Raw genomic sequence first — 72089 nt, forward strand, 5'->3', positions numbered from 1 at the left:
GGCGGTCGATGGCCCCTCTATCTGCCAGGAACGCAGGGCCACAGAGAGAAACCCAGTACCGGTTATGTCAGACACCACGCCTGGGCCGGAGGGGCAAAGCAGGAGGGTTGGGGGTAAAAAAAATCAGCTTTTTAATGTGTGTTGTAAATACTTTAGAGAAACACACACATAGACTGAAGAGACACTAGACACACACTTACGGGAAGAAAGCCGGGCCCTAAATGAGGCCATCGACTCGGAGCATCTGAATGAAAAAGGGCAGCTCTCCAGGTGTTTATTTTGATGGCGGGGAAATAAGCCCGAAATTAAGAGATGAGAAAGAAAGAGAGAGGCAGAGAGGGGAAAGTATTTTAGGCTTGGACATTCCTAACCTTCAGCACGTTTAAGAAGGCAAGAGAGACCATTTGTAAGCCCGGCATTTTTGACAGACATGTTTTCTTTTTTAGGAAAGATTTAAAGCTGCGGGACTTTGCAGTTAGTTCACCATTCACTGCTTAATAATTACAGGGGCTTGTGAACATTGAAATAGACTTAAAGCCTAGGGGCTAACTGATGTTGCTTTGAATGTACCGGCTATGGATGCTTGTGTAAATGATGCAAGATCCCTCTGAGACAGCCTTATGTGGACAGGTTGTGTGTTAGCTATTGGAGTGCTGTTTACACTGGTTTTATTCAGTTCAGTCACCTCGAGGCATTTATATCGTAAGGTAAGCAACACCTGACAATGGCAGGAAGGAAAACTGAGAAGAAGACAATCATGTGAGTCATTTTTAAGCAACCTGCCTGCTATTTGTAGACAACGTGACTTCATTGTTTGTTGCTCTGTCTCTCGTTGTGCCAAATGGTGTGCAGCTGCAGAAATAAGATCCTCATTCCCTTTAATGTCTATAATGCTGATACTTTGTCAAATGCAAATATCACAGCTGAATGTTGGTATTTTGTTCTTGTATATTTACAGGTTTTCTTCTACGAGAGGTGCCGTGCTGTGGTTGATTTTAGTTTTGATTACGTATGACTATTGTAATTGAACAGTGTCTAATTAGAGATGTTTATCTGCAGCCTTTATACCTTTATGCTTCCTGTCTTTAATAACAATGAAGTGTCAGATAACAATAGTTAATTTTGTCCTTTACTCACTGGTGTTGATTTATTAAAAGCACAGATCTTTCAGCATTAGTGAAAAGGAAACAGAGTTGTGCCTCAAATCAAAAACGACTCCTTACTTGCTGAAATATATTTCCAGATTTTTGTATTAACTAGAAAATACATTTTTAAAAAAGTTATCACACCTGACAAGTGTTTGAAGCCAAGAGTCTCAAAATGCGTGCAACATTACTGGCGCTTAGAGAGAAAAAAGTTTTTAAAAAGTGCAACGAGCGTGTGTAAACTTCTGTTATTACATGTTTACAGCTAAATATCCAACATTATATTTTAAAAGTGAAACATTTTTGTTCGTAAATTTTGTGATGTAATATCTGTGGTGACTAGCAAAAGAGCCAAAAGTAGCACCATGCTAAACTTGACTTCTGCTGTTACTCTGGGGAACATCTACAGCTTTCTCACCTGCAGCCTCACTCTTCTGCTGCTGCCACTGTGGCTTGTACCATTTTGAGTATTTGAAGGCATCAGCCTTCAGTTTCTCCAGCTAATCTTTGACCTTAATATGCAAAAAAAGTTTTCAGTTCTTTCATTACCTTCCTTGTTTTTCCAACAAGCAACACGTAGTGACGCCAAAAGAAGCACTAATTGTCACTTGTTTGAAACAGTCTGGTGTATTCTTCTGGAGACCATGCAATAAAAGCTAAGTTTGACACTGTTTATTGAGCTTGTTAACTAGCGGCTAATAAGAGATTTAATAACATGTATTCATAAAAAAACAAAACAAAAAAACAATGCAGGATATAGGCAAAAACATAGCTTTGCATGTCTGGGGTCTCCATCTCATTTTAGCAGGTTCAGGTTGTGTTCAGAGGCCACCACTAGTCCTGAAACTTCACTGAACTAATACAAACAAAAACACAAATAAGTCTCACTTTTGCAGAAAATACTGCAACCACGAAGGAGTAAATCTTTAGGTCGCAACTTTGCAAACATAGTTTTTGTTTTTTCAGACATTAGACCAGCATGCTACACCTCACAGCAATTATATAAAGTGATGAAAAATGTGCAAAAAATGTGAAAAAGTTTGGTTCTCATTACACTGATATATAAAGAAATACAAAGCGAGAGAAATGACATTATTTCACAAATGTTGTTGTTGTTTTTTTCTTTTTATTGTACTGGTTGAGGGAGTACACCCACTTCTACATAAAAAACAGCAAGTTACCTTTCAAACAGTGCAGAAAACACAGGCACATACACACTGAGTCTCTTAATTGTCTTAACTGTGAACTTAAAAATGACTGATGGACATGCGTCAACAGTTATTATAAATAATCACGGCTCCTTTCCTTTTCTACGGCGTCTGCCATGGCCCAAACTGTGCAACTGTGTGTTTTTAGGCTGTTCTGTGAAAATAAGTGGAACTTGTGTACCTGAGCGTGAGAGGTTGTCGACCTCTCCTCAAGGAGCCCTGTTCAGCCGCATGCTCAAACACACACACACACACACACACACACACACACACACACACACACACACACACACACACACACACACACACACACATACATACACACAAACACACGAGCACACATGCACAGAGTCTGGAGCCAGCAGACATAGTAGCCCTCATTCATCCCCTGGCAGCAGTCGCCCCCCCTCCATCTCCTACCACTGGCCTTCAATCCTTCCCCCTGCTTTTTTCGTCCTTCCACCCACCTCCTCATCATCATCCCCCTCCTCAGACCACGTCCATTTTAGGTAGGAAAAACAGTCTGACGGATGAACAGACAGGATGGATACATCCATAACACAACTTGGCCCATTAGAGACACCAGCACGCGCCAAACCATATTACACTGTGTCCAATCTGTCGCCACAGACCGGCCTTGTTTTTCACTGTTTTTGATGGAAAGCACATGCTGCTGCACTACACACAAGAAGGCACGATGTGTTCAAAATGGCAATTTATAGCTTTATCTGTGTCTACCAAGAGATGCTGAAGAGGTACTGATTGAAATGTGGTACTGGGTGTCTGACCTTTGATCTCGGAAGCTTAGGACACAACATACAACATATCCGTTTGCTATGTTTACTGATATTATTGTTAAAAATGGCAGTCAAATGAAAGAGCAAGCACACAATACCTGCATGTGAAAAGGTTTTTTTATTGAACTTCGTTGCTGTGTCGGTTAGGTTGGAGACATGCAACATGGAACTAGAACACATATTAGCCAGCTGTGTTGCTCTGATTAATGAGGGAAGTGGTTCACAGCAGGTTCAGCTGGCGGGTGGCAGCCATATCACTCCTCTTATTGTTGTAGTAGAGATAATATTACTTCCTACCCACAATTAAGCTAATGATCTATACCGGCTAAGTCAACTGGTGGCCAGCACAGTTGTTGGTGCAGCAGGATTGATATCAGGAAAACCTGGGAGTAGCCATGGAGTCAGACATGGAGGAGGAGCCAGCAGCATAATGACCGATTGCTGCGACACTTTCTAGAACATTTATTTTAAGATTGTGGTGTTGTGGACATTTTGCAATTTACTTTGTGTGATTTTTGTTTTTTTTAATACCCCGAGTTTGGTTTATAAATTGAGTTCTAACTATTTCCCTGTGTCCTCCTTTTTTTTTTTTTTAGCTGCTCTTCACCTGATGGATATCTTACCTTCTTTTACACCTTTAGCTATTGACCTTTGATCCTACTTTAGCTCAGTCACTGCTTGTGTCTATGGCAGACTGGATTGGGTATCAAAAGGAATGTAAGTGCTTCCAAGAATTGGTCGAGGATTAGCTCTGTTTTTTGGAACAGGAAGAAGAATTGCTGTAGCGTAACCAACAGATGTAGAAATTTCTTCTGAGCTGTAGTGAACGGGCCGACCCTCTTTGACAGAGCAGTTAAATACGCATCTTGCTCATAGTCCATAAATTTATTGGGTCTATGTGATAAATAGCTAGCAGTTAGCTGATGCTAGCTAAACTAAACTCATTTTTTCTAGATGGCCTAAATGCAGATGTCGTTCTTCCTTGCACGTTTGACATTTACCGCGGAGCTTTGGGTTCATTACCACCACCATCTGGACTGGAGGAGGGTTGGCCTTGATTTGCATGTAGCTGGGAAAACAAAGATGGTATGCAGTCAGATCAGAACCAGTAATGGGGGAGTCTCTCATGTGTGGGTGTTAATTTGAGCTCCCTGATAAGGGTGGCTACACAGTAGGGAGGGTGCTGAGGGTGACTAATCTGCCCCAGCTGGGTGCTGGGTGCAGAAGCCTCTAAGGGAATGTGTGTGTCTGTGCATGTCGCTGTTAATTGGTGCTAGCCAGGGGGCTCTGTGAATGAAAGCACTGGACAGACAAATCAGTAACAGGTTAGTGAAAGTGACCAAGACCTTCAGGTTTTTCTGTAACAAGTCATTGAAGGGGAGTGGGAGTCAGGGAAGCTAAGGTATGCTAGTTACGTAGACGCCACACGGGTTCTGGCAGAGTTTTGCAGCTTTGTACTGTCACCAGGGCGCAGTGTCAAAAATGCATGAAACAACTGGTAATGTGGGGAATTTCGTTTATATTTGTTCTGGTGTTGATTCTTTTGCTTAATCTCTGCAACTGAAAAAAACAGAAGTCATAATATGTGAAACCGAGTATCAAAAACTGGAAGTTAACTTTCCTCTGCAGCGACAGCTTATGCATCACATGATGCTTTTTATCTTCAATTTTTTTGCACTTCTTCTCTGTGACAAACTCTGCTGTCGCTCAAAAAAGTACACCGTTTTGTTTTAGATATGTGCATTTGGCCCATCACTCCTTTAACGTGTCATGCAGTTGTTCCACTAGAGTCTGTGTTCAGTACTCGTTAAAAAATGGAAAAAATATTGTAACTATGTATCAAATCATATGCCAGTTATAAAATTTCAGCTCCCATGAACATCTCTGGGAAATTTTGGAGTGCACGTCCAAAAGATGTTTCACAGGTGAGGAAACATCTTTGTTAGTCTGGTGTTCAGTTCTTCCATTAGACTTGTAAGAGCTGTTCTGGTGGCACATGACAGCCCCAAAACTTACTTCAATACTTTTTGTTGGTTTTTCCTTTAATTTATCACTTGTTTATATTTTATTTGATAATGTGGAAACATATGAAAGCATTTTTGTTATTCTTCAGAAGGACTTTTCAAAACTCTAAAATTTCCCAAACATCTGCTTTGTTATCAGCAAAATTTGTGCAAAAAATGATCAAGGTACAACTTGTCACAACCCTACGGCAGAGAGCGAAAGTGCTGCCAATCAAGCATTGTCTGTACAGGCCCGGCAATCATGAGACAGCCAGAATTACCTGTACACCTGTTCCTGCCTCTAGACAGGTGCAAAGACCCAGAACACCTGTGGAGATTGACAGTTATATTTAAGTGAAAATGTTTGTTTTAGTTTTGATGCATTGTAGGCGTACGGCACCGTTTTACACCTTTTTGTATGACAGCTCCAATCTTCCGTTGTTGATTACTTTGTGGCTGAAGCAATGTGATCAAAGACACATCATCAGCAGCTGCTGAGAGAAGAAAGAATCTTCGGGGTTCCCGACCCTCACTTTCCCAGGTGGTCTAAGGATTTAAACTCGCTCCTCTAAGTTTTCTGTCACTTTTGTGTCTGCAGCACTACAGGCCACAGCCCCAGCTGTTATACGGTCCCTACTTACATGTATGTGTGTGTCCAGCTGTACACACACACAGCTAATGAACTAAGTTCCTGGTTGCAGTTGTCACTGTGGTGTGACTATCACAGTACCTTGGGTCAAAGGGCAGAGTGGCTTGATTTGAGTTAAATATGAAGCAGTGTGAGAGGGCAAATTTGGAGACTCTCTTAAAAACTAGAAATTAAATGGTTTCCACTTTAGTTTTTGATGTATTTTAGGATGTGGTTAAAAAAAATTAATGATTCCTGATTTGTGTGGGGAACCTAGGTGAATATTTAAATGTGACATTTTGATATTCAAAGAGATGCTTCCTGTAATGAATGTACCAGTCCGCTTCTCCTAAAACCCCGAATGTTTGTGGAGTCATCTATAACCCTAGAAACACATATCGTTAGCTTCATAGCATAAGTGCCTAAGTCATTGACTTAGTCAAATGACTTAGGCAATTATGCTATGAAGCTAACGATATGTTTTATAGCATTATAGGCATTGGTTTTATTGTAATTTTGCAGTTCTAATTATGAAAGGGATTGAGAAGACTTGAATTTCTAGTTAGATGGCTTAAATTCTTTGGTTCTTTGGTTACATAGTTAGGTCTAATTATTTGTTGGACACAAAATGCAGTTTTAGTTTTGCCGCTGCACAACACTGCAAAAGATTTTAAGTGAAATAATCAGTGTGTGGTTGAAGTGTGCTCTTTCACCTTTAATCCAAAGGTCTTTTACAAAATCAATTGTAAGAGCATGAAGTGTTCAGGAATTACAGCCATTCCCCACAGTCAGAAGCTCAAAATTCATTATCTGATTGACAAGCAGTTTCATGGACAGGTGAGGCTCGCTCCTGTCTTATTTCATTAAAATGAAGCAAATTAAATACCTGAAGTCGGTTCAAAATGTTAATTCTATAGCTTTTCATTTTAAATACAGCCCAAAGAGATGCGAATGCAAATGAGGGAGGCCATCGTTAGGCTGAAAAACCAAAATAATCTCATCAGAGAGATCTAGGAAGAATCTTAAAACAGAGGATTGCACTGACCAGCTAGGCACACCAAAAGGCCTGGAAGACCCCAGAAGACAATTACAGTACATGATCACCGAATTATACTGAATCTCTGCTCTCAATGCGGTGGGTATCCTTGTCAAAGTCTACAATCAAGAGATGTCGTCATAAATAAAATAATAACAGCCCTATAACATTTCAACAGTTCAATGTGTTATAATTATAACTTCAAAGTGTGACAATATTGTGATCACAAACACATATTTTTCAAAAGGCTTTTTTAGGTGATTTTTCTCTTCTTTCCAACGACTTCCCAGGCAATGTCTTGTTGGTTTCATAACTGTACTTCCTTGTTGCTACTTCAAACTGGAAAGTGCAAAAATCTCACTCCTGTCCATGAAAAGTTTCCATTTCATTCATTTTTCTTATTTTACTACACAGCAGCTTATAATTCTGATAAGTTTCTGTGACAGCACTGAGCAGCTCCTTCAGTGGGAGACTGCGGCACCCACGGTGTGGGACGGAGAGATTTCGCAGGTCTTTCCTCCCCACTGCTGTCAGACTCCATAATAAAGACTTTAACTGATCAAGCACACACATCCATACATATGCAATAATACTAAGTGCAATAATCCTTTCTGTCATCGTTGTATTTTTACTCAGTTGTATATAGTATTTGTATTTGTATTCTATTTTTATCTTATTGTATATTTATTTTATTTTATTCTACTGTATATAGTATTTTATTTTATTCTATTCTGTACAGTTGTGTACTGTATTTATTCTTATTGTATTCTAATTTTTGCCTCATAACTTTTGCACTGTCCACTTCCTGCTGTGACAAAACAAATTTCCCACGTGTGGGACTAATAAAGGTTATCTTATCTTATCTTATCTTATCTTAATGTCCGTAATTTAATTTTCAAACCCAAATGAAACATCTATCTTCATATATTCTACCATTAACTCAGACTGTGAACAATAGTCCCATAATGCAAAGCGTTGGTGAGTGCACATGCTCCACAGCCTGAATACTTGAGGATCAAAATTAGCTCTGCTGTTGATTTAATCAGATTTAGCCAGGTTCCAAATTTTGGTTTAAAATTGGATAAAATTGGAAGTGGCATGTTTGCATTTATTCTTTTATTTGCAGCATGCGTTAAGTGTGATAGACTCTTACTGTTTAGATTCTCTGCTATGTTATAAAGCCCAGATGCAAAAGTTACAAACTATGTTTCATTTTCACTGTAATTTGCATGTATGCATATTTTTAGCTGTTGGTGCAAAAGTGTATAAATTATTTTAAACTTGCTTCTAATGTGCTGCTTAGTCTGTTTTGCACATGCTGGATTTCAGCATCCATCCATTTCAGCATCCATCCATCCATTTCAGCATCCATCCATCCATCCATCCATCCATTTCAACATCCACCCATCCATCCATCCATCCATCCATCCATCCATCCATCCATCCATCGCTTATCCAATTCAGGGTCGCAGGAGGACGGAAAAGTAATTTCACTTTGTTCTGCTAAGAGTCTAAAGTGATTTCTGCATCTGCTTTATTGGATAGTAACTTTTAATATGTAAATGTATCCATTGTAAATTTTCGAAGCTCAAACGTGAAACTGTCATATTATAAATTAACAGCACCAAGAGTGAACTCAGCATTGAAATAAATTTGACTTGAGTCAACGTGTTTCTTTTTATCACTATGTGTAATAAATCCCAAGATTAACAGTTTTCTGCAAAATTAATTTGAGTTCTATTTTCTGTATTCGGTAGAATTTTTTCATGTTTTTATCTTATTATATTATTATTATTTGATAATTTCTTATCTTATCAGAGTGGGTGGCTCTCATAGGGATCATTTTTCGCAGAATAAGAGTCATATGCAGCGTTGTTGAAAACCACTGCTAATTCAAAGAAATCCTATTTGTGTTGAACTTCCTTTGTAGTATACCTGTCAGATTGCCACCCTGTTACCCAAGTGCATCTGCTCACAGACATTAACCAGAAATCAGATTTTCATATTTCTTGATTATATTTATGCAGAAATATAAAAAAAATCCTCAGAAAGATTCTGTATAACACATGAATGAACATACACGCCAACAAACTCATGGATGCACATAAAATGTCGTTCCTAGCAGGAAACCGGCAATTGGTACGGTACCTTCAATATGAACACCTGTGATAACTGATAAGATAACAGCAGGCTGAGTGTGTGCATGCACATATATAATTGCATTTGTGGCGGTTATATAGGTATGAAAACTCTCAAGCACATATGCACTGTAAACTGCAGGACTGTAGCTTTTACCTGTGTGTGTGTGTGTGTGTGTGTGTGTGTGTGTGTGTGTGTGTGTGTGTGTGTGTGTGTGTGTGTGTGTGTGTGTGTGTGTGTGTGTGTGTGTGTGTGTGTGTGTCATGCTTTGCTTTGTTTTTTTCTCTCTCTGAAAACTGAGCTGTTGGCCTCTGGGCCATCACATTCACAGTTGTCTCTCTGAATTATAGACAGATAAAAAGTCACTCAAAGCAAATTTGGTTTTCCGCTGGCAGAATATTAAACAATCAGCGGCTGAGTTGTAACCAAAGATTAATTCTTTGATTTGCTGTAAATATTTGTGGCAAATAATCAGTGTCATGAGGTTATTTGCTAAGTCATGGCTGTTTTCCTTACTCTTCTGCTGCTTCCTCACAAACAGATCAGTCAAAGCCAAGGTTAATCTATATTTGATTAGACAAAATGGTGTGTTTATTTATGTAAAGGTGTGTGTCTCGTTTAGGAATCATTAAAGGTTCTCACAAGAGATGGAATTAATCTAATCATAATAACTTTTATTTCCTTATCTGTTTTAAAAGAATTCAAACTTTTTATTGATCAGTTTTAATTCAGTTAAAACTGTGGGGAAGTGTGAGCATGTACTTTTCTTTTAGACTTTTAGAGTTAGCAAAGATAGTTATTAGGATTTAGTCACTATTTCACTGGCATTTATCATAAGCAGCAATTCACTGTTACTCTGAAGGAGCCTGTAGTGCTAACTTTAGAGTCCATGGGTGGATTCGGGGCTTGGGGTGGGGATTTTTGCATTGTAGGGTTTGACATATTGACAGGGCTGGTTTTAGTCTGCTGTATTTTTTTTTTTGTTACAAAACGGCATTATATGATGCCCTGGGAATGAGAACAGGTTGTAGCAGGCTGACCTCTCCTCTGCACAGAATGAACTCTCATGGCTCAGATTGCACACACTGACCCACTGCCCTTAAAAACAAAACTGCACACTCTTATAGCACACAACCTGCTCTAAGTCATGCCTGAAATAGAGAAAATCTGTTTTTCCTAATGTTAGCTTGAATCAATTACAAAAAAAATATATCCACATCTATATGTTACAGAGCAAAGAAGAGGCAAGAATCTTGCCTGGATGAAGAAAACTTTAGACCACAATTTCACCTTCCTGCCTTCAGGTCTACTGTTACACCTGACTCCCAGGCTGACCACTTATTCCTTCTACAACCCCACCCTACTGCAGCAGAGTCAAACCAGAGAGGGTGGTGCGCTACGTTATCAGCTTTAACTTGGATGTTGCTTGTGTAGAAAATCTTCTCATTATTGCTAAATGACAGAGTCATAAAATACTACAATATCAGGCACCAAAACTGAAGAAGAGACTTCTTGGATGATCTATACCATACCATACTAGCTTTATTTATAAAGCACTTTAACATAAAACCAGGGTTCACAAAGTGCTGTACATATACAAATAGCATAAGCAAAGTAAAATAAAATAAAATAAAATAAAACATGTTAAAACAAATTGAGTCAACCCCTTAAAGAGTACCTAACTGAAAACGATATTATTTGTCAGATAATTCTATTAAAACAGTCCAAACATGGTAAAAAGGTCCAGTTTAGTGACTGATTTAGCACCTATATGAATATGAAGAGTCGAAGGAGTGGGCATCTCTGGTATCAGTCGCCAGGCTGTCCATCCAATCAGAAGACATATTTTTCTTGATTTTATTTTCTGATGGCTAAACAAAAAAACGATTAATCACATTTTGTAATGTAATTTGTGGAAGCAATTTCAGGGCACCCACTTATTGGCGATTGTTCTTTAATGAAATATAATAATGTATACTTTATTGATCCCTGTGGGGAAATTACTTGTTTTTCCTCTGCATTTGACCCATTCACTCAGTGAAGCAGTGGGCAGCCACTAAGCAGGCGCCCGGGGAGCAGTGAGTAGGGACGGTACCTTGCTCAGGGGTACCTCAGGGTAGCCGTTCAGCAGATTTGAACCCCCGACCTTCCAATCATGGGGCGACCACTCTACCTACTGAGCTATCCCTGCCTCAAATATGAAGATGTGATGGAAATAATTAGTAGTTGAAACAGTGTCTCTTTTCATCTTCAGTTTATCTGTCCTTACTGAAATCATTATTTGAATTGGGTTAAACAAACATTTTAGGCAGTGAAAGTTGTGCTTTTTTTTTTTTGTTTTTCCTCTCCAACTCGACTTGCTGTCCAAAGCTGATATTGTCTTCTGCCTGATTTCTAAATGTTACACATCTACCTCAGAGGATTTTGGACAGAGCAAAGACTACTGCTTTGTCTGATATCAGTTAAAAAACACAAAGATGAAAACTGAGCAAATACACTAAAATCTTTCTCAAGGGAACCCAACTCGGCCAAAGTGGTTACAAGCTGAGAAGCAAAGTCGTGCTTGTTACCCGGTCAGAGCCAGGTTCAACACAACAGTTTGACACATTGCTCCATCAGCTTCTGTTATTTGGCAAAGGATGGGCACCCTGTCTTCATCGGCTTGAGAGCCAGAGACAACCTCCAACATGCTCTGTGTGTCTTTATATGTGTGTGTGCAGAATATGTGCCTTTGGCTCAGTGTGTGTGATTTACAGCAGCATACATTGGTGGCTGTCATGTCAATTCAAGTAGTTGTTGTCTTAAAGTCTAGCCAGTTGCACACACACTCTTGCACACTTTCACTGTGTGTTTGACCCGACACATGCTCTCCAGATGTTGGTAGACATTCCTGAAGGTCTCATCACACTTGTGGACAATTTATGTCTCCTCACACCATCCTGACACTGTCACAGTCCACTTGTCGGTTTGTTGAACCTGAAAGTAGCTATGAAGAAACAACTGCTCGGCTTTGGGAACGAAACACGCTGACCTGTAACTCTTCCTTTTCTCATCTGAAAGCATGAAAATTGTGGCTGAAAATTGGAGGGTGTATTAGCAACAAATATCTTTTTTTTTTCAACTCCCGCTAAAGAGAAGCTCCAAATCACGATGTTATGGAAACATTCTGATTCAGAAGTTGACTGAATCAGAATGTAGCACTATAAATGCTACATTTGTAACATTTATAGTGTACTGAATTACATGTAATGGGCGTACTAGGAGCTGTTACAGTGTGATTATTCACTCCACTCCAAAAATTGCTTGTGGATGTGGAGTTTCAGCAACACATCCTGAACAAGCCACCAGGCTGAGAGACAGACAACCATTCAAACTCACACCTAACCTAACCCCACTACATGCATGTGTCTGGATTGTGGGAGGAAGCCGGAGTACCCACGGAGAACCCACGCAGATATGGGGAGAACGTGCAAACTCCACATAGAAAGGCCCTGGCCAGATGGTGGATTCAAACCCAGAACCAACAGTACTAGAAAATGGCAAATGCTGTTTGCCAATGTAAACTATTCCAGTGTAAAAACTTTTAGTTCAAACAGATGAATTGAATTGAATGTATCCCCAATGTATAAATAAGGTATTAGATCTAAGTTCCTTTGGTTTTAAAGTGTCTGATAGCGCTGTTGACAAGTAAATACCATTCTAGCCTTCATGTTTGTGGCCAGCTCGAAACGACACATTAATAGAAATGTGGTTTTGTACATTTATTATGATCTAAACTGCATGACAATTGTTCTTTTGTAAGGTTTTTAAGCTGTTCTGAAGTAATTGGCATCATTGGCTGTGACCATTGGAAGTTTCAGTTATGTTAATGTACCATCAACTTTCCCGGATCCTAAATTTCTTGGCAGAGAACGCCATTGCAATGAGATGATCTGTTGTTTAAGCTGTTTGAGGAAACGATGGTTTTATTGTTTGAGGACGTTTATGCTGAAGACACTCCACCAGCATTAGCCTCAGGTGAAATGTATCACAGTGGTTTGAGCTAGTTTGCATGATAGATCTGTCATTTAGATAGGCTATATGTGGCTATCCCTCATGTCTGGGAAGCAAAGGTGATTTTGTGAATCAAGGTTTATCAGAGTGATACAAACAACTGCGTGGGACTTTCCCATCATTGTTGATCTCCGGGTTCAGCGCCCGGCTTCATAAATCCAGCCTGCTGGTTTCTTCTGACACATGAGAAAACAAAGTCCTGAGGAAATTGGTCTTCACATCCACAGCACATCCTGAAAATACAGAGCCGAACTAGGTGTCAGCATATTAACCTGTGGTATGATGCATAGCTTTCGACTTAATCGAAATACCACAGCAAACAATCCATGGATTTTATTTTCAAATCTGCTTTGTCTAATGTTACAGGGAGGACTGGACAAACCCGGCAGGTGCTATGTGCAATCATAACAGAGACAATATTACTATAAGATAAGATAAACTGAAACTTTAATGATCCCTCTGGGAAACTGGGTCAGGGTAAACAGTCACCGGACGCAAAAAAATTACATGAAAATTATAACAGGAAGAAGTATTCAAGCGGGAAATTTAAGGATTTAAAAAAATGATCTTTTGAAAAACAACACACAGTTTTAAAAGCTGAATGAATGGCACATGAAAAAACAGCGACCTTTTTGGGGACGTTTCAACATTTATTTACAGTTTGTTTTACACAGTTTGCTCCGAGCACACTATCAAAACAACAAGAAAACAGAGCCATCTCAGCCCAAACCCAGGGTTTAGAACCAGCAACCAGTCTACAAACCAAGCTCCCTTGACCTTTAACCTGCTGCTCTTTTTTGCATCCATGAGAGTCAGTGGTGCTGGTTTGATCAATACTACACACACACACACACACACACACACACACACACACACACACACACACACACACACACACACACACACACACACACACACACACACACACACACACACCCCATTAGGTTTAAATGTAATCATTCTCCTCCTCTGTGTTCGTCTCTCAGGCCAGCACTTTATCTCGGGCTCTTTGCAACACCCACGGCCGACGGTGCAAAGTCCAACTGCTTATCTTTGCCTCTGCTGGGCCAGTGGCGCTCTGTCTGTCCGTCTGTCTGGATGACATACTGACTGTGTTATGCACTGACAGTCTCTCTGTCTGCTTTTTTTTTTCTCTTTTACCTGCAGCTCAGTTTTTAATGTCTCTTCATCCTGATGATTTGGCCACTGATAAACGGCTTTTTTTCACGATTTTTGAGATTCTTTTCTTTACTTTACTCTTCAGTTTAAAGCGATGTTTTATATTGTAATATTTATATAACAGAGATGTACCATCATGATTATTGCTGTTCAAGGCAATAGTTGTTGTTTTTGTCGACCATCTCCTTCAAAACCTAAAAAAAGTTCATTCACCACACCCCACTATTTCGATTAATCATTAACAGTAAAAAAGGACCTGAGCTGGGTTTTAGTGAAATAAAGGTCGGCATGATAGCATCAGCAAACTCTTGTTTATTTTATTTTTTCCTTCAAAAAATTATGTTTATTAATGTTAGTTTCACTCTCGGCCTTGCCCGCTGTGGCCTTGTACAAAGCACATTTTCTTATGTTACTGTTTATCCAACACACTATTTTCTTACCCACTTATCCTATTCAGGGTTGTGGGCGGTTAGAGCCTGTTGCAGCTGTCATAGGGTAAGTTGCAGGGTATATCCTAGACACCAGTCTATTGCAGGGCTAGCAGTTAAAGACAGGCAGCCATCCACTCTCACATTTCTACCTACAGTTAATTTAAATTGTAGGCATGAATGTGTTTAATTTATTATGCATGTCTTTGGGCTGTGGGTGGAAGCTGGAGAACACGGAGAGAGCCCAGGCAGGCACAGAGGGAATGTGCAAACCTCACTCCAGGAGCCTCATGACCTTCTTGCTCTTAGGGTGCAGATTTATTATCATAGTAATTTTTTTCTACTGACGGATCTACAACCTAATCTAAATTTCTCTGATGACTTCATAGTTCTTATTTTGTTAGATCAACAGTTCAAACACTAAAATGTCAAGCTTCTGTCTCACAAAGCAGAAATGCAGTGCATCTGCAAGCCGCATTGGAGCCCACCTCTGTCACTGACACCTGCTCTGTACTGCTCTCCCCACTTATACATACTGCAAGATGAGGATATCTCAGAACACAGCTATACTACCAAATAGAAAATTTCGCAGATGCAAATAACAACTGGGGTTGGGTCCTTTTACTGAACTGTATTTATTGATGTTTGTAGAGCTGGACCTTTGTCTGTCTGTCTTATAAAACCTGTGACTCTTTGGCAGGACTATTTATAGTTTCCATTCACTGCAAGCAGTTGTCAGTCTGGTGGATGTGTGACTTTATTAGTCACACTTCCACCAGACTTGATATTTTAAATTTCAGCATTTGTATGTTATTGACTTTTATCTCTAAGACCTCCTCGATTAAATTATTGTTGTTATAGGAGTCTCATAATTACCAGTTTGAGTTTTTTGGGAGTAGCAGGTTTTTGATTTTGTTGTACAAGTAAGTGCAAATTTGTTGACTAACTGTCATACCCCTCTCACTGACTAACTAACACATGAACTTATATGTCATCAAATAATCGTTCACTTTTCAAGTAACCTGAGGACTGAACTGTAAGTGCTTTGTTCCTTCTCTCGCTATCTCTCTATCTCGCTCGCTCTCTTTTCCCTCCCTTTTCTCAGGCATAACAAGTGTAAACAGTTCATCCACAGAACAGGATCCAGGATGCACTGCCTCATTTGCATTAGACATCTTAGAAACAGACACCACCCTTTTTTCCTCCTTCCGTTCTTTCTTTCTTTCTTTCTTTCTTTCTTTCTTTCTTTCTTTCTGTCTCTTATGCAAATGAAAAAATATTCATTTTAGCACAGATACTCTTTGTGCAGGTGTGCATGCTGGCAGGCTCCTCGTTGGATTGTCTGTCTCCAGCAAGAGAGCCTGAGGACATCTGTCATCACATGCTCAACAGAGAAACTGCTGCACCCCAGGAGACAAATACTCATTATACTAAAAATGACAGTTGTGTCACGATAATGTCTTTAGGAACCATTTGTCACTGAAACATATCTTAACTGTCATCTTATAAATCTTCTGGAAGCACCACCAAACGAAGTGCTTTGCCCCAAATTAGGGATGTTTTTTTAAATAAGCAAAATCTTCTGCCTAACTCACAGGTGTCGAACTGCAGGCCTCGAGGGCCGGTGTCCTGCAGGTTTTAGATGTGTCCTTTATCCATCACAGCTGATTTAAATAGCTAAATTACCTCCTCAACATGTCTTGGGGTTCTCCAGAAGCCTGTTAATGTGTGCTGACCCAGGGTGAGATCTAAAACCTGCAGGACACCGGCCCTCGAGGCCTGCAGTTCAACATCCGTGGCTTAACTGAACAGATGTTATGAAGTGGGAAAATATGTTTGTTAATTTGATCATTCAGTACCACTTGCAGACCCAGTGCTTACAGAACAGCACAGTATTCAGAGGAATTAAATCAGTTAAAAATATAATTTAAAAGATCCAACATGTGCGACCTTCCATCCATTGTTAGTGCCAGTACACGACGTAGCATGCCTTTTATGCAGAGATGACATCTGCAAGATTCAAGCTTGCAGTCACACATTCACGATGTACTCCTCCCAATTCATGAACATATTTTGTTGCTTAACTCTGAGAATGTTTTGCACAGGTTCTTTTACCTCCAGACGTTACTACTGCAAAGACCTCCTCTAAGCAGTGCATTCATGTCCTATGTGATATGCTCTCGTACATCTCCAGACATGTTTAGGCCTCTTTCTTGGATGATGTGGTCTTCTTGTGTCCCCAACGAGCTTGTTTGCAAGAGCTTGTTACTTGTTACTGTTACTTTTGGTGTGGTAAATACTACAAGTATCAACTCACTGTGCACTGATGTAAGAGCAATGCATTCACAGGTAGATATACTCTATAGAAGGCTAGATATATAAATAAAAGTGAAATAAATAAGATGTGAGGTAATCGTAAAGGAAAGTTTGTGTTTGGTAATACAAAATTACTTCACGAGTACTTGTAATCTAACAATTACTATTTAATCCCAATAATTCTGTAGTGTAACCAGCCATTTGTAACCCAACACTGTATTCCACAAACAAGGTGCATCCATGTTGCAGTCATGGTCTGAATGACATGAATACATCGGTATATTCCAGCGTTTGTTTCCATGTTTTCCTCTTTTACTTTTGTAACTTTGGAAAAGTCTTATGAACTTAATTGATCACCATACTCACCATAGAAAAAAGCCACAAAAATCAGTGGCTATTCATACTTATTTCATACTATTCAACACAGATATTTCAATTACTTTTTACAAGTCTGATGTGCATAATTATGTTGACAAAGAGTTGGTTATATCTGATAAACTTTATCAATTTTATGAGATTAAATCTTTAAAAGAAAATGATACACAGAAGTGTGTGGGAAAATCCCAGAATCTGTAACCAAAATCTGGGGCTGTTATGGTCATTTGTAGAGGAGAATATTTTATTGTGACATCCAGACTGTTATCAGCAGTCAGTATCTGTTTTCAAAGAGTCCCATGTCTGGAAACTCGGTCAGCCCAGGGTTACAGATTACAGATGAAAGGTTACAAATGTAAGGGTCACATCTGAATTTTTTCTCTCTTTGGTGCTGAAATTGCTCGAGCTGCTGCACTGTTGCCCCTTCAAACCTTTAAGTCACAGTGTGTTATCTGTGGATAGACTCTAATCAGTTTTCCTTCACCAAAAGTCTGGAATGAATGTGACCACTATCAGCGAGGTCTCCTGATTACTATGAGTGACATTATAGAGTCAGGTTAGTCATACCTGGAACACCTTCCTGTGTGCTGGCCTGAGAGACGAACACAGAGGAGGAGAATGATTACATTTAAACCTAATGGTGTGTGTGTGTGTGTGTGTGTGTGTGTGTGTGTGTGTGTGTGTGTGTGTGTGTGTGTGTGTGTGTGTGTGTGTGTGTGTGTGTGTGTGTGTGTGTGTGTGTGTCTTTGTAGCTGTGGAGACCATATCAGGTGGGTGCTTGCCTATCTTATCAAGCTAAATGCTCCAAAGGGACTATTGTGTATGCAAGAACTGCCCAAGTTTCACACTTAGCATTTCTTTATTTCTTTAAGGCATATGTATGAGAGTGTCTTGCCTGTGTGTGTGTTGAGGACAACCATATGGAAAGGAAAGAAAGATTAGTTATATTTTTTTCCTCCTCTCTCTAATAGTTAATTTTTCTTTTTTTAAACATGTCTTGCCTACTTGATTCATTCGTAATTCTTCATAAGAATCAAGTAGGCACTGTCTCCAATAGTTAATAGAAATAGGCTGGTAAGTTGGTGGTAACCTCTTGGTCTGAAGGATTAAGCTGATGTGCGAGCACCTCAGTTCCTCTGACGGCCGCACGAGCGTTCCAGTTTTGCCGGCTGTTCCTTAGCACTAATTTGCAGACATGTTTGTCTGTGCATTTCACTCATGTACTCTATGAATACAGTTTGCTAACAAAACCTACATGAGTTAAATGACTTACAACACCATACTTTTGGCGAAAACATCTTGCTGCAAGAAACAGACAGAAAAATGAAAGTCAGAAACACTGATTCAGACTAAGGTTAAAAATGAGGCCAATATCTTCAGAGTGTGTGCTGCTGCTGATCATATGCACTGGCGTTATTTGTTACTGTGCTTAAGATAAAAGAGCAGTCAGGGACAAATCTGTGACAACAGCTACAGCATAGGGTTGGGTTGAGCAACTGTCAAACATGCAGACAGGTAGAGAGTAGGGCAGGTAGACAGGCGGCGTGCCAGCGTGCCAGCGTGCGGTGTGTGTGTGTGTGTGTGTGTGTGTGTCAATGCATTAACTCCTATTAAATAATTTGGTGACAAAATAGCATTGTATTTGTTCATGTTTCTAGACATGAATTGGTGGTTTTAGCATGAATTTACCTGCATTTCGATGCAGGCTCCAAGCAAGAACCGTTAGTGTTGAAAAGAATTTTCTCTGAAGTCAACATTTTCATATGTATGATTATACTATCTCATCCTCTCCATATTTTGCAAGAGATTCAGCCAGTGTCCATGCTTAGTCTATATATTTTGTTGCTCCCTTGCTTGAAAAATCTCCTTAAACATGCAGAAAGTTGTGTGTTTACTGTTTAGGTGGAGCTCTCTGGAATTGGTCCTTAAAGGCAAAAAAGATAAATGTCCTGCTCCTACTTTCCCCTGTTTTTGTTTCGTTGACTTGCTGACGGTTTTTCTAGTGCAGGGTCAGAGGCAGGTCAGTAGTTTTTGGAGTGGTCAGGGCCTCACTCTGTGTGTGTGCGATGCCGCCCAGGCAGAGGGTCTGCGCAGAGGTCGGCTTTGAGGATCTCAGTGTGATCCAGCCATGTTTAGTCTACCAGTCCTACATGTCCTACATGTCGCACACCGCAGTCATTTGGTCAGGAGCTGTTTCAACAAGGCAGTGCTATTCCTGCAGCACTACCCTACCAAAGAGCTGTGACTGATTGGCCAGGACAAGTAAGAGATGTGCTGCCAACAATAGTGCAGGATGTAGAAAAATATAATTTTATAATTGATTTGTTTGCTGTAACATTTGTTTCAGTGGCTAACTTTTAGAAATGTTTGTGCATTTGCAAAAATGATCTTTAAAAAGACTCAACTTTTATTCTGTCTCACTTATTGAAATAATAAAATCTGTAATAAAAGGCTATTCTTGAATGCTTTATCTGTGTGAAATCCTTAAAGAGCTGATGTGTTTTCTTCTAATCCAAAACAGCAAATCCACGCTAAGGATTTGCTGTTTTGTTTATGTTTGATCCAGGATGTGCTGACCAACAAACTCTTCCTTTATTAAAAATGATGGAAAGAAGAAAAGCAAAGACACCATTTGTCCCCTCTTTAATAAGAAAAAAGAAACATGAATCAGTGTGATCACACTTAAACCGAAAGAAAAGGAAACACAAACAATATATTATATCAGCACACTTTCAAAGTTGGAAAAGCAACATATTTTAAATAAAGGACATTTGGCATTGAAACTAAAACATGTTCCACAGAGGACATCGCGTGACCTGAAACTTCTGCATCCTCTGCTGCTTATCATCCTTCAAAAGATCATCCATACATTGATCTCTTCACATCAGCAGTCATTTGAAGAAAAGGCACTTTTCAGACATGGGGGCGGTCTTTTGACCCACTTTTACATGGTTACTACTTAGCTGATCCGTTGACAGTTTAAGGAGGACATTCCTACGTATTGTTGTAACACACACACACACACACACTATCAGCCCACCTGGCCATTGAGAGCTCTATAGTGCAAAGTACTGTATATAAATCCTCCAGTAGTGCATCTCTCCTCCCACCACTGTTAGTAACTGACAGAACTCCTCCATGCACCTCACCAGTTAACTGTTATTCGAAATGTTACAGTCTCTGGAAAGGCATGCAGTTAAAATGCTTCACGCAGTAATAAAAGGAACTATTTTCTGGTCATCTGAAACACATCACTTTTTTTTTTTTTTACCACAGTTGCTTTGCATCTTTCCTTCTCACTACAGATTTTTCTCTTTTTTTTGTTACTTTGTTTTACTCTAAACCTCAGCAGGAACACAATGTTTTTTTTCTTCATATTAACCAAAAAGACGACGCGTTTTTTTGAAAGCACAGAGTTCATGAGCTACATGTTTAAATTGACAGATGCCCGATCTGACAAAAACACGACAGATCAGGGCGTGAAAACAAAAAAATGACCAATGTTGTAACACACTCACAAGGAAATGAATTTAAATGTCTCCAGTTGCAGTAACACCTGCCTGAAGCAGTAACCTGAAACTTTCCTCTGGATAAAAAACGAAACCTCACATTGCGGTTGTAACTGGTCGACAGAGCACAATACAAGTTATATTAAAATTTCTCCCTTCATAAATAAATGCAAATATCCTTTCCCCTCCTCATTACCTCTATTTACATTTTATACAAGGCTATTTTTGCCACACACAATTCTCAGGATTGGACTTTAACTTACACACAGACAAATTAAATGACTTCACTATCATTTAAGACCTCCTATTGTCCAGCTTCACTTTTCTGTCCTCCGTGTAACCAGTTTGTCTCCTTGTTTGACAGAGATGGTAAAAAGAAAAGGTGTGTTCTTTTGTCCCTCTAAACATGGCAGCCATTTTATTTTGGATGTGAGTTTTGAAGTCCAGAGACGCAGAGAGAATGAAAGAGGAAGATGGCAAAAGCATTGGAGTCCATTTTAACAGATGCAGGGAGACACAGAAGTCTCCATCTTGGCTTTCCTCCATGAGCAGGTTTGTGTGTGTGTGTGGGAGTCGCTAAAAGTCCATATTAGGAGGCATTGAGTACTGAGCGGCTGTACAGAGTTTGGTAGTAAGCGCCCGAGTCCATTGTGGTCGGCCCCGGGCTGTCGTAGATCTGCTTCGCTGCTACAGGAGAGGTCCCAGTGTAGGTGTTGTAGGTCATCAGCTGGTCCTGGTAGGATTTGAGGTCCATCTTTTGCTCGTTGGACATGAGGTTGGTGATGGAGAATGGATGGTTGAAGTTGTAGTGGGGGTCTAAAGACTTGAGGGGGTCGCTCTGTATGTCCATGTGTTGCTGCATGACACTCGGCAGGAGGTGGGAGCTACTAGGTAGAGTCTGGGAGTGGAGGAGTGGGTTGGAGGAAGAGGTGCCAGTGAGGGGCATGGAGGATGGAGAGATGGAAGATGAGGGGGTGGAGGAGGGTGGCAGGGAGACAGGTGGGTTGTGGAGGTGTGAGGAGGACAATGGTGGACATTCCAATGAAACCATCGAGTTTCGGGAATGAGGCTGGTCATCTGAAGATCCCGGGTGGGAGTTATCCGAGTGGGTGGAGTCTGCTCCCTCTGATCCACCTCCAGGGCTGCGATCCTCCACCAAGAGATCGACACTGTGAACTACTTTTCCTGAGCCCATGTCCTGGTTCTTGGCTGCCTTTTTTGCTGACTTGTCCTCAATCTTGAAGCGTTTCTGGCGCCTCAGGTAGCAGCCGTTCTCAAACATGTTGCCGGACTGTGGGTGGAGAGTCCAATAAGAGCCTTTGCCCGGCTTGTCGGGTGAGCGAGCCACCTTCACAAAGCAGTCGTTGAAGGAGAGGGAATGGCGGATGGAGTTCTGCCAGCGCTGCTGGTTCTCACGGTAGTAGGGGAACAAGTTCATGATCCATTGGTAAATCTCATTCAGGGTTAACATCTTGCTGCCACTCTGCTGGATGGCCATGGTGATGAGGGAGATGTAGGAGTATGGTGGCTTGGCATGGGTCATTGGCCGTCGGAAGGGCTTTGGGTTAATCTCCTTTGCCCCTGCTCGGTTCAGAGTTGCAGGAGAGGTGTATCCCAGCTGACTCATGGATGGGCTAATGTCCTGGTAGTGGGACAAAGAACTCAGGGAGCCTGGAGCAGCAGGGCCCAGCTGAGTTAGTGAGCCTGAGGTGAGGGACGGGGCCACTGGGGAGAGGGACATGTGGCCGGGAACGGAGCCCATTGAGGCCAGTGGTGAACTGCTGATGCTGGTGGTGGGCGGGTGATATGACATGTTCATACCAGCAGGCGAGACAGTGGCTGGGTTCAAGTTGATGTAGTTATTGATGGTGCTCATAGAGCTCATGGAGCCCAGACCAGAGTTCATGGTTGTAGGAGATGAGTACATCTGGAGTAAACAGGAGGGACAAAATCTAGTTAGTTGCAATGTGAACACAGAAAAGAAATTAAATAAGACAAATAATTATATAAATTCTGTAACTATCTAATTTTGATTTCGATTTTTAACACTTCTGTTGGAAATAACTGATCTAAATTTCTCGGGCAAAACGTGAAATGTGAAAGGAAACACTCCCAGACTCCCAGTGTTAAAAGTCACTTCTTATCAATGCACAATGAAGCTCTCAGTGTGCTGAGAGGGGACATGGATTTCACACAGCGATGTTAACCTGAAAATGCGTAAAAAGCGCGTCATGGTGCCTCTCGGTCAGACGGCCTCCTCCACTGCTGCCATGGAAAAAACAAGTTCTTCAGTATTTAACCTAAAGTGGAGGAGTGATACTACTTCCAAGTCCTTTTTGTGTGGAATAAAGTTGAATAATTCAGAGCTAAATGTCAAGAATTGTGCTTCTCTGAATCCCGAGTCTTACTGATATTTAATTTTTATGGATGCGAAAATACTAAATCTGCGGGTGATAAAAAACAGTATCTTAGCCCGCTTAGTTTTGGTTAATTATTATCAAACGCTTTCTTCTCGGTAATTTAATCAGGCTGGGTTGAGGTGAGAATTGCTGCTGCTGGAATTAACTCCTAATTTAATTAGGGAGGAAAAAGTCTTGTTTCATTTACACTTGAATCGTTGCAACACTTAAGCGGAGTAGAGACACAAAGGATTAAGGCCTAACAGTGAGACTATGTCCTTTAAAAACATCATATAATTCTCACAGACTATTTATTACGAAATCCGTTAAATTATAACTGTCTCATTGTTGATTTAAAATCAAAGTATTTATTTTGCAGAAGAAGCGAGCCCCTTCCTGACTTGCTTTTTATTTCTTGATTTATTTATGATCTTTGTTTACCATAACTGCTAAAAATATTAGTTACTCACATATTACGATATTATTATTTTCTTAATTTTAGTTTTTTCGGGGTTTTTTTTTTTTGTTTGTTTTTTGTCCAGATTCCCGAGATTTGATTTTCCATTACTAATGCCATACGTGGATGTTTTTATTTTTAAGACAGTGTCATAATATTTCCATGTTAATTCGAGGTTTTCGCCTACTTTTATAAGATTATTTTCGAATGTATCAAAGCAACTACTTTTGATTCGGAGTCCCGCTCCATAAGCGAACATTTTGTCTTCCCTCACGGTCTGTCTCTCTTTCTCCCTTTTTTAAATCCCCCAAAACAAAGGCGGAAACTTTGGCAATATTTATAACAAGAGTAAAGAAAAAACTGGATTTATTTGTAGTTACTGTTGATATTTTCACGTTTTCGCTTGTCATTACCTCGCTGGCCTCGCTGGCTGTGTAGTAAGTATTCCACTCTTCCATCTTCACAGAACTCAACATCCCAAACAAAAGTCTTCAGAAGAGAATATTTTATCTGTGACCGAAGTTTTCAGAATAACAAAAATAAATATAAAGTCCTCCTAAAAGTTGGCACGTATCGGGAAGAAAATCCAAGCAGAAAGGGTTCTCCTTGTCGCACGGAGTCTAAAATGCGTAAAAATGAAAAAGTGATGCGATTCCGCTCCGAAGAACAGGTAGGTCAGCGTTTCTTAGTTGTCAGTAATCCATTGTTTTGCAGCTTTAAATTTGTTAATGCTCAACAGACTTCTGCTTCTTTCTCGTGGCTCGTTTTTTCTTTTGGTCACCGGGCCCTCGGGACGCAGCGCGCGACAGACGGAGATATAACTTGGAAATACAGTAGAGGAACCTGGGCGCCCTTCTCTTATAAGGCTCTGCTCGGCCCCGCCCAGCCCTCACTTTTGAATTGGGCAGGAAGGGCCCGGCAAAAAAGGCAGATGTAGCCCCCTGGCGTGCTGGATATCGGCCCCGCGGCTGTGCTGGCGAAAACCAGCCGAGCAAGCGTACTACTGTTCAAAAGCTGTGCCCATTTTTGGGATGTTTCTCAGTATTTCAGAAGAGTTACGTTTTGTTGGTCATGACGAAAAGTTAAATATCAAACACGTTTCGAAACTGGAGCAATAAAAAAATCTACATAAAAGCGCTTCATTAAAATCCAAAATTATTTTTTCAGTTCTTTTAACAATCAGCGTCTGGTTTCTGCAGTTTTGCTAGCAACGCGATTTTTCTAAAAGAATTCGAAAAATAGAATTCTGGCTTGAATAACAAAATATTTAATCGTGACAACTTTGACCTTCACATATTTTGATAATAGCACGAATCACCTGAGACTTATCAGAAGATTAGAGAACATCAAATTTCTCAATTTTCCACCATCAGCCTCTGTTTTCTTCTGAATCTTCGTCACGAAAACCAAGTAAAACATAAGGAGTAAAAAAGTAAACACAGCTGACTAAGAAGCTTATCCCCGTGCATAAACAGACAGATCTTTATCCAACTGTTGGGTAACGATGGCTCATGTGCGCATTTTACGCATATTGGGGTCGTTTGAATGTGAGAGACCTCCTCGCCATGGGAACTTTGTTGGAGAGCTTCTTTTTTCTCAGAGGAGGCCCGTCGCTACAAAGAAATAAATAATGTAGCCTAGTCCTGGCCTAATGCATGGGCCAGGACTCCTGTATTGTGGAATACACATCAGGCCTCGCTGCAGACGGAGGCCTGTGAATGTCAATGCTTATGCTTAATGGCAAGTCAATGGAGATGTAATTGATGCGCAGGCGGGAGGTCGACGGGATTAAAACTGGGCGATAAGATCCCGTGGAAATCACAGGAAGGAACTGGCCTGTTAGTGCTCAGATGCAACAATATTATGCAGAGTGTAAAGGATTCAGCGGCGTGAACATTTCTTGGAAACATGACGTTTACAGCCATTAAATTTCTCCGTGGCGTCCACATAAAGGCCCCGCTGCCCTCACGAAAACAGAGACGAGAGGGAGGGACTCGGGTCAGTTTATAGTTAATCAGACGCTTTCCATGATATGACCTGTCAAAGACTCACAGATTATCACCTGCTTGCAAAGTGCTGTCACATCCATTAAACGTGGAATGTCGCCTGAATGTCGTAACGATGTAACCAAGCCTGGATGATTTATTTTTCTCCGTGGATAAAATATTTGTAAATCAACTCTGAGGTCACATGAAAAAAAAAGCTTCCGGGTTAAAATGTACTTTAATTTGACGTACTGGTGAATTTAAATGAGAAGTGGACGAAACGACTCTTTATTATAATGGAGCCTTGATTTTATCCCATTTTTACTCACGTTTACAATTTCAACGTCTTCTGTTTTCTTCAGGGGCGGAAACGATCCAAACTGCTTTACCCTAAGGCCTCAAACCTCTCCCCTACAAGGTTTCAGTTATCCGAGTATGAGTCAATAAAACGGGACAGACTAAAGCGCATCTGCTAATCATTTGCCTACTGCCCCGCAAATGTCTCAAATGGAAATTCGAGTTCATAAATATTAATCAAGTTTGCATGTTTTTTTTTTCTGGAGAGGTTTGTGGTGTTTACAACTTCTCTGTCCTGTTAAACTTAAGAATAACAAATATTCTACAAAAACAGACAATCCTGCAAGCACAACCTGTTTAACTGATCATAGTTGATACTTATATATCGACACACCTGCTGCGTAAAAGGGTTCAGTATGTTTTTTTTCCAAGACTTTTTTTTTGCTGCGTCTAATAAACACCTTTAATCGAACTTTTCAAAGCCACCTCTCTCACTCTGCGGGCTGCTTTTCAATCCAATGGATCTTCCACCGGCCATTAACACCTCCATAACTGGTTTAACAATAGCTGTAACGAGCTGACACTAATGGAGAAAACAGCAGATCCGCGCAACTGGAGGACGATGGGGAGGGACATTTATAGGGCCACTGCCCGCCCTTTTCTTCATCACAATCAAAATAGTGAAAATTAATCAGGAGTGCGTAACTTTATTCAGGCTGACAAGTTTATTTACTACTACAGCTACTGACAAAGGGCAGGCACCTGAAGCTGTGGCATCTTTGGTGAAAACAGAAGGTTTTTAGGCAGTAACAGGTCAAAGTGCGACAGTTCTCGATTTTAAAGGATTACCGACTCCACAGGCTGTAGGCCTAATGGACCTGACAAAAGATCATGCTGCCACACAGCGTCTTCTCCGTAAGGCACGCTAAGACCAGGAGCGCCATCATGTGGCCCTTAAAACCGAGTCGCAGCTATGCTTTGTGCAGTTTCTTCTGTTAGGATTATAAAGGAGCACAGATATAATAAGAAATTTCACAGACTCGAACTGCTGTGACATTAAAACACAGAGGTGCTTTATTCTCACTCTTTGATTTTAAAGGTGAATTAGACGTGAAGTTTAGCTGTAACCAAGTCTATAGGCAAGTCTTGCAGGTTAAATGACACATTTTCAGCATTAGAGCTGATAAATACCAACAGATAAAAGGCAAAACACACCATATGATGGACATTAGACACTAGTGAAACCAGTTTTGGCAGTCCCAAACTAAGCTGGCTTGGGAATGCCCCAATGTCCACTCTGGAAAAGCTGTAAGCAGTGGTTGGAAAGCAGAAGATCTGGGCATCACTGCTCAGAGATCTACTCCAGCGTGCTGGGCCCAGATAATTAGAATAAGGATGCATGGTTGCACAAGCAATAAATATATGAAAATTCCTTGACTTGTAGCAATTTCAGACAGCTAGCACTTAAGTCTTTCGATTCTAACAGAAGGATGGTGAGCAGTTCCATTATATGAAGTTTTACCCAGAAATAATTCAATAAACAGGTAAAGATACTCAGTAAAACTTGTAAATAAACAACAAAGAGAAGGACATGTTTCCATCCCATTTATTCCTGGTTTTATGTTGTACAGGAAGCTGCAATAAAACTGACAGATCTACAAAAAAAAGTCACATAAATGAAAAACAACGTAGTGGGAGGATTCAAATAAAACACGAAGGGCCTGTCAACTTTACGAAGGCTTCAGATAAAAGCAAAAGCGGTCAGATGGTGATCGAAGGGAAGCAGATTCAGGTTAATCATTGACAAGACAATAAAAGAAGCCATTGCACTCCTAACTTCCCCTGAGGTTCCCAGACACAAAAACAGATGGTAAACATTTTTAAAAGGCACTTAACAAGGGATTGCATGACGTATCAGTGCATATTATACTATTACATTTCTTCAAAGATGTTTCTCTACAACAGGCCTGATCTGTGGGATCTTTTTGTAAAGCGGACCTATTATGCTTTTTTCCCTCCTGAATTTCTGTCAAATATATACTGAGGTGGATGCATATAAGAAACATGGCTAAAATTTCAAAACACGAGGTTAGTGTATGTACATGTAATCCTGGTCACTTTATAATTCAGGCTCTAAACACTCAGTTTCTGACACTTCTGTTTGCGATAGGCAGCCAATCAGAAGAAAGATGACTTAAAGGGAGAACGGCCATAAAATGGCTCATTTCAGACAGAAAGAATTGGAGGGCTGCATCAAGGCCCAGTCTGAGAAAAAATGTGAATTATTTTGAACTATGAATCATGCAAAGCAACTCTAGCAAAGTAAAACATAAAAATACTGAACTAGAAATTAGCATAATAGGTCCCCTTTAAAATATATAAGTGCTATGTAAGGATCTGCTGCAGACTATAGATTGTACATATCCTATAAGTACAGTAGAACACATTGGCCTGTTAACTGTAACGGCCTAATGAAGAGAACCAGCTGGTTGAAAAATAATGAAATATATGTCTTCCATAAAACATTTACAATTATAAACATCATTTTGGGCATAAAATTACCTTTGGTTTGTCTGTGCTTCTGTACTGTCAAGTACTCGCTGCACATAAAGAGAATCCACCAAAAAACAAACTCATTTTGATATATTATCATTACAATGTCTGGTTGTTCAATTTAGGAACATGAAATCCCTGCGCACTTTAATATATTTATGAAATTCATTTTGAAATATGGCAAATGGGAAATAATATACAATGTTCAATAGTATGACTGGAAACCAGACCACACAGATTTATTAAACATCTCTTGATCAGAAACAAAGATTTCTGCTTTTCAGTGGATTCTCACTTAAAAAAAAAAGTTTAAGAAATGATGCGCAATTTTTTTTAATACCATATGTCAAACTCTTGCATGTACTATGTCTAAGGATTGCACGTGTGTACTATTACAGTTCTTTACAGTATATAACATTTAACATTCTAGTATAAAATATAATCATAGGCCTGTCAATAGATTTTTTTTATATACATTCGGGGTAAAATGTAGGCTGGGCTGGATCTTGTATGAAAGCAACATTTAAATACAGTCAAACACTGAGTTTCTGCTGCTGGTTGACGCGCTGACAGGTTAACTGGTTGTGTCTACACAGCAAAATATTCTCCTTTCTCTGAGTTAAAGTCAGCTTCAATTTAAGCTGACAAAAAACCCCAAAACAAAAACAACAAATGCACAAGCGCACAGAAATGTCTCTACTGGCATTCTGTCCACATCTAACGCAGGTTTGTTTAGATGTTTTACTGGAGATTTAAAAGAAAAAAGAAAGAAAGAAAAATCTGTGCATCAGGACACAGACTCAGTCATGAAGCAATTAAAAAAAAAAAATCTGCTGAAGGTACATTACATCATCACTGTCAGTGTCATGTCAGTTATAAGCTGTAAATTTAACTTGTAGAAGCAGAAAATATTTCATTTGATGAAGCATTGGTAAATAATATGGCATTTTTTCCCAAGACAATTAACTCAACTTTTCAACAATAAAAAGAACAGCTGTGGCTGCTGTTTAGATATACTTTGACATACATGTAAATATATATATATATGTGTATATGTAGTATATATATTTGTGCTTTTTCCTGCACAAAGCTGAGTGTATGCTGACAACACTGGGAAGCGGCTATTGTCTAAGAGTTTGAGAACTCTAATCACTCATCTATCAGGTCTCCTAACAAATCATCACTGACACAAATTAAACTGATGTCAATTGCTTTGACTAAAGTATTTGTCTTTATCTCCAAGGTGCCAATCAGTACCACGTATTGTAGCTAAACCGTAACTAATTTATGCTCAAAGTGTCCTTTGGCATGTTTGCTGTGACACACTGGGTTATTGTATAAATGAGCCATCAATCGCTTGCAACGCATCATTTGTCAAGGAGCAGGGTTCACTAACCTTAACCAAGTAGTCTTTAGTGCCTAAACCTAACCAGTGAGTGGATCTGAGAGCATAAACCGAGGTAAAAAAAACCAAAAACAAAGAATAAAACACACAGCTATGAATGGGGTACAAATCAGGGTCTCTTGGCAGTCAAGCCAGTAAAATGTGCCATCATCACCTCTACATCCTCACTAGGCCTTTGCACTCCTGTTAAAAGTTGCTGTTACGCCTCAGCAGCCAATGTAGCGCAGCTATAGTGCCAAAGCACCAACACTAAAGGATATCTTGTGCTTAATGGGAAGATCCAGGAAGCACCTGACAAAGCTGCATTGTATGTGTTCAGATAGGAATGCTATAATCTATATCCATCTGCTAACGTGAAAGCGATGCTTGTTTCAAGTAACAGAACTAATTACCAACTCTTAAGCAGTAGCCGCTGTCCAGCTTGTGAGTCTTCCTGAATATGTGATTCCACCATCGCATGATTAGGGATATGTATACGCTGTATGTCTGGTTGTGGTGGTGATATTCCATTAGTATCTCTGCTGTTTTCTGGACTGAAAATTTAAAATGGCATTAAACTGTTTTACAGCATTGCTGCAAGTGAGCGCGCAATGCACAGAATGCATTGGGAAATTTAATTTCACAAGCTCACTATACAGTGGCAAAAATCAGCAGTTGCTCAGAGAAAAAACAAGTGATGTGTGCAGGCAGTCTTTGCTGCCATCATCAGATCTCTGATTAGGCCTAATAGTTTTGAATTCATTGCAATGTGACAAGCAGTTTAACTTGCTTAGTGGATGTTTTGAGATTTGTAGGTTGTTGCATTGCTTCTCTTCTGGGACTCTTAGCTGTTCGGGGGAGACGTCTGTTCTGATCTGGGATACGATTCTGGGACAGAAAACAAACACATGAAAATATAGTTAATATCAGCTGCAAGCATATCGATCATACCATGGTTGGGATTATGGATATTACTGTTAAATCACTTGTAGAATACAACAGGAGAGCATCTCTTGTTGTATTTTAACCCCATTTTGTGTCCCACTTTATATCAATAACAAAAACACCAAACATCAGTGCTTTTTATAAATTTTCTTCACAAAGGTCAGATGCCTGTAGACCTGCCTGTTGCTGTGCTGGGTCCATGCTGCCACTGAAACCACCATCACGTCTCTCTCTCTTTCTTGACAGTGACATCTCCACTCCCACTCCCTGCTCCGGCTGCTCCTGCTGCTGTTCCACTTCCAGGCCCTGATGAAGCTGCAGCTCCAGGACCAGTACTGGCTCCAGATGTAGGAGCTGATGCAGGAGCTGAAGCAGACCCTGCTCCGCTCGATCCTGAACTGGCAGCACCATTTCCCAAAATGGTGGTTATCTCCCCCTGCATGAAGGCCCATGGGGGACTGTTGGGAGAGGTATCCAATGGACAGCGCTCTCCGCTGGGGCAGTACACTTCCCCATCACCATGCCTACTCTGGATATACCCTCTTGTGCACGGGAAGCAGAACCTATATTTGGCGGAGGAAGAGTATTACAGTGGACATAATTATTTTGGACGCTAACAACTGCAGGATATATATTTATAACCAGTTTAACAAATACGTGCTTTTGTATGCAAGACATATTTAAATACCTAACCTGGCTAAAAGCTAAAAACAAACAATGTTATAGGATATTTATATAACAATAAATAAATGACAAACATACAAACCTGTGGCCTGGCACTGATGGACATTGAACAAAGTGGGTGTCTTCCAGTCTCTCATGACACAAGGTGCAGGACAGACTGTTTCCAGCCGAATGGCTGTTATTGGCAGATGCAGATGACAGCTCAGAGGCACCACTGTGGGGTAACGCGGCAGCGGCGGTAGCTGCCTCCGCTGAGGTGCTGGATCCTAGGGGCTCTCCTCCTGACCTTGCAGTTAGGGGGCGTGACTGCCTGGCTGGAGATGATGCAGGTTTAGGACTAGTCTGGCTTACACCTCCAGCCATGGAGAACGATGAAGAAGCCAAGCTTGTACTCTTGCTGGTACTGCTGCCAGCCACAACTGTGTGGGTCTGCGTCTTGGGCTGGTTCTGGGAGGAACTCAGCTCTCGCTCCAGCTCTGGCGCGATAAAAGGGGTGATCCCCATGCTTATTCCCAGCTGTCTGCGGCTCATCTCTGCCAGCACAGGGGCAGGGAAAATCATAGGGCTGCTCATAGGGGCTGTCCGGGCCGTCAGACCCGCAGGCATCCCTGCAAGTATCCCAGGGGGAATACCGGGAATACCTGCAATACTCTGAGTCACTAGATTAGGAGGGATGGCTGCGCTAATCATGGATCTCCGGCTGCCACTGGGGCTCTGACGGTTAACTTCTTGAGGCGGCTGCCCGTCACGATGCAGCCCGTTTGGCGGTACACGAATAGTTGAAGCGGTAATTTCTCCTCTTCCTCCCCTCTCGAAACGGTCCCCGTGCGGCCTGCCTCCGTCTGCCGCCACCTCTCCCCGGGCTGATGTGCCGTGTTTATTGGGAGAGGGACCAGGTGACCTCACGTTACCGTCCTGCATGCCGTGAGTTCGCTTCAACTGGCGGGCGCTTGCGATCAGGAATTCAATCTGGTTGGCTCCCTCGTAGTTCACGCATCCACGGCAGACCACCTCGCTGAAGTCCCACACCACGGTCCATGGCATCTTTGGCAGGTCGCACAGGTAGCACCACTGGCGCCTGGAGGAGGAAGGGGACGACATGGCTGGCCGAGCTAACCTGAGCGTGTTCAGCGAACCTCCTAACGTGCTAGCACAGGTTAGCTGCGTTAACCTACTTAGCGTGGACAGGTGCACGCCCTCTTTGCTACTGACTTCGTCCCCTAACGGACCTCACACAGCTTTAAAATAATATTACGCATTCTACATATATGAAATTAGCTCAAATACTTTGGTTGTTTGCAACTAATTTTGATATATTTGTTGTGTTTACCGACTTCGGCCTACTCTTCCCCGCTGTCAACGGCTTCCCAGACTGGCTCTGGAACGTTACGTAACCACGTGAGGTGAATTGTGGGTATTTGAGTTTGCTTACTCGCCGAAGTCAATAGAGGGCCTCGTCGTGGAACTACAGTGAGAACTGGCACGGAAGTGAAATACTTAAAGGTCACGGTTCAGTTTTTGTCAACACGTGTGCCTCCCACACAAGCCATGCGATTGGAGACAGAAACTTTTAATTTCAGAAATTTGATCGTATTTTAAAATAAAAAAATGCCGAAAGACATATCCTCATCGAGCGAAGATGAAGCGGACACCACTGGTGTGGAATCGGCGCCCAAACCGACAGAATCCGGTAAGTTAACACGCAGACGTTGCACGAAGTTGGTGTAATAATGGAGGTGATATGCTAGTAGTTACTTACGTTAGAGCAGATTCATTAAGGCTTAGAAGTAGCCAGAGGACGGCAAACGGTATAGCAGGCTAGCGGTAACGATTGTGTTTACATTAAATATGTGGTTTAGATAAAGCAACAGAAGAAAGTTAATATCCACACTAAAACGTGTTCCAGTTTCTGTGCTTCTGACTCGATGGTTTTGTTTTTTAATCCACAGATAAGACTACAAGGTACCAGTGTCCTCCTGACTTTGTCTCTTTCTGCCATGAGCCTTGCAGCAGCACTCTCGCACAAAACCTCAAGAAGAACAAGAATGAGTTATGGCTCATTAAAGCTCCTGCCAGCTTTGATCCCAAATGGTGGGTACAGTCTGCCTTTACCTTTATCCCACACAGCAAACATTTTTTTTCTAACATAATAACAATTTTTTAGCCTTTTTTCTTTTTTGCAATGGTTCATTCATTCATTTCATTCATTCATTTATTTGTTCATTTCCAGGCATTGATTTGTTTTTGTTTTTTTGTCCTTCCTCTCCACGCAATCATATAAACAGTTTAAACCACAAACAAGTTTTAGATGCAAATGCCACAGTAATAATACTTTCATAAAGAAGCCAAAAGCTGAAGATCTCTCTGATATCATCAGTAAACATTCACACAGACATCAGCCCTCGCATATCTCCGGTTACTGAAGCGAAATCTCCCAGATATCCTCTGAGGTTTTGGTTAAATTGAAACGATGGAGTCACTGCTCACCCCATCTCATTCTGGAATTCAGTTTAAGATTACAAATCTTATTTGTTTACAGCTCCCAGGTCTCTCTGAACCATTGGCAAACTTCTCTTATATGTCTGAATATCATGTCTTAAACAAAAAGTGTCAGAACCTTTAAAGATGCTCCTCTACGGTTGTAGAATCAGTTACCACTTGACATAAAAAAGAGCGATTAGTGTGTCTGCTTATTGTTGAACGCCTCTTAATTCTGTATCATATGTGTTCACTTTTTGTTTTGTTTGTTTTTTTACCGTAATAATTTGCCTGTGTGTGTGTAGTTGTAGATACTGTGTGCAGCACTTTGGTCAGTGAATGCTGAGATTAAATCTACTTAGGTAATTTCCAAAAGGAGTACACCTCTAGTCTCATTTTTGTTGCCGTGTTGCACAGTTTCCACAGTGGAACTTTGAGTTAACTGCATTTAACAGCAACAACCTCTCCGTGGCATTTGTTAAAAACTAGTCATGCAGTCGTCAGGTCATTGAAATGACTGTAAAATCTGTTAGTATCTTTTTAAAATCTACAAATGGTAACTGACCCATTATGACAAGTATCGCTAAGGTGAGTAAAGGTGTTGGTTGCTGGTAATGAATTCAACATCCCATTGTGAGAATTATGTTGCTTTTGTACTAAAATTACATTAAATATCAAGTAACAAAGTAACAGCATGAGGGTGTAAGCAGAAACAGTATGTTTAAACTTTTAAGTGATGCATACTTACCTTTTCTCATTCCATCCAGCTTCAGTGGCATCAAGGTGCCCCTCTCTGGTCTCCAGACCCTGAAGGTTCCTACTGCTGCTCAAGCTGGAGCCAAGACTGGGAGCAGGCAGCAGATCTATAGCATCCTGGCATCCAACCACAGTACCTCAGAACTCCGCCTGCTCACCAGTGACAAGAAGCCGTCAAATGGCATGGTTGTTGGTCCTGCTTTTTCAGGCTTGCTTAATGTGTGCGAGACCTACGGAGACAGCAGCAACAATCAGGCCCCTCAGGTCATCCCCGCTGCTCCAGCCCCCTCCATACCGCCTGGACTCAAACAGCGATTCCAGCCTTTTGGCAGCAAGACCCCCACTCTTACCTGCGTGGCAGAGAATGAGTTGGATGGAGTTGCCTTTGGGCCCTCTTCCACAACTCTCCGACCTCTGGTAGTCAAGCGATTCATAGAAGAAGCAGGTCAAGAAGAAGAAGATGAGGAAGAGGAAGGGAGGAAAAAGAAGAAAAAGAAGGAAAAACGGATAAAAAAAGAGCGACTAGAGGAAGTGGTGAATGTGAAAGAGGAACCTGTAGATGAATTTCGGGAAGAAGTAATGATGGAGCTCCCCTTCCAGGAGGGTGATTATTCTGTGGAGAAGAGGAAGAAGAAGAAGAAAAAGAAGGACAGAGAGCGAGAGGAGGTGGAGGAGGGACTGGAGCCCAGTGTCAAAGTCAAGGTGGAAGAGGTGCCTGTGAAATGTGAACCCATGGACACATTCTTTGGTGAAGAAGTGGAGGTCTCAGGAAAGAAGAAGAAGAAGAAAAAGAAACTCAGAAGTGATGGTGACTAGTCTGGTGTCATTTTGGAGTTTTTTAGTTTTGTTTGTTTCCTTTTGACCATGTGAGCACGTCAGAGACAGTTTACTGCTTAATTACTTCGCTATTGTTGTTGCCAAGACGTTGGCATGGTGTTGCTCAACAAAAGGGCACGTTGTGAATACAATGAGTAGTGAGGTGAATTATAAAGACGATTCACTCTAGCATCTTTAAGACAAATGTTCATTTCAGTTTGACCAGATGGAGACAGATTCACACACAATGTGTGCAGCTGGAGGCATCAGCGACTACAAAACTGATAAGAGTGCACATGATAATGGTGTCAGGAACCACAACAGATTTGAGCAATGCCACAGCATCTCATTAGATTTAGCATTTGTTTTAGTGTTTTTGTAAACAGTGTGAGTCCAGTACTGGAGACCTTTTTTGTTTCATGAAAACAAATGTCATGAAGTCCAAAAGCGATTAAAGGAAATTAAAAATGAGAAAAACTTGTTTTGTTTTGTTTTTGTCCTGCTGTTGGCAAACGCAAGTTACCAGCAACATTCTCCTCTTGTGCCTTTTCAGAGCAGTGACTTCATCTACAAGGAATGAAAGTTGAATTTGTGTGTGAACTCCACACTGTGGATTTGAAATTGTGCAACAGTTTGACTGTACCCAGTTTACAGAGGTGTAGTTTTGTAATGATGTTCGTGATGTCAGGCAAAAAAATCCAAACCATCTGTTCTGTGAAATATGATTTTTATGAATGATCTTCCAGTTTTTTCAGATGGCCCAAAGACTAACATGAAATAAAATGGTTTAGTTTAATAAGCCTTGTGTTCTTTTTTTTCTTCAAATTGGCAGATTTTTTATTCTCATGTAATAATATGGTTATAGAAAATGTGATTTCTCGACACATGAACTGCGGTTATTCAGGTAAATTTTCGTGCTCATAAGAAGTTGCGACAGGGAGAGGGCGCCACAGTCCAGCTAGTTGTCTGCGTGGAACGGCTGCCTGCAGCCTTTGAACAACCCCTGAGCTTCTAACCTACATGCTACTATTTCTTTTAACTAATTTAACACAGATCTGCTGTAGCCGTCTGAATGCACAAAGAGGCGATTCATAATTTTTGACATTTTCTGATGGCAGCGACTCTTCAGAGCTCTCTGACACTCAGGTGAAAAACCTCAGTCCATGCTCTGCATCCTCCCCTCCTCCTCCCTCTCCTCTGCCTGCTCTGCACCGGAGTATGGTCCTGTTTCTTAATGAGCTCAGGCACCTCTGGTGCTATCACACTCACCATCTGTAGTAACCCCCTGCACATGCTGCAAGCCTTATTGATCCAACCTCATGAGTGCATTAACATTTTTTAGCCTTTTCAAAAGGCCTGTCAAACTCGAAATGCTAAACACCATGCTAGAGGTGTAAAATGTAGCCTTAACACAACAAGGAACATTTTTTGCGTTCTTTCTACTGAGTGTATTTGACATGACTTGGCATCAAGTCATCTATTTTTATTTTTATTTTTTTGGTGTAGCAGGCAGTCATTAAAGCCGAGAGCCACAGATGTCAGATGCTGGCTAAAATGTTTTTCTGAGAGTCGCAGATAATGCCAGATTTCTGTGTATCCTCACAGGTATGTCGAATGTGTGTGCGAGCTCCTGCGCCTCAGACCTTTCAGGCTTGAGTGCCTGAGTGCATATGGCTGTGTTGCTGAGAGAGGGTGTGTGCAGCTGTCTGAGCTTAAGGTCAATGAAACGAAAAATAATTTTTACTGTGTTGGCTAAAATATACAAAATTCATTCGTGCTTTCTTGTATCTTGAGCACTTACCTTTTAAACTAAGAGAAAAAAACATTTGTTTCCATATATGATCTCCTATTGTTTATAGTATAAAATAAAAATGTGTAAAGACCAGACGCGATAAATTAAAAAAAGAAAAAGCACTGTCTTTCAGAAAATCCAAATATATACAAACCAATGGCAAGTGTTGATTGCTATCCCTGAGTCCAGCAGCCGGCTAAAATCCAAGCCAAGTCGATATTTCCCAAAATGCTTGTCTTTAAGAAATTTTGCCTCGGGATTGTAAGATGTCTGTTGTTATTTTTACACACTTGATTTGGAGCCCTGCTTCAAGTGACTATTAAAGGAACCTTGGCCTTAAGGTGTGCTCAGACTTGTGGTAAAGGCTATTTTAGACTTGTGATATTCGCATGATCTGTTGCAGTTTAACAGTTTTAACATTTCTGTGTTTGTTCAAGGCAGCCAGCATACTGCACCAAACGGGTGTTTTGTCTGACGTTTGTTAGCCGTTATTTAATTCCAGCTACGCATTTCAATTTGCCTCAATTCTTCTACTTACATCTAGTCAACTACGGGAACTGAGATCATTTGCTGTAGTTTTGAGACTAAATGTTTTCCTATCCTGTCTTGAGATACCATTTCAAATTCTCAATAGTTTTCGACTGATTTTGGCATATTTTTTCCCTATTACTCAAAATATTTTAAATAGGGGGCAGACCACTCTTTTATTACAGAGATGTGGTCTTGTAATCTGCTCAGAATCTGGTTTGGTAATATTTTGCTGAAAGAAACAAGAAGAAAACATTATCTGGGTGGGAACGCATGTTACACCAAAACCTGTTTATGGTGTTCAGCAGTAGTGATGGGTCGGTCGCGAACGAAATGGCTCTTAGAGCTAGAACATTTTATGTGGAGTGAATAAATAAAAGTATATTTACGGTGGCCCCTACAGACAAAGCACATACAAACTTCAAATCACGTACAAACTCTGAAGCACGTACAAACTCCAAAACACATAAAAACACGTAAAAACTCAGAAGCACATAAAAACTCAAAACACATACAAAAGACAACAGAAGTGCTCCAGGATGCTGGGCGCAGTGTTGAGCTTTTGTTACCTAGTGGCTACACAAGCCAGCAAGTACCAACGACCGGATTTGGTGTGTGGTAATAACAGGTAAATGAACTGTTTTTTAAAATTATTTGACTACATATGAATGCTTGTGTATAAATACACAAACAATACACATATGGTTTCATGCTTTCAATTGTGTAATTTAGGTGATCTAGGTAGCTCTGTTTTGGAAGTTCAGTTCATCCTAGAAATGTGTTTTGGAGTTTGTATTTGCTTTTTGGAGTTTGTACATGTTTTGTCTCTAGGGGCCACCGCATATATTTATATATAAACATATATAAATAAAACCACTTTTTTTTTTACATTAGTAATTCCTTTTGTGCATAATTTTATAATATTGTTAATAATAAATTAATTAAAGCAACAAAACAACCTGAAGAGCCGGTTCGGAGCCGAAAGAGCCGGCTCTTTTTAGTGAGCCGAACCGAAAGAGCCGGTTCTCTAAAAAGAGCCGGAAATCCCATCACTATTCAGCAGTGATGTAGCTGTGCATGTGTACGAATCCACACTCACCATGTGCTGATAAAAAGTTTGATGATCTCTTTCCTCTGTAGACTTTACAGGTTGTTGCCAAAGATTTGAAATTTTGATTCGTCAGAGAATGTGATTTCACTCTCTTGAATTTCAAAATAAAATACCTCAGCTATAGTTTGTCATTTGAGGCCAGGTTTGCACACACACACACACACACACACACACACACACACACACACACACACACACACACACACACACACACACACACACACACACACAAAAATAAAACAAATAAAAAAATCCTCCTATTCTGTATCTATGCTCAGTCTTTTCAGCCAACCTCCAACTTATTTAGTAGCAACAAGCCCACAAGTTATTATTCACATTCTTCCCAAACCTTCCACCTATTTAGCCCCGTAGTTAAATTGTAACTACCAGCTTGATTGCACAAGCATATATGTGGTCACTTAGTAGGTTTTGTTTATGCGTTATTTAAGTGTTCAGTTATACATATGTGAGGCAAAGAAAAATATCCTGGCTTCAGCTGCTTTTGAATTGAAACATAAAACAGTGGTTGGTGATGACATCGGGGAGCATTAACGCATTAGCAAGCTTTATATTTCTACCCCCCTGTATGCTTTCATGAATCATTAAGGAAACAGCTAAAGGCGTGATCTCTGACCCTTTCTGACGTGCATCTTTTTAATACTGCTGAGGAACAGGTTTTTATAAACAGTCATCTCCCAGGAACTATGTAATAGCTTTTATGGTGCATGTGAAGCACTACACAGGCTGATTCAAGGAAGCTGGTTTCAAGGTAGAATACCATTTATGTATCTTGTTATGCTTTTTATAATGTTTTTTTCTGAATCTTTCATCCTGGTTGCGTCATAAGAAATCTGTGTGTGTGTCTGTGCACGTACCAGTGTGGTCAAGACAAAGCGTTATAGTCTCACCTCATTTCCATTATATGTAGAGTTCACTATCTGTGATATTTTATGTGAAATACACAGGCAGATGAAGTCTAAGAGTTGAAATCTCCATGATATTCACTCTTACAGTCATTACTGGCCTTCCCCGAGTGTTATGCTGCACACAGGAACTGTCACTGGGCATCATTTATACCATCTACACTACATTTGTTTCCAAGGAAGGAAAAAATAATTGGGTTCCTTTCAGAGAAACGGGTTCGTAGATTCATATTGATACACCTGCTGGGATGCGAGTAATGGTTTCTGCTTCCTTGACAACCTCACTTCTCTGAAAGAATACAGTTATATTCTGTGTCCTGCACGTCTGAATGCTTTCGCCAGTTTTAAGCAGTGAAAAGCAGCACAACATATTTGCTAATTGCTCACACAAATGAAGGATTAGAAAGGAGATTTTGACTACGGGTGTAGTTCCTCTGGACCTGAGTCATCCTTTTAAAACGTGCCCTGAATTAGATGACGAGTGTAGCAGGAGAGGTGGTGGGAGACATTTCAGCCAGATTATGTAAGGTGAATCATTGTGGCCCTGCACCAGACCTGCCCCAGCAGTGTGTAAACCAACAGGGAAACTTCTCTTTGTAAACTGGAAGCAAACACACCAAGACATGTTGTTGTTTTTGTTTGTTTGTTTTTACCCAGCTTTCATGCAGATAGATGAAAAAAGTTGGGGGTTTTTTACACTTTAAATGTATTCATGTGCATACATTTTCAGTCACATAGAAGTTAGAGGTAGATGAACCTACTATGTGGATCAGCAATATCTTACTTTATCTTATCTTAAAGGCACACTGTATAAAATCTCACCACTAGGTGTCAGTAGATCACAGATTGCGGTCAACTGAATCCAGTTTTCTTCTCTCTACCAGTTCAAGTGCGCAATCCTATCTGTGGTGGCTGTTGCAGGACAAACAACTCTGGCCACAGTTCACCTGCAGTGTTTTAGGCTGCCAGTCCGCTGTTTACCACACTGTTTGTCCACGTCTGTTTGCTCTGGAGGAGCCTGCGAAACTTGGCGATGAGACTTCTGTCCAATAACAGTGATGCTGATGTTGAGTATATCCTGTTAGCCAGCAGTAGTGAAACTTTATTTAGTGAATAAACTCATCCAATGTGATGATATAATCAAGCTGTTAATCAGCATTATGTTAGCTTATAAGCAGCTGTTGCTGTTGTTTAGCCGGCTTGTTGTCAGCTGTGAGAGTTGCATTCTGCTGACAGTAAATAATTGTGACAAAATCTGGAATTAATAAGCTTGTTTATGCATACTTTGTTCTTTTCTGACTTTTTAAAAACACGATTTACAACCTGAAGAGGTGATAAAGCGATAGATCTTTCAGCCCAATTCTACTTTTTCTGCATAATCCATCATACAAAATGTAATCAAATGGAAAACTCTCTTTTTAAAACTTGTTTTATTAGTTTTAATCTTTTAACTTTATGCATCAAGCAAAGATTTAATTATATGCAACATTCTCTGACTGGAAGAAATTTGTTTAAGATTTAAACCTATTTTCTACACATTCCAGCACATAAAATAAAATATTTTTTTGTGTTTACACTCAGTCTTTCAAATAGATGCAAGTAAAACACAGCAGAAAATAAATAAAAACAAAGACTCAGCGGTCCTGTTGCTCTATTTTCACCTGTAAAGCAGGAGTGGGGTAGGCGGAGGTTTACCCTGGTGCAGGTGTGCCGTGGTCAGTTGAAGAATCCGCGAGTTTCTCTGTGAATTTCACATTACGTCATAGCGCACTCGGTGCTTGCTCGGAAGTTTAGGGGTTTTTTTTCGCTGTAAAAAGAAGTTTTCTTCCCACGCACAACAGACACTAATGTTTTTGTCACTTTTTATGGAATCAAACTCAAAGTAAGGTCAGTACTTCCACGCTTTAAACGCTGCACACTCATACTCTCTCCCGCACTCGATATATGATCCATTGTTGATCTGCACACAGCTGTTGCCACTAACGGTGCACTTGCTTATGTCACTGTCATGAGACATTCTCGCAAAAAAATCACGGTTTTAGTAACGCAGCATTCCTACGGGAAAGTAACTAATTACCGTTTTTGCAACAGTAATCCCTTACTTTACTCGTTACTTGAAAAAAGTAATCGGATTACAGTAACGCGTTACAAGTAACACGTTACTGCCCATCTCTGATATTTAATGTATCTAAGTGCTTCTTTATACTTGTGTCAAATAGTTATCATGTACAGCTACACATCTGAGACAAAGGCTACGTTCACACTGCAGGTCTTAATGCTCAATTCCGATTTTTTGATCAAATCCGATTTTTTTGTCTGCTCGTTCACACTACAAATAAAATGCGACAGCAAACGCGCTCTAGTGTGAACGCTCAAAGCGGCCCGCATGCGCAAAAGAAGCTGTCACACACAACGAGCTCTGTTTAGACCCAGAGCAACAGTATTGTTTGACTGATGGCCCTTAATATGCAGACTTCGGACTTCGTTTCCCAATTTTTGCTTTAAGTTATTTTGTTATTTACATAATAATGTAAATAACCTAATAATGATCCTTATTGCTGTTTAAGAGAGGAGCGGTGCTTCAAATGATAGCTGCAGATTTCTGTCAGAATCTGCAGATTACAGTACAAATAAAATGTTCACATTGTCTTCCCAACAGTTTCACTAACATCTACACTGGATGGCCAGGAAGCGTTCGCGATGTCTTCTCGGGCGCTTCTCTGGCGCTGATAATTGGCTTCAGTCTTGTGTCGGTGACGTAAAAGGCGGATTTAATGCGACTTGACCGTTCAAACAGCAGTCGCTTTCTAAAACATCGGATATGTATCGGATTCAGTACCACATACGAAAGTGACCCAGATCGGATTTGAAAATATCGGATTTGCGCCGTTCACACTGTCATAGCATGATCGGATATGGGTCGCATAGGGTCAAAAAAATCGGATTTGATGCACTTTCGCCTGCAGTGTGAACGTAGCCATAGATAAACATCCTGGGCTCTGTTGCTTCTGAGGTGAAACATAAAACTGTGGTTATGCATTCTGGGAATAATCTTGGGCAGCATTAACATATGAGCAAGGTTTATATTTCTATCCTCTTGTATGCCTTCATGACTCATTAAGGAAACTACTAAAGGCTTTATTTCTGACCCTTTATGGCCTGTAATCATTATACTGGATGCATCCTTCGGAGATAAAGAGTAGAACAACAACACAGAACTGCAGGTGAAGTGATGTTACTTCTCTCAGGGGAAGCTTTCGACTGAGTAGTTAACTGTTGATTAGAGGTCTGAAGCACATCTAAATGGTACGCACCCATCAAGGCTAAAATTGGTTTAAATCTGGTTCAAATGTAAATGTTTAGCATGTGTAAAATAAGTACACAAATGCAAACATTTATGCATGTTTGTTTGTTTTTTTCCAGCATTTTTTAGTTATGAAATTGTTGCAGTTGTGATTAGTAAGCCACACAACCTCCACTGCAAGTCATAAATTGGTATTAATGGATGGCTTGTTTTACTCCGGTAACTTGACAGTCTGAACCAGGCATGTCCAAACCATTCTATATGGAGGGTCACGTGCAGCCCACTCTGATCTTAAGTGGGCTGAATGAGTGAAACCCCACTTTCTTTCAGTGTAACAATGTCTTAATATAAGATAAAGAACTACAATTTCAACAGCACATCTTAGTTTTTCTACATGATAAATGTGTAGAATTACAGAAAACATCTGGTAGCTCGCTGCCCAGTCTATCCCACATTTATAAAACATAACATTTTTGTTGATTGATGAAACTTTTTTCTGTTTTTTAACCAAAATTTCTTTAGTAGAGAGTGAAAAACAGGAACTTTTCTGTCATTTGATTGTTTATCCACTGCTTAACTACTTTGGTGTAATGTCATTGTAATGTTAGGTTATAGCAGGAAAATCTATAAAACTCGTTAAAATACAGTTAAAAAATACAGTTTTCCAAAGCTGTCCACTTGGCCGGATTGGAGTCTTTGCCAGGACAATTCTAGCGCCTGCACCTTATGTTTGACACCCTGAATCATAACCATTGCTATAATCTGCTTTGACTGCCTACAGTGGTAAGTAGTGTCGCCTCACAGCAAGAAGGGCCTTCTAGTAGCAGTTCTGTCACCTTGGCAGCCATCTATCTAAATAAATGGCTATAACAGTATTTTATGGGGTCAGTGGGACATAAAAACCAGTCAAATCCAAAATTTTGCCCCCCTAAAATGCTTGTACTTCTACTATGCATGGCCAGAGATTCACTGTTTTGTAATTGCAACATTATTATAGGCTCTGAGGTATTAACAGCACCTCTGCAGCCAATAAAAACCAAACAACAGTAACAAAAAAAAGTACACTCACCTACATCCTTACTATGATAACAAGTAGAGAGACAGCACTGCCGCTGGCTACACATCAGCACAACAACATGGCTGGACACATGTTTCTGCTGTCGACTGGTTCTTTGGGCGCAGAGCTGGGACAGCTATCCTGCCATCTTAGTGTTTCAGACTTTTACATTATTTCATTTATTTATTTAAAATTTTAGATTCTTTGCTATGTCTCTTCTTTATTTATCTGTGGTTTGATGATCTGGCCATCTGAGGTGTTTGCAGAGGTGAAGAGCAGTTGGCCTTTCTCTTTTCTTCAAAATTCAGACGTAACGACAACTTTTCACCCTTTACTCTTTCACCATGTCTCAACTTTGCTGACATGGCTTTTCAACAAACTTTTTTACTAAGTGGGATATGATTAAACAATGGTTCTCATTATTTAATAACTGTGAGGACAGTTAGATGTGCAGCTTCAACAGTCTTTGCATTTTTTTATGTTTTATTTTATTATTTTTTGAGATGTTAGGGACGTAAAAAGAGAAACTAAAAGAGGGGCGGGGTTCTTGATGTTCTTGTTGCGATGTCCATGGTGGGATTCAGCCTGTATCTTAGCAACCCTGCCTCAATGTGTTCACCTGCTTGAATGCACCACTGTCCCTGCTCAGCTTAGCAGCTGAGGGGTCAAGAGGTCAGAGCTCAGGCAGTGAGGCAGGTTCGACTTGTGCTGGAGTAGGACAGACTGACATTTCACCACCAAAACAAACAAACAAAAAAACTTTTTAAAAAAAAACCCAAAAGAAAAACACATGTAGTACTATGTGTGAACATCTGGTTATATGGTGCCATTTAGCTATGTGCGTGATGAGCACATCTGTGACATCTGCATTATTGTTCCACATACCTGCTTGTTAACTTTGTATCCTATATCCACTAGAGGGCAGATGACGGCCTAATTATCCCTGAAAACTGAAAGTCTTGCTTGTGAAGACAACATAAACGAATACTAATCATGTAATACAAACGGTTACGGGCCATAGGGATTCCTTTTCTGTGAACTGGACCGATCAATGGCCTTACCAGCACAAGACTCTGAGCGCATGGGAATATACAGTATTGAGTATTGATGAGGAGGAATATAACTTTGGAAAGTTCTTCTAGAAAAAAATAAGCACTCATGTCTCTGCTTTGAAGACGACAAACTCTGACACCTTCTGATCCTGACAGTCAGGAAGAACATTTGAAAAAAACCTCACCTCACTTCTGTGTCAGTGGAAGTGGAAGGTTACAGGGGTTAAACGTGAGCTGATGCAGTGAGGCGTCTTCAGTTCCAGTGAGTCACTGTAACCTCCATCTACAGACAGTAATCTTACACCTGCCTGTGCCTCTACTGTATTGCATTATACCATCTAAAGGTAATAGAATGATGCAATATATCGCTGTGTGCAATACTAATTGTGTGTTCCTGCTGTCTGAGCTCAGTACAGGTCCTGAGGTGTGTGTGTGTGTGAGTGTGTAGCTGGGTGTTAGGCTGCGGTGCTGTCTGCGATGGAGGAGGAGGAGGATGAATAATAAATGCAGTCTGAAGTTTGGATCCAACGTGTTCAGACTACTGAGCAGAGTAGAGGCCCTTCTACTGCCCAGCCGTGGCGATGCCAATGATAAGATTGTTGGGGGGGTTGGGTTGAGGTTTTTTTTTTTTCTTTTGGGGGGGGGGGGGGTAATGAATTGGAGGACCAATTCTCGCCTGCTCTCCCCTCCCTCTGCAGTGATCTCTCTCTCCCTCTCGCTCCCGCTCCTCTCATGCTTTCTTTTTCAACCAGCGCGCCTCGCTTGAGCCAGCCTGCGGCAATGTGAGCGTTGCCATGGTAACGAGGACCTGCCAAGGACCATGGCGATGGAGAGAGAGAGAGGGAGAGCGAGAAAGGAGGGGTGCAGCTCGTCAATGTCTTAGAGTCCCCCATCCCTCCCCCACCCAAACATGCGCACACAAACACACACTCACGCACAAAGAGAGGCACACACACACTCTTCAGGCATGCTGCTGAAAGCACAAATATCACAAAGGAAATCTGTGGCAGGGAAACTGAAACACGGTTTTCAATTTTCATCTATCTATCTATCTATCTATCTATCTATCTATCTATCTATCTATCTATCTATCTATCTATCTATCTATCTATCTATCTATCTATCTATCTATCTATCTATCTATCATTCCTTTACATGACTTCACTGGTTTCATTTTCTTCCCATATTTTTTTAATTAAAAAATAAAGGATACAATCTACAGTAAGAGAATACTGAGTTGTTGTTTTTTTTAACTATCCACTTTTCTACTATTTCTGTTTTCTGCCGTTTGTGTGTGTGCTTACGTGCATGTGTGCGTGCAGCTCTGGCTCATTTCCAGCTCCAACCCTCTAATAAGCTCCTCTGCTGAAACTGAGAGGGTGACATGGATCAATAACTGGATATATGAAGCTCTTCTGCACAAACTGTCATGGAAATGGCAATCCTTTTCTTGTACCTCTATTTTCTCACAGACAATGGTGGGAGTTGTTGTGCCGGTTGATTGTGTAGTGTGTACTGCGCGTTTGTGTGACACTGCGGTGCAGCTTTGAAAAGGCTGCGGCAGCCGTCGACAGACGACAGTCCTCACCGCACCAACAACTTGATTGCATACTAATGTTTTGGTATGACGCATCTCTCTTTCTCTTCCTCCCTCCTAATCAACTTCTCTCCCTGTTTTCCACTTCCAGGCAGCTCTCCCCCTCCTCATCTCAATTATTTTCATACGTCTCCCTCTTTCTTTCTTCCCTTCCTTCTTTCTTCCAACCCTCCTGCTCTTCACATTGTGTGGCAGTGATATGGCACTGAGCTGCTGCTGGTACAACCCACCCACCACCTCTGCAATGAAATATAGGAATTCAACCAGATGGGACATAAAGATATAAAGGCGCTGAACACAGCAGCAGTATGCATTTTACAGGCAGAACCTTTACCAGGGCTGGAGCTAACAATTATTTTCATAATTCATCAGTAGTTTACATTTCAGTTGAGTCTTTCAGCCATAACACAGTAAAGAGTCCCTATGCTGTGCTCCCACAACCCAGGGTGTCTTCTCTAACAGTTTCAGGTTTCAGCAATCTAACACGTTAATGTTGCAGATATTTACAGTGACGCAGTGTAAAACAGAGAGAGAGGCTGCAAATCTTCACATCAGGTCAGTGTTTGGCAGTCAGGAAAATTGACTGAACAATTAAAAGTGATGCTGATGGTGAAAGCATCGCTCGCTCTGAGCCGTTTAATCTTCTGTAGTTAAAGAAAGAGCGAAGACAGCAAAGGGAAGGGTTGTTAAGCCTTGTGAGAACTAAGAAGCTTGTTCCTCAGTATGAGGACATTGGCGATCATATTTTGGTGCTCAGTGAATGTTGAACGTTTGCTTTTCTGAGGGAGAGATTAGCTGTTATGGATTTTAGGATTTGAAGCTCCATTGCCTTTTCTTTCTTTCTCTTTCGCTGCTGTGAAAACCTTTAAAAGAACAAACTGAGATAAAAAAAAAAGACAACATGATGTTTTTGCGCAAACAATCTCTGCCTCTTCTAATGGGGGTAGTTTTCTTCTGACTTAATCATCTCAGACCTCTGACAGCAAAGTCAAATGTTAGACCAGTGAACGCTCTGCAAGACAGCGTGATAGGCTGCACACAGAATCTGTTGCTAGGCTCACTGTGAACAAACCAGTCAAGTCTGACATATGTTTTCAAAGCAGCCCTCTTAGCAGCTTGCAGCAGTTGCCATGGAAACCCCAATGCCATTTCCCCCCATTGTTTGGACCGCTCGATATCCTGAAAGCTTTTTCAGAGTCCTGGTATATTAAAACCTGGAAGCCCAACAGTAAGGGTTGGTTTTGTTAGTATGCATGTGTGAATATTTGTAAAAAAAATTATGTGTGTAGTTTTGTGTAAATGCGGAAGTATTTGTGGTTGTGGCTGCCTGTAAGTGTGTGTGTGAGACTGTGAGCAGGGTCATCTTCAGTCAGAAGCACCGATAAAAGAAGACGTCCTCTGCTTGACCTTCACGGGACACGCAGACATGGACTGCTCTCTGTTAACAAAGCCGAGGTGTGCTCAGGTTGAGAATCACAGATATGAAATATTTTAAAAAGTTATTGTCAGAGGAGCGCTTTTATTCTCAAAATTTAATCATATTAAACTCTACCATGAAAATGTTTCCCTTATGATTCAGATTAGATTAGAGATGCATAAAACTCTGCTGATGCTTTATGCATTATAAGCTGCTCTGCCTTTACATTTGAGTGTGGTTAATGTCATCGTGGCGCTGAGCTTGAATAATTACTGAACTTTCTATTAATAAAACTATAATAAATACTCCCATTTGATGTTTCCATGTGAACAGCTTTTTAACGATAAAAAATGTTGCTTTGGGCAGTTTGTGCAAAGCAAATTCAATTATTTCTGTCGTGAATTGGTGACGCTCTTCTTCACAGACGTCGCTTTTCCAAACAGGCAGCTCCCAAAAGAAGATTTAATATAGAATCAAATATATTAAAAATAGAATTACCTTAAAGAAAAATTGCTGGAAAGTAATTTATATCAACAGTGCAAATCAATTACCGTGTCTAACTTCTTGAAGTAAACAATTATTGTCAGTATTGCGTCATGGGTAGCTCCTCATCAACCAGACAGAGACCAAAGGTTTTGTGACCTCATTCTTTCTGCTTTTTCCCAAAGACCAGGACTACAGGTGAGGTTTAGATACAGATCGACCGCTAAATGAATGGATTTGCCTTCAGGCTTTGGTCAGGAATCCAATACAGCAGCCTCACTATCGCTGACGCTGCAATAATATGACTGCAGATCTTTCTTGCTCTGACTAATTAACAAGACAAAACACATTAACTCTTTTTTAAGAGAAATTCTCTCCAGTCCCCTACCATTTTCCTACTGCTTATCTTGCAAACTTATCTTGCAAACAATCATCAACACACAACAGTGAATCCAGAAAAACAACAGAGATGTAGCAACAGCTTTCAACAAAGTGTATCTCAAATAACTGTATATATATATATATATATATATATATATATATATATATTAGGGGTGCAACGATACACAAAATTCACGGTTCGGTTCGGTTCGATACTTTGGTGTCACGGTTCGATATTTTTTCGATACAAAAAAATGTTCATGCATTTTTAATTTGTCATTTATTAAAATTATAAATATATATTTTAACTCAAAAGTACAGTTTTTAAATTTAACCCTAACCCTTGTGCGTGTTTTTTATTTTGACAGCGAATGCGCACCTGTGGACCACTTATGTGCAGCCCTGGTTATTTAGCTCGTCATATCGCAGCCACAGAAATTCTTTTGTCCATGAAACCATAAAGCTGCACTTTCTTTTTGCCTTATAGTCTGATTTGTCATAACTTCTCCGTTTTGTGGTAAGCTTTTCTTTGGCTGTCACTTCTTCACCCTGACCTGTCTTATTTGGCTCAGCAGAACTGAAATGCTTTTACACACGGACTCACATAAGCTCAGCGATTCTCTGCGCGATCAACCTCTCACATGTTTAAGCTGCGGGAGATTTCACTTGTCATGTTTGCATAGTAAGCTAACGATTAATAAGACGATGTCAGAGGAATTGGTGCACAAATTATCATCACTCACAGATCAGTGCTGTCGCTCTCTATACACAGTTCGCACGATTGCAAAGTGAAAGCAAAAAAACGAGTGCAAATTCAAACGCGACTTCAATATGTCACATATTGACAGTGGCTCACCGATGCCAATGACATAATTACCCAGCTACATTTCTGAAAGAATGCAAAAGCATTGACATATATTTTTCCTACAATAGCCCGACGGGCAGGGAAGAGATAGATTTTGGTAGCCCGACTGAAAAAATCGCTAGCTCCGGGACGTCGGGCTAGCGATATTGCGAGCCCTGTATCTGATTGAGGAATCACTCATCTTTGGAAAAGAGAGTTTATTACAGAGAAATGTCTCTTTCCAAAATAAAAGCTATACTATCCGCTTCTTCTGGGCTATATTCTCAGCAGCATAAGGAGAATCATGTGCTAACAGCTGTCTAAATGACTCGGCTAAAGTTAGTAGCATGCTTGCTTTTTTTTGTCTGCTTCCACTTGTCTTTGCACTAGGATGATGTCGGCGTAAATGTGTAGTCATATTCGTTGTGTTCCCACTAGTGCTGTCAGTGTTAATCTCGTTGAAATGACCTTAACGCCACAACACGGCAAATCTCCGTTAACGAGCTACCGCCGATCGCTCCGTGCATGGGGCTAGACGGCCAACACGTTAACGAGCTAACTGCGCTAACACACTAGTTCACACCAATGTAATTGAGCATTGCATGGCACATCCAACATACTGTTTTACTTTAGTCCATGACTCGCTTACCTTCAGGGTCATACGTCACATGAAAACCAAAATAATTCCAAACGCCAGATCTGAATGAGGGTGGGGGAGGTGCCCTGCGCTCTTCCTTCTGACTATGCTGTCTGTGTTGAGCGCTCAGTGGATCTGCGCTGGACAGTGCAGCCTAGGCGGAGTAGTTGAACACAGATTCACTGAGCGCTCAACACAGACAGCATCGTCAGAAGGAAAATTGATAAAATAAATTACAAATGTTGTATTGTTCGATACATATGCGTACCGAACCGAAAGCACTGTATCGAACGGTTCAATATCGATACGAATATCGTTGCACCCCTAATATATATATAAAAAAACACCCAGCACGCCCATGCGGGCGGTTTATCCTTCAAGCTCGGGTCCTCTACCAGAGGCCTGGGAGCTTGAGGGTCCTGTGCAGTATCTTAGCTGTTCCCAGGACTGCGCTCTTCTGGACAGAGATCTCCGATGTTATTCCCGGGATCTGCTGGAGCCACTCGCCTAGCTTGGGAGTCACCGCACCTAGTGCTCCGATTACCACGGGGACCACCGTTACCTTCACCCTCCACATCCTCTCGAGCTCTTCTCTGAGCCCTTGGTATTTCTCCAGCTTCTCGTGTTCCTTCTTCCTGATATTGCTGTCATTCGGAACCGCTACATCGATCACTACGGCCGTCTTCTTCTGTTTGTCTACCACCACTATGTCCGGTTGGTTAGCCACCACCATTTTGTCCGTCTGTATCTGGAAGTCCCACAGGATCTTAGCTCGGTCATTCTCCACCACCCTTGGGGCATCTCCCATTTTGACCTCGGGACTTCCAGGTTATACTCGGCACAGATGTTCCTGTACACTATGCCGGCCACTTGGTTATGGCGTTCCATGTATGCCTTGCCTGCTAGCATCTTGCACCCTGCTGTTATGTGCTGGATTGTCTCTGGGGCATCTTTACACAGCCTGCACCTGGGGTCTTGCCTGGTGTGATAGACCCCAGCCTCTATGGATCTTGTGCTCAGAGCTTGTTCTTGTGCTGCCATGATTAGTGCCTCTGTGCTGTCTTTCAGTCCAGCTTTGTCCAGCCACTGGTAGGATTTCTGGATATCAGCCACCTCCTCTATCTGCCGGTGGTACATACCGTGCAGAGGCCTGTCCTTCCATGATGGTTCCTCGTCTCCCTCCTCTTTCTTGGGTTTCTGCTGCCTGAGGTATTCACTGAGCACTCGGTCAGTTGGGGCCATCTTCCCAATGTATTCTTGGATGTTCGTTGTCTCATCCTGGACTGTGGTGCTGACACTCTCCAGTCCCCGGCCCCCTTCCTTCCGCTTAGCGTACAGCCTCAGGGTGCTGGACTTGGGGTGAAACCCTCCATGCATGGTAAGGAGCTTTCTTGTCTTTATGTCAGTGGCTTCTATCTCCTCCTTTGGCCAGCCTATTACCCCAGCAGGGTACCTGATCACGGGCAGGGCGTACGTGTTGATGGCCCGGATCTTGTTCTTACCATTCAGCTGACTCCTCAGGACTTGCCTGACCCTCTGCAGGTACTTGGTGGTTGCAGCTTTTCTAGCGGCCTCTTCATGGTTCCCATTCGCCTGCGGGATCCCCAGGTACTTGTAACTGTCCTCTATGTCTGCAATGTTGCCTTCTGGTAGTTCAATCCCCTCAGTTCTGACTACCTTCCCTCTCTTTGTTACCATCCGACTACACTTCTCCAGTCCGAACGACATTCCAATGTCATTGCTGTATAGCCTGGTAGTGTGGATCAGTGAATCGATGTCTCGTTCACTCTTGGCATACAGCTTGATGTCATCCATGTACAGGAGGTGGCTGACAACTGCTCCGTTCCGTAGTCGGTATCCGTAGCCAGTCTTGTTAATGATCTCACTGAGGGGGTTCAGGCCTATGCAGAACAGCAGTGGGGACAGAGCATCTCCTTGGTAGATCCCGCACTTGATGGTGACTTGTGCTATGGGCTTGGAGTTGGCCTCTAGTGTTGTACGCCACATCCCCATTGAGTTCCTGATGAAGGCTCTTAGGGTCCCATTGATCTTGTACAATTCTAGGCATTCCAGTATCCAGCTGTGGGGCATTGAGTCATAGGCCTTCTTGTAATCAATCCAGGCAGTGCACAGGTTGGTCAGTCTGGTCTTGCAGTCTCGGCTGATTGTTCTGTCTACCAGTAGCTGGTGTTTTGCGCCTCTGGTATTCTTGCCAATTCCTTTCTGTGTCCCGCTCATGTATTGACCCATGTGCCTGTTCATCTTAGCCGATATGATGCCTGACAGGAGCTTCCATGTAGTACTGAGGCAGGTTATTGGTCGGTAGTTGGAGGGGACCGGTCCCTTCTTGGGGTCCTTGGGGATCAGGACCGTTCGGCCTTCAGTTAGCCATTCCGGGTGTCTCTCGTTAACTAGCAGCTGGTTCAGGGAGGTCGCTGTGGTCTGCCCTCAGATCCTCTAGCCACTGAGCATTGCCGTTATGGGTTGCATCCTTCTCCCATATGCTCTTCCAGTATTGCTCCGTCTCCAGCCTTGGTGGTGCTGTTCTCTTATTGTTCCCTTGCCACTGAGAGTACACCTTTGCTGGTTCTGTGGAGAACAGCTGGTTTATTCTCCTGCCTTCTATCTCTCTGGTGTACCTCCTCAAGCGGCTGGCCAAGGCTGTGAGTCTTTACTTGGCAGTTTCCAAGGCCTCAGGTATGGACAGCTTGCTGTATTTCTTAGGCACCTTATTTGTCGCACCTTTCTGCAACTCCGTTAGTTGGCTAACCTCCCTCCGTGCTACTTTGATCTTGCCCTCTAGCCTCTAGCCACTTTGCAATCGTGCGAACTGTGTATAGAGAGCGACAGCACTGATCTGTGAGTGATGATAATTTGTGCACCAATTCCTCTGACATCGTCTTATTAATCGTTAGCTTACTATGCAAACATGACAAGTGAAATCTCCCGCAGCAAGCTTAAACATGTGAGAGGTTGATCGCGCAGAGAATCGCTGAGCTTATGTGAGTGAGTGTGTAAAAGCATTTCAGTTCTGCTGAGCCAAATAAGACAGGTCGGGGTGAAGAAGTGACAGCCAAAGAAAAGCTTACCACAAAACGGAGAAGTTATGACAAATCAGACTATGAGGCAAAAAGAAAGTGCAGCTTTATGGTTTCATGGACAAAAGAATTTCTGTGGCTGCAATATGATGAGCTAAATAACCAGGGCTGCAGGGCTGCACATAAGTGGTCCGCAGGTGCGCATTCGCTGTCAAAATAAAAAACACGCACAAGGGTTAGGGTTAAATTTAAAAACTGTACTTTTGAGTTAAAATATATATTTATAATTTTAATAAATGACAAATTAAAAATGCATGAACATTTTTTGTATCGAAAAAATATCGAACCGTGACACCAAAGTATCGAACCGAACCGAACCGTGAATTTTGTGTATCGTTGCACCCCTAATATATATATATAAAAAAAAAAAACACCCAGCACGCCCCTGCGGGCGGTTTATCCTTCAAGCTCGGGTCCTCTACCAGAGGCCTGGGAGCTTGAGGGTCCTGCGCAGTATCTTAGCTGTTCCCAGGACTGCGCTCTTCTGGACAGAGATCTCCGATGTTATTCCCGGGATCTGCTGGAGCCACTCGCCTAGCTTGGGAGTCACCGCACCTAGTGCTCCGATTACCACGGGGACCACCATTACCTTCACCCTCCACATCCTCTCGAGCTCTTCTCTGAGCCCTTGGTATTTCTCCAGCTTCTCGTGTTCCTTCTTCCTGATATTGCTGTCATTCGGAACCGCTACATCGATCACTACGGCCGTCTTCTTCTGTTTGTCTACCACCACTATGTCCGGTTGGTTAGCCACCACCATTTTGTCTGTCCGTCTAGCAGCTGGATAGCGTAGTGGTTAGACTACACGCCTTTGGAACCCAGGATCGCAAGTTCGATTCCTGCCTGGGGCGTCTGTATCCAGTAAGGGTCCTAAGGCTAGACCCCCTATGCTAAGCGAGCCTACCGCAGACATGAGCGAGACAGATAAATATGAAGGAATGCCGGCTCGGACGTCGCCCGGATCAACAAGGTCCGCGTCAGGTGTTGAGGAACCAGGGCACCCTGACGAAAAGTGGGCTACTGGAACAAGAAGGCATCGGTGGGCAAGAGATGAAAACAGGGCGTTGTTGGAATGCTACTACGCAAGTAACCCCGGCGGAAGGGGCTACATGAATAGGATGACGGACCTATGGATTCTTCGATACCCAACATCCACAATGACGGCGAAACAACTAGTAGCTCAGTGTTCCAACATTCGAAAGAAGGGACTGCTCTCACAGCTAGAGATTGACGAGGTACAACACAAATGCCACGGCAAGGAGGAGTCAGGACGCCAGGTCAGGGGGGAGATATCATCACCCCCACCCGAGATTGGGTACATAGCCCCAAGTGCGATAGGAGAAGGATCGTTGAGTGCGAGAGGAACTGACCTGAAAAATAGGATAATGGCCAAGCTTGAAACCTGGATCTCCCGTAGCCGGTTACCAAGATTACGTGAAGTACCCTCAGAAGGTCTGCTAGATGATGTTAATGCAGCATTACGGACAATACCTACAACCACTATTACCGACACTAACAGGCTGATCTACAATACGGCAGCAGTGATCAGTGAGATGCTTGGCTACAAGTTGAACAGCCACAAGGGGCAGTACCCTCCATGGAGAAGAAGGCTAGAGGGCAAGATCAAAGTAGCACGGAGGGAGGTTAGCCAACTAACAGAGTTGCAGAAAGGTGCGACAAAGAAGGTGCATAAGAAATACAGCAAGCTGTCCATACCTGAGGCCTTGGAAACTGCCAAGCAAAGACTCACAGCCTTGGCCAGCCGCTTGAGGAGGTACACCAGAGAGATAGAAGGCAGGAAAATAAACCAGCTGTTCTCCACAGAACCAGCAAAGGTGTACTCTCAGTGGCAAGGGAACAATAATAAGAGAACAGCACCACCAAGGCTGGAGACGGAGCAATACTGGAAGAGCATATGGGAGAAGGACGCAACCCATAATGGCAATGCTCAGTGGCTAGTGGATCTGAGGGCAGACCACAGCGACCTCCCTGAACAGGGTCCAGTAACCATCACAGTGGCAGATATCCAAGAAAGGGTCTCCAGTATGAAGAGTTGGACAGCACCAGGGCCCGACATGGTTCACGCCTACTGGCTAAAGAAGCTGACTGCACTCCACGAGCGTCTGGCAGCACAAATGAACCAGCTGCTAGTTAACGAGAGACACCCGGAATGGCTAACCGAAGGTCGGACGGTCCTGATCCCCAAGGACCCCAAGAAGGGACCGGTCCCCTCCAACTACCGACCAATAACCTGCCTCAGTACTACATGGAAGCTCCTGTCAGGCATCATATCGGCTAAGATGAACAGGCACATGGGTCAATACATGAGTGGGACACAGAAAGGAATTGGCAAGAATACCAGAGGTGCAAAACACCAGCTACTGGTAGACAGAACAGTCAGCCGAGACTGCAAGACCAGACTGACCAACCTGTGCACTGCCTGGATTGATTACAAGAAGGCCTATGACTCAATGCCCCACAGCTGGATACTGGAATGCCTAGAATTGTACAAGATCAATGGGACCCTAAGAGCCTTCATCAGGAACTCAATGGGGATGTGGCGTACAACACTAGAGGCCAACTCCAAGCCCATAACACAAGTCACCATCAAGTGCGGGATCTACCAAGGAGATGCTCTGTCCCCACTGCTGTTCTGCATAGGCCTGAACCCCCTCAGTGAGATCATTAACAAGACTGGCTACGGATACCGACTACGGAACGGAGCAGTTGTCAGCCACCTCCTGTACATGGATGACATCAAGCTGTATGCCAAGAGTGAACGAGACATCGATTCACTGATCCACACTACCAGGCTATACAGCAATGACATTGGAATGTCGTTCGGACTGGAGAAGTGTAGTCGGATGGTAACAAAGAGAGGGAAGGTAGTCAGAACTGAGGGGATTGAACTACCAGAAGGCAACATTGCAGACATAGAGGACAGTTACAAGTACCTGGGGATCCCGCAGGCAAATGGGAACCATGAAGAGGCCGCTAGAAAGGCTGCAACCACCAAGTACCTGCAGAGGGTCAGGCAAGTCCTGAGGAGTCAGCTGAATGGTAAGAACAAGATCCGGGCCATCAACACGTACGCCCTGCCCGTGATCAGGTACCCTGCTGGGGTAATAGGCTGGCCAAAGGAGGAGATAGAAGCCACTGACATAAAGACAAGAAAGCTCCTTACCATGCATGGAGGGTTTCACCCCAAGTCCAGCACCCTGAGGCTGTACGCTAAGCGGAAGGAAGGGGGCCGGGGACTGGTGAGTGTCAGCACCACAGTCCAGGATGAGACAACGAACATCCAAGAATACATTGGGAAGATGGCCCCAACTGACCGAGTGCTCAGTGAATACCTCAGGCAGCAGAAACCCAAGAAAGAGGAGGAAGACGAGGAACCATCATGGAAGGACAGGCCCCTGCACGGTATGTACCACCGGCAGATAGAGGAGGTGGCTGATATCCAGAAATCCTACCAGTGGCTGGACAAAGCTGGACTGAAAGACAGCACAGAGGCACTAATCATGGCAGCACAAGAACAAGCTCTGAGTACAAGATCCATAGAGGCTGGGGTCTATCACACCAGGCAAGAGGATTCTTCTTCTTCTTGGGTCGTAACAGTTTACTGGGCAGTAAAGGTGCCATGTGTTTTTGCAGTCTGGGCCTTTACTCATTCATCTCTTCATGACTTACATCATCTTTCCAGAGAGCCTTGTGTGTGTAGGCCCTCATTTAAACTTAGGTCAGAGTTCAGGCTGCTGGATAAGAGATGAATTGGATGTCGGAGACGAGCTGCTGCTCGCTCCGAAGTCCTGCTGGGCAGCCATCTGCACGCGGGAGAAGGCAGACAAACCATTCTGATCAGACTCTTCAAGACTGGGAGTTTGGTAAAGTAGGACTGCCCATTTGAAACTGTTACGACAGCAAAAGTGGATTAACGTGTCATTCTCCTCATGTAGTCTTACTGTACCAATGAATTTCAGACAATTGAAAGTTAAGTCAGCCTTTTAGCTCTGGAGTGTTGAGGGATCCACTTTGTTCTGTCTGTGTTTTCTTGTTGAATTGTTGTTTGTTTTTAGTTGATGTGCAGCAGTTTTGGTAAAGACTCGGTGATATTGTGCACTTTAAGATCTAAAACAATATTTCTTGTGATTTTCTTATTGTGGAAACCAAATATTATTCTGCCGGGGAGAGGAATTGCTCTCCTTTAAGTTGCTGATCTGCTTTATTCTCCATTAGTTAGCATCCTCCTTTATGTTATGATTAAATATTCATGATTGAGTACTTTAATCATTGAATTGGCCATTACTTAATCCACTGTACACACTTGTTTACTTTTGTTCAGGCTGCAACAATCAATATTTTAAAGTTAACAATGGCTCAAATAACTATGTGTCATGTGAAAGGTGTTGTTTGTTGGCTCAAATACAAGCAATTATTGCCTGAGTGCCCTTAGATGTGGGTAAGCTAAGAGCGCATCAGTCTGACTGATGAGCTCCACTATGATGTGATGTCTGCAGTCCAACCCTGCAAGGTTTTGTGGTTCAGGTTACGTTAGATAGCTTAAAAGCGATGCTTTGCCTTGTAAAACAAAGCGTTTTTGTGGGCTGGATATGACAGATGAAATGCAAACCCTCATTTTCCTGCAAATCTGCAGTGTGACAATCAAACACTAAAACCTCACTGCTCAGCGCACACTGTTAAATGTACTGCAGCATTTTATTTTTACAATATGTCAGTATAACACTGTAACATACAGCATGTTAAAACATAGCTTTTTTTTTATTGTACTCCAAAAGGTCTAGTCAGTTTTGCGATGTAAAATACAGCAAGAGCTGGATAATAAGTTACTCGCAATTTGACAATAAACATTTTGCAGTGTAACATCAAGCATAGGAAAAAACCATGACATTTAAAATTTTGCTCTAAAATTTCACAACTTCTTCATAAAAAGCCAGATTGTGGCGTTAGTAGCAAAGAAATGTTTTATCAGTCTGGTGGTCAGGATCCCCATAATGACCCCAGACATAAAGATAAAAAAATGAAATATACGAACGCATCTTAATCATCTATTAAAACTAAAAGCACTCAAGAATCAATAGTGAATATGAGTTTTTCCTGAAAAATAAACCCTTTCACTATAATTTATCTCACTAATGATAAATCTATATTCCCAACATCCTGAGTACAATAGAAAGATACATGCATCAAGGGAAAAAGTGCAATAAATTCCTCTAATGTGAGAAAAAAGGAGACTCAGTGAGACTTGCAGAACCATGACACTGTACAGTTACCAGCTCGCTTTTACTACATTACAAAATGAGCAATGTGAAATGAAAGTCTGAGGTATACCAACTTCACACACTTATAATATAAAAATCCTGCTGTTCACAGTCCTCCAAAAGGGGACTGTGCTCTATATGTTATATAACTCACAGAAATAGGTCAGTGCAATAGTAATGGAGTTGCTTCCATAGTGTTGTTCCCCCTCTCCCGTTGTGTCAAGTTTCAACATGACATAATGTGATATAATTTTAAAATATGTTTCCGTTAAAATTTAATATGGTTGACTTTAATAACAGATTCTGTTGTCAGACACGTGGCAGTGAATTATTGTACTGACAGTTTACTCCGACTGAACCTTTCCTGTTTTCAGACAGTCTGTTGCTCCATAAGCTGACTTATGTAAAGGAGATTTAGCTGGCACTGAGTGTGTTGCATAAATAGTCCCTTTGTATTCCAAATGTCCATCCAGAAAACTGCCTCCACTTTCACAGAGCAAAGTACATCCACTTCACCCCTAACCTCAGCAACAAGTGACTCAGTCTGAATTTACATGATTTCATTTTCCTTGAGCCCAATGTCCATGTTCCAGGACTCTGCAAGGGGTATTTTTTACCAGACAGAAGCTCAAAACGAGACAAAGGAGGCACTGGAAGTCTTAAGATTAAGATTAAAGAAGTGGGCTGTAATAAACATCGGACACAGAGGTAAAGACAGCATTGATTGCATGCACAAGCTGCCAAAAAGCAGTTTGTGTGTTTCATTTGGGGGCTCAAATGCAAAGGCTGTGGTAAAATAATAAAGGAGAGTTTGGAAAAAATAGAAAATAGTAAACTTGCTCATCTATTTCTGCTCTCCATTGTGATTGCTGCAGCAACAGGCTGTGCTGGCTAGTTAAACGTAGAAATGCACATTCAAGACAGTTTTTAATTGTGGTTAAGAATGAGGTGACTGAAACCATGACAACTGTACAAGAAACTCACTTAAAGCTATAACAATACAAGCATTATTTGTTGTCTTATAAATATTGACACTTACTGATATGTTTCTCCAGTTGCACTGACTTCTTACATCTTGGCATCCTATATAAGGTCACCTGCCTCTGTTTAGGATGTAACTAGGTGTGATCATAGAGTGTATATAAAGAATAAACCTACCCAACATGACATTTGTCCAACACTGTGTGGATTATTCTGGAGCCACCTGCAGCATATTTGGACAAGAAGATGGAGAGTGAATACTGGGTAGCTCGGTTAGGAATCTGCACCCAGACTATAAGCTTAGCTGCCACACAGAGATAGATACCCCCTAATTAGTGCTAAGTACAAATAGCACTGTTGGTTAGCACTGTTGCCTCACACCAAGAAGGTCCTGAGTTCAGTTCTTTCTGTGTGGAGCATGCTCTCCCTGTGTTTGCATGGGTTCTCTCTGGGTACTCCAGCTTCCTCCCACAGTCCAAAGACATGCAGTTAGTGGGGATAGTTTAATTGAAAACTCTAAATGGCCAGTAGGTGTGAATGTGGGAGTGAATTTGAGGACAAATGGCTGTCTGTGTCTATGTGTTAGCCCTGTGACAGACTGGCGGCCTGTCCAGGGTGAACCCTGTCTCTCACCCTAAGACAGCTGGGATAGGCTTCAGCAGAAGTGAATGGATGAAGGGGCAAATAAAAGGGAATTTCCCTCACCAAAACTGCAGCACAACCTTCTTGGATGGTCTGCTAGTACAATGAACCATGCAATGATTTCAGGCGTGCACTACCTACACCAAAACTAACTAACCCAAATTTTTTTGGGTGGCATTTTCTCTAAGCCTTGGGGAACATAGCACCTAAGTTGGCGTAGCATTGGACTTTGACCTTTCTTGTTTTTTTCAAGGTCAAGATCTTATTGTGTGATATGTCACATAAAAAGGCACAGATGTCCCATGATGACGCAAAGATGCCATAACAGGCTGACGTTCTCTGAGGGCTCGTGTTTAGCCACTGCGTTCTACAGTTTTTTCCTTAAGGTGGAAAGTTTAACACTGCTGAATAACTTTGATTTTTTTGCTGTTTAAATATATCCTATAGATAGATTTTTATTTCTTGTTCTAACATCAAAGATTTTTCCAATGAAATCTGCTTCATTGCATTTTGGATTGAAACCTTGGGATCTCATCCGTCTGACTGGAGGAATAAAGAAAGCTTCATTTCATCCTCTTTATTTCCGAGCACTTAGCCTGATCAGATTATCATTCAGTTATTAAATGACCCGCAACAGTAATAACTTAAAAGCAGAGCAGAGGAATGCAAAGACTGAAGGTTAGTTCAAGTTCACCAATCCGCTAAGTCTGTCTTGAATCTCACTTAGTCCTGACATTTATTTTTTTCCGACTGCTGTCTTCCAATGTCTCTTGTTCAAATGAGGAAAGAGGAAGGGATGGAGAAAAGCAGGGATGGAAAGCCCGAGGCAAAGAAGACTGAAGGGAGGAAACAAGTAAAAGGGGTTAAGGAGTGAGGCTACACTGAAACAGATAGAAAAGGCAAGGAAAGGCTGGAGTAGGAGTGTTTATGTATTTTTAAAGGTGGAGAAAAGCAAAAGCCTTTTATGGAGAGTAGTAGGCAGAACCCTGAAGTCGTGTCAGCGTTTGCCTCAGCTGCCTCAATCATCTTTAGTTATCACTGACTCATTCATCAGCTTCTTGATTACCAGCTGACTAATAATAATCAAACAATGTCTCAAAGTAGAAATAATACATGTCTCAGATATTAATTCATATTTAAAACTGCCTTTCACCACAGCCCTGATCATATCGAGGTATTTGGCATCCCAATTTTAACGTCAAACTTCTCACTGTTGCTTTTCTGATACACTCTCAAGCCGTGTTATCAGTCTCCTCCCTGTGCGCTGTGCTCTCTGGCACACATACAGACTTTTCCCTAAGATAATGTTCATGTATTGTCATATAGAGGCTCAGATTCTTAGAAAGAATGTCCAAACAGCAAATATTTTGCTGCTATATATAAACCTTATAAGTCATTGAGGACTTATGTTTGTCATTCCCTATTTTAATGCATTTTATTGGGACCGATGTGATGGGTTTTGACAGAATATTCACCAACGATTTACATTTTTACAAGATTACAAGAACATACAGCTCTCTTTGTTAAAATTTGATTTGGCGTGTGACTCAGTTATGCAGTAGTGACCACTGGGTCGGTAAAGAGATGTTACCTGTAACGGACAGACAGGTAAATGATCATGCGTGATACCTGCAGATCATAAAATAAAGCAAAAACAACCACGAGAGAACGAAGGAGCTTACATTGTGTGTTTTTGTTGCTCCGCTGTGACTGTAATGTGTAGCAGCCTCAGGCAGTCAGAGCAGCCTGATGTGGTTTCAGCGCTCTCTGGCTCACTTCCATACATCACGGAAAGTCTAATGTCTCCCGACAGGGTTCGCGTGATGGTTTGGGGGTCTCAAAGACAGGTGGATAGTCGAACCCGCTGGGCAGAGCCAAACGTGTCGAGAGGCTGCTACACTGTGATTAAAAATGACTCTGTAAGATACCTGCAGGCGGCTCTTCTGGTTTCCAGAGGAATACTTTGGCCAAAAAAACAGGAGTGTCTTTGTTTTTCACAGATTTGATCACAGTCTTGTAATTAATGAATGTCACATGTGGGTACACTAATGAAGTATGGCTTTATTGCTTATATTTTCATACATGATATTGGTAAGTCTAACCCTCCTAAAGTCTTTTCCTGCACCATCTAAGAGAAGGAATTTCCTGTTTGGCTTCCTTACAGATATTCCCACCCCCTGCGTGGCATGTATTTTAATACAAAGGTGGCGTATTAGTGACGTAATAGTGGGAATTAGGAGCCACCAACGTTAAACTGTTATGGTCTTGGTCACGACCAAAGCACCATTTTGGACCTTTGAAGAACTGTCTTGTTTTCAGAGTGCAGTCTGAGTGCAGAGGGCTGCTGGCTTCTCATAAACTGTAGAAAGACTAATGTGTCCTTGTGGGTTTGTGTGATTTGCAGGGCCGGGAGGCGAGGGAACGTTATTACAGTAAAAATAGAACAACAACAGCAGTAATAAGCTCTGTTTCTATGCATGTCTTCAAACTTGTGCCAAAAATAGAGTCAAATTTGGACTATGGCTGTATTATGTTGCAACACTGGATGTGTTACATTTTTCTGATTGGAACAACCAAATGTGTAACACGTGTATTATGTCTGTGTTAAAACAACAGCACAATCCTGTAAATGTAGCCAACACTTGACAACACTCTGTATATCCAGTCAGGTGTTTTGCACGGTAGATACACAACAGATAAAAAAAACTTATTTTAATCCTGCTCCTTTAAAAAATAATGCAAATAAAATAATGCAATAGCCTTTATCAGTTAATTATACAATACGCTGCATTACATATACTTAATGTAATACACGCATGTTAAGCCATGCTTTTCTGTCTGTGCTGTAAGAGCTTTGTTGGCATGACTGCATGTTTCACACATCCTATTAGAGGAGAGCTTACACTGTCTAATCTTGCTCAAGATTTCACTATTTTTACTTCCAAGCATTGCTGCCGAATCTATTCTTGATCCCTCATAATGCAAAAAGATAAATTGTATAATTCTACCCAAAAAATTGCTACAATCCAGTAAAAAAAAATCACCTTTTGGCAATTAATTTCTCTAATCATGCCATTTTAATGGGGTAATGCAATAAAAATGAGCATAACTGTTAGCCGGGCGGTGGCTCTTTGACTACTCTTGTACTTAGCTGCACTTGCAGGCTCACAAATTTAGCCTTAATTACATATTTCTTTCATTGCATGTCTTGGTCTTTCTCTGAAATGAGCTAAATATAAATCTGAAAACATGCATTGCCTGAATAGCATTTAATGTTTAATAATTAGTTTGAGGTGAAAACCTTTAAGGTGACTATTTCCCAGCAACATATAATTTCTTATTCATTTCCTAATAAAGTAATGAAGACATGTCGCCTTTTATAATCTATCCATTTGTTTATTCATTTTTATTTATTTCTTTGGTTTATTGTCATTTATAAAGTGTAAATCTGTATTATGGAACATAAACTGCGTAAAGGCCCACCACTCTAAAAATGCCGCCTCTCTCTCACACGCATCGACACCGTCTCTCGCTGCTGCCTCCTAAAGATGCTCACACAAATTTAGACTCCATTGCTGATTCCTCTTTGTCATCTTCCTCATGCATACTTGCGAACACACTGTTCACACTTTTTGTTATGTTTAGAAGATTACCCAAAGATTCTGCCTATATCCTCATTATGCTAATCTGTCCTCGTCAGCCCACGCAGCAGCTCTGGATGCTTCTGTGCTTCAGCCGCAGCTCAACACAATTTCTTAGTCTTATTCAAATCAGAGTTCACCCTGCACAGCTGCTCCGGAGGATTTGGTGAATTCAGGTCAAAGTAAAACAAAAATCTGCATGCTGGAAAGAGTGGGCTGAAAACATGCCCTGACACTTGCAGAGCTAATGGAATAAAGCATTAGCTCACTGTGTTGGAACATAATAACAAATATATATCATGCTGCACTTTCCTAAACGTTCCTCGTAATAGTCTCTTTAATTATACTGCAGGCCTATATAGTAGCAAAACGACTTTGGCACCATGGATAGCTTGAAATGCTGGGATATGATTCCTGCTGGCTGAGTTGTGGAGCTTTTTGATGAAAACAGCTGCCTGCTACAGCTGGAAATGAGCACTAAGACGTTCTGCAGAGCTGACGGGAAGTGCAGCATCAGGTGATAATTCTCTGCAAACCTTTTAGATGCCACATGCAATCCTTTATTATACTGCAAACGGAGATTAGAGCAATGTAGAGCATTAACAGCCGTCCATATGTGTCTTACCTTCAACGCAACAAGTTCCATTTGCTTGCCTGAAAATGTTCCAAGGAGAAATAAATCCAAGAAGAAAAGAAGTAGAGCAGTAAAATAGTGCTTTATGTACTAAAAGAAGAGGCAGAGAGCATTTGGGCAAATTGCATTTTTATGTTGTTCACAAATGAAAAAAATAAACACCAGGGAGAGAAGGGAGCAGGACTTCTTTGCGTTCTGGTTCTGCCGCCACCCACAGCAACATCGGCTAGACACATCAAGCACTGCGTAGGTTTCCCTTTTGTGCCGTAGAAAAATGTATTTATTAAAGCATCGACTCCAGAACAAAAACAAAAGAAAACGAACAACAGCTGCAGGATTGCAGAACATATTAGGTACCATAAAATTGATAAAGCAATCACTGTACATACTACAGTGTTCTTTTTTTTAAGTCACAGCTTTTGTAATGCAGTTATGGTTGATGTAAATATTTTTTACACATATTATACATTCAATAAAACTGAAATATGTTTGAGAAAGAAATGTACATCTGAATTATAGCACTTATGATGGTGCTGTAGGAAAATAATATGGATTAAAGATGGTGACGAGCAATTTAAATCGATAAGCACTCTTTTTAACACAAAACTATAAATATATATTAATATCATTAGTGCAACAAGTTGAATTACTTATGTTAGACATATGTTAGGTGTGTGTGTGTGAGGTCACTTGAAACACTTGATGAAGGCAGGAGAATGTGTTGTTCGGCTTACAGCTGCTGTAAGATTAGTTGCTTTTAGATGAAAGAGCACACGGACTATCAGCTCATTTTCACTCCTAAATATTCTCCTTATGGTTCAGTGACTTTATGTGAGACAAATCTGCTGTATGTGGTTAAGATACTTTCATAATGCGAGATTTGAAGCTTTCCGTGTAAGTACAAAGCATTTTAGGTTCCAAAATTATTCAAGTTAATTTAAAATGAAGTCAGATTAGAAATCATATCTTTAATTATTAAACTTTTTATTACACTCTAAATTTCATATAAAATAGGTTGTATCAAAAACCTGCAAAGGGACTGCGCTGTTGTCTTCTTTATATCACTTAAAGGGTTTCCTTTCAAAAAGGTAAATGCTGATTTTTTAAATCTGTTATCTGTGAATCTGCTGGTGGTTGATATATTTTCATTTCTTATCAAAAGAAGAAAAAATTCTATAGTGAAACACTTTAAATAATTCAGCAGTCCACATCCCAAGGAAGGAAAAGTGAGAAGATAAAATTTGAGAGCACTGACAGATGAATCATTTCATGTTTCTGCTCCATCTTCAGCATTTCATTCGGGGGCGAAGCACATACACTGCCTCAAAGCCGCAATTTAGATTTAAGGTGATATTATTAAAGATCCAATAATGCCCGCAATTTTACCTACTGAATTACATTTTTCAGATCTGTTTTTTAATTTGCTTCATCCCCTCGAATTAAATATAGCCCTATGGAATGAAACCCTTTGAGCCAACCTCCCTCCTCACTGTGGATCCAGTTAAACGGTGTTGCTCAGAATGTGAATTGCAAAGGATTAAGTGATTGTGTATCTTTTAGATTCAAAACATCTGCTGCTTAGTTTGGCAAAGGCTCACATGCCCTCAGACTGGGATGGAAAGCAGGCAGCTGGAGGGAGTGGTGATTATTATTTGGTTGTTTGCTGTAATTTATTTTTAAGGTAGACAGTCATTGCTTCTCTGTAGGAACAGTGGTGCGGTCATCTCCATCTTCACCATGAAAAAGTAGAAGATTATAGGTTTAGTCCAAAAACCTTCTTTTCCCTAACCTGTGCTAATAAAAACAAAAATGCTGTATATTCACCCCCTTTAGGAACCATGGAAACTCTTTGGGATCGATTGCCTTACTTATTTATAACAGCTACTAAAAGTTAACAGTTTCAGTGGGGTGTGGATATGTCACAGCTTAATGCCTATGGTTGTATGTAAACATGGTCAGGTCAGGGAGAAAGAGCACAGAGAGGCATCCAGTACCGAATCCAACACTATAAATAATTTGCTGTAATACTCTAAATATTTGCATGTCCCTTTATGCCTTCCTGAGTTGTGAAACTAAAGGATGCATCTGTGGGTTGTTTTTTTTATTAATGCTGTGAAGATGCACTGCCAGCACCGGGGCAGTGTAGTGTGATTCTGCTTGTTGCTTACTTTGGTTTAGTTCAGATATCTACATCTGCAGATGGACAACTTAGACATTTGGCACAGACCTACTTACAAAATGTGATCATATGAACCTCCATCTAATCCTCAGAGATAAGGCAAAAACAAAAAACAAGAGCTGCAACCCAAGGCTCGTAAAAGCTGAGCATTGTTGCAGAAATATACACTCCATGAGGAAAGAAATGTTGCAGTAAGCGAGCACATGCGATTTATCTTCATCCCTACTTCCACCAAACCTCACTGGAACAAGTTGGACATTCCTGTGAAAACTCCTTTGGGGTTCAGTGGGATCTATTCTTAGAGTTCAGATGAATGAGGGAGCGTGTAAAGCAGTGAAAGGAACACATGAAGAAGGAGGAAAATCAATATGCAGCTTCTAAGAGGAAAGGTGAGCTAATAGCAATCGTAGGTGCTTTGTTAAAACTGACAAAGATGGATGGCAAGCTAGCACTGGCTACAATTAGATAAAGAGTTACAATTAAGAATCAGAGGAATTTCCTGGGAAAGATGCTTCATTTCATAGTTTATTAAATTACTTTTAAGGTCTGTGGTGGTATTTAAACTCTGGATTTTCAACTTATTTATAATTGCTTGACTGGTTGACAGAAAATCGCAGCTGCATGAACAACACCTGAGCAGCCTCATTTCAATGAAGTCGGTGATCTATGTGTTAGCACCAGGCTTAGTTTATTAACCTAGCTTCATCGCAAGGTCCTCTATAGAAAAGCAGGGCAGTGGTGACTGAAACACTGAAAAATGACATGACATATAAAAGCAACTACACTTCCAGTTTGGATTAGTTTAAAAATGTCTTTCATAATAATGTTGTTTATGTATTATGTGGCTAAAATAATCGTCAGAAGACATTTCTCAAGCTTTCAAATGAAATGCTTAACTGACAGCATGAAGTTTCAACAGAAACGAGTTTTTAACTGTATATTTTAATGCAGGTTGTAGCAGTGATGTGAGGGGATTTATTGCTTTCTTTGTCTTTATTCTTCTACAGAGCTGTGACTTTGAAAATGTACTGTCTCTGCAGAGGAAGAACCAAGCTTTAATCACTCCCTGCACAATGCACAGGACCTTGGAAAAATGAAACTACTATATATATTTATAAACCATGTGTTCCTAGCTATACACAGGTAGAGAGTTTGCATTCATCTTCTTACACAAAATTATCCTTTAACCTCTCTCAAGCCACTAATCCACTTACCTTCTGTCTCCTCAAAGCACTCTGTGGTTCTGACACAACCTACAGCACCTTTGGGAGCTGATCTAAGGCACAGTGTAATTCATCTTAAAACTGGAGTACATCCCAGTGGTCAATTTTCAAGCCATTGTACAGATGAGGAGAAAGGACGAGAACACATTCAAAGTAACTGTCAGAAAGATGTTGTTTTGTTTCTAAAAGCATCTGAGTGAATATGTTTTGTCACAAAAATGTTTATTGGAGGAAGAAGTGCCCTGGAGCCAGAAATAATCCTTTCTGTTAAGTAAGAGAAGCCAAAGAGTGGAGGCTATTTCGTGTTAACTATGAAGCCAAATGCCACCTTTTATTGATATATTGTGAATATATTATAAATGACAACAGCATGGAAAGATATTGGGGGTGGTAACTATTTGAATCAACATTTAGCTCATTGAGCCATAATCAAACAAGTTTTGCTTTGAAGTAAAAGCAAAAACCTTACCTGATTAAAATTTGGCCTCTTCCACTAGTATGAGATTAATATCCTGAGAGCTGGCACCATTTGCATTGCTGCATTCAAAAGTCCCAACAGCAAGGCAAAGCATCCCTGTATATACTGTCTTGGGTTCATATGTTGGATTTTCATGCTGCTGTTCAGCACAAAAAAATAGACTTGTGTGAGTATTTGTTCTTAATGGCTCAACAAGGTTTCACTGCAAAATGCCAAAGGGTTGTTCAGTGACAGTGGTAATTCAATTCAAACCCCAATCACAGAGGCCTAGAGACCAGTTAACATGGGGAAAATGTATATCTGCTAATGGGTTGGCAAAGCGATGAAGGGCCCAAGACTGACAGGCACACTACAAATCAGTGAAACCTGGTATTCTCCCCCAAGATCCTTGAAGTCTGCAGACCAAATGCGCTTGGTTGTCCCAAGGTCCAGATTAATACACAGAAGAGACCGGGCCATGACTGCTCCTAAATTATGGAACACATTGCCCCTGCATATGAGGATCTTCCCAACACTGGATACTTTTAAAACCCGTCTAAAGACCCACTTTTATTCTCTGGCCTTTAAATCAAAATGTGTCTGTTACTATTGTTCTTTCTGTGATTCTATTTTCTCTTAATTTACATTCTATGTTATTTGATAAGTCTTCTGATTTGACTATTTTATTGCAGAGTACTTTGGTCAACAGTTGTTGTTTTTAAAAGTGCTATATAAATAAATAAACTTGAAATAAACTTAAACTTGAAACAGTTAATTAGTCTTTTTTTTAAATGAAAATAATGAACCTATCACCATAAAATAATGTTTACTTAACAGGTACTTTTAGCTCCTAGTTGACACTGAGCGGTACAGATGTAAGACGATGGGGTGGTTAAAATCAAAGTCTGGGTCTCAAACCAGAAAAGAGGGACAGCTGGAAATTAAACTCATAGTGAATTCAGAATTAAAGATGCTGCTTGCCTCTCCAAGTGTAACCAAGTGTTGGTTAGCGCACTTCATTTCTAAGAGACAATAATGTGTTTGTGGTTTTTGGTTTAGCCAACATGAAATCTCTGCAGGCAGACCATCTGTACATATACCGACCTGCTGACAGACCAAACACACCTGGATCAGGCCAACCCCACCTCCCCATACCCACACTCCTAACACTGAACCTGCCACCCTGATATCTGAAGAAGCAGGTCGGTTCTCGCATGTCTGATTACAGGATGCCTGCTGGGAAATGTATTTTTTCCTACATACTATTTATCTTGTAATAATAATACATTATCATTATAACCCAAATAAAACCCAAATGAAAAGAGCATTTTGAAGAAGTGCGTATTGCTCTGGACAGAGAGCTATGTTAGTTGGCTATACTTTGAAAATTAATATGCAAGAGAGTATTTAAGTTATATTTGTCAATACTTTATATTATAAATCAAATGTTTAAGCACATTTACATACAAAAAGCATTTGCATGTGGTGTATCAATGTAAAATAAATAAAGAACACTATCATTAAAACTATTAATTTTTGAAACAATGGCTTCCACTTTGGGGGCACAAAGTGATATATTATTTTCCTGGGCCCTAAATCCCTGGATCCACCCCTGCTGGTAATCACTGTAAAATAAATTGCTCATGCCCCGTTCATTTAGGCTTTAAATCTGATCATTGACACCCCGTCACCTGCTGGTTGCTAGGGAAATTCATGTATTCCAAGACTGACTTGTAAGTGGTTCGTAATGTGAAAGATGGTAGTTGGAAACAGGTTGCAAATACGGATACGATACTGCACCAGAACCTCCTAGCAGTTGCTTTGGTTGCTGGCAGGTTGCTGCGGTCACCAGAGGTTCGCATGGAAGTTGTCTGCAAACAACAGCAAACTACTCATCAAGTGGTAGTGAAACATTGTAATGTGTGATGAAAACCAGAAATAGAGATTTTTCAAAGTAAAGGTTTCAGCCTTTGAAAACGGTTCGTTCCAGCAATAAGGCTTTTACTTTGAAAGCAAACCATCACCATTTCTGGTGTGCGACTCAATTTTTCAAGTTTCACTGCAGGCATACTGCAGGTATTTGCAGGCAAGTCAGCGTCTTTCATACAAACTACAAGCAAACGTGGCACTCAGTCTGCCCGCAACCAAAAGAATCACATTACGGTTTTTCCTGCACGCTGTTTGTGACCAGTTATACCTGGTGACAGGGAGGTGGTGTCTAGGTCTCTGTGACTGATGCTTTTGTCAGTAAGTTCAGTTTGAACTGATTTGTCGGAGAGCCTGGCACGCATATTTGTGGTATTTGGTCATAATAGTCAGAAATAATGTTATAATATAGTGATCAATTTGGTTGAGTTGCATCATTTAGAATTAATTAAGTCAAATGTATTTTTTATATGTCACATCCTGCGCAGGAAATGCCGTTAAGAAGATGCTGTTAGCTGTACAGACAGTTAAGTCATGTACTTCTAAAGGAGTTTTGACTTGTTTGTATCTACAGCTTCATTTTAGAGCCACATCAGGTCAGGTCGAGTTCTATAGTAGTGCAACAGTGTGATTGGACCCTAAAGTTAATAGTTTAAACCCTGAATATCGGTTGTAATTTTTTATATGACCGGTAAATCACTGTACTTGAGGTATAGTTTCTGAAATGTGCCCTATTATTTTGAGCCTGTGACTGAACTTTTTTGCCAACCCCACTGTTTTTCAGCGTTTCCACGTTTGAGGTTAAAGTCTACCAATAAAGTAGTTGCTGCTCCAACAGCACTTCTAGCTTCATAAACAACAAAAAAAGTAAAGTTTCACATAGCATTTATAGTGCAAAGTGTAGCGATGAACATCTCAGTGGTTAGATCTTAATACTGAATGTATTATGTAAGAATTGACTGTAAAAAGTCACTTTTACCCATTTTTTCCATATTGTATTTTTAGCTGCCCGGAAAGCCCGTATATGTTCTTGTTTGTGGCGACCTAACCCATCAGGAACAAAATGGCATGACCTTCTCGCTGGAAGCCGGAGGAACTTCTTTAGTGGCGTATGGAGAAAGGTGTGTGGGAGGAGAGTGACAAGAGGTTGGTCAGACCATGCTGTGAATTGTTTGTGACTCCATTTCCCAGGAGGCTTTGCAACAACAGCTCAAAAAGCCACTAGCCACTTAGCCGATGGCATGGAGAGGGCTGAGACGATTTGGCCAGAGGTCACAGGAGCTGACATGGTGGATGCGGGGGTGCAGGTGTTTGTTGATCGGATGACTCTGGT

At 41.2% G+C, this 72089-nt stretch overlaps 3 protein-coding genes across 3 annotated transcripts; 1 reads left to right on the forward strand and 2 right to left on the reverse strand.

Annotated features, from left to right (window-relative positions):
• Nucleotides 1–19935: 19935 nt before the first annotated feature.
• Nucleotides 19936–24515, reverse strand: foxa3 (forkhead box A3). Its single transcript, XM_080889802.1, has 2 exons — nt 24086–24515; nt 19936–22743 (listed from the first exon to the last, which is right to left on the reverse strand). The coding sequence occupies exons 1-2, from the start codon at nt 24146–24148 to the stop codon at nt 21406–21408; spliced, it is 1401 nt and encodes a 466-aa protein (XP_080745928.1). The 5' UTR covers nt 24149–24515; the 3' UTR covers nt 19936–21405.
• Nucleotides 24516–27406: 2891 nt separating this feature from the next.
• On the reverse strand, nt 27407–32621 carry irf2bp1 (interferon regulatory factor 2 binding protein 1; the record flags this gene model as incomplete). Its single annotated transcript, XM_080888436.1, has 3 exons — nt 27407–30779; nt 31017–31399; nt 31603–32621. The coding sequence occupies 2 exons, from the start codon at nt 32619–32621 to the stop codon at nt 31057–31059; spliced, it is 1362 nt and encodes a 453-aa protein (XP_080744562.1). The 3' UTR covers nt 27407–30779; nt 31017–31056.
• Nucleotides 32622–32986: 365 nt separating this feature from the next.
• polr1g (RNA polymerase I subunit G) lies at nt 32987–36369 on the forward strand. The gene is made up of 3 exons (XM_080888437.1): nt 32987–33210; nt 33470–33611; nt 34766–36369. The coding sequence occupies exons 1-3, from the start codon at nt 33129–33131 to the stop codon at nt 35568–35570; spliced, it is 1029 nt and encodes a 342-aa protein (XP_080744563.1). The 5' UTR covers nt 32987–33128; the 3' UTR covers nt 35571–36369.
• Nucleotides 36370–72089: the final 35720 nt, after the last annotated feature.

This window comes from Rhamphochromis sp. 'chilingali', assembly GCF_963969265.1.
Source record: "Rhamphochromis sp. 'chilingali' genome assembly, chromosome: 8".
In the NCBI taxonomy this organism is placed as follows: domain Eukaryota; kingdom Metazoa; phylum Chordata; class Actinopteri; order Cichliformes; family Cichlidae; genus Rhamphochromis; species Rhamphochromis sp. 'chilingali'.

Excerpts from the sequence above, each read along its gene's own strand:
- foxa3 (XM_080889802.1), bottom strand. The coding sequence starts at position 24,148 with ATGTTGAGTTCTGTGAAGATGGAAGAGTGGAATACTTACTACACAGCC. Across the intron at positions 22,744-24,085 it reads CAGCCAGCGAGGCCAGCGAG|ATGTACTCATCTCCTACAAC; the intron begins GTAATGACAAGC and ends TGTTTACTCCAG.
- polr1g (XM_080888437.1), top strand. The coding sequence starts at position 33,129 with ATGCCGAAAGACATATCCTCATCGAGCGAAGATGAAGCGGACACCACT. Across the intron at positions 33,211-33,469 it reads GCCCAAACCGACAGAATCCG|ATAAGACTACAAGGTACCAG; the intron begins GTAAGTTAACAC and ends TTTAATCCACAG. Across the intron at positions 33,612-34,765 it reads GCCAGCTTTGATCCCAAATG|CTTCAGTGGCATCAAGGTGC; the intron begins GTGGGTACAGTC and ends CATTCCATCCAG.